The sequence below is a fragment of the Salvelinus fontinalis genome, chromosome 38 (genome assembly GCF_029448725.1).
Source record: "Salvelinus fontinalis isolate EN_2023a chromosome 38, ASM2944872v1, whole genome shotgun sequence".
Classification (NCBI taxonomy): Eukaryota; Metazoa; Chordata; class Actinopteri; order Salmoniformes; family Salmonidae; genus Salvelinus; species Salvelinus fontinalis.
In genome coordinates, this window is record NC_074702.1 from 10,605,205 (window position 1) to 10,677,293 (window position 72,089).

At 43.5% G+C, this 72,089-nt stretch overlaps 2 protein-coding genes and 1 pseudogene across 3 annotated transcripts; 1 reads left to right on the top strand and 2 right to left on the bottom strand.

Annotated features, from left to right (window-relative positions):
• Nucleotides 1-1,399: 1,399 nt before the first annotated feature.
• On the bottom strand, nt 1,400-3,664 carry LOC129837113 (carcinoembryonic antigen-related cell adhesion molecule 1-like; annotated as a pseudogene).
• Nucleotides 3,665-6,199: 2,535 nt separating this feature from the next.
• On the bottom strand, nt 6,200-29,940 carry LOC129837713 (carcinoembryonic antigen-related cell adhesion molecule 2-like). Of its 2 annotated transcripts, none has more exons than XM_055904101.1 (8): nt 29,692-29,940; nt 8,682-8,951; nt 8,201-8,455; nt 7,708-7,828; nt 7,430-7,458; nt 6,999-7,165; nt 6,628-6,660; nt 6,200-6,472 (listed from the first exon to the last, which is right to left on the bottom strand). In XM_055904101.1, exons 1-8 carry the CDS (start codon nt 29,735-29,737, stop codon nt 6,470-6,472), a joined length of 924 nt encoding a protein of 307 aa, XP_055760076.1. In that variant the 5' UTR covers nt 29,738-29,940; the 3' UTR covers nt 6,200-6,469. The 2 variants fall into 2 exon arrangements, with proteins under 2 accessions (XP_055760076.1, XP_055760075.1); XM_055904100.1 differs by having other exon boundaries at nt 6,200-6,475.
• Nucleotides 29,941-54,157: 24,217 nt separating this feature from the next.
• On the top strand, nt 54,158-57,778 carry LOC129837686 (pregnancy-specific beta-1-glycoprotein 11-like). Its single transcript, XM_055904055.1, has 5 exons — nt 54,158-54,237; nt 55,245-55,286; nt 56,204-56,479; nt 56,610-56,885; nt 57,406-57,778. Exons 1-5 carry the CDS (start codon nt 54,186-54,188, stop codon nt 57,495-57,497), a joined length of 738 nt encoding a protein of 245 aa, XP_055760030.1. The 5' UTR covers nt 54,158-54,185; the 3' UTR covers nt 57,498-57,778.
• Nucleotides 57,779-72,089: the final 14,311 nt, after the last annotated feature.

Below are 72,089 nucleotides of genomic sequence, written 5' to 3' on the forward strand. Positions count from 1 at the left end.
TGTCTTACTCCCTCCTGGCCAGTGGAGGAGGCATTGTCTGCTGCCTGATTTGAAGTTAATAATCTACAGGACAAGTTTATCTGGTTAATGAGGGTCAATATGTCATAATGTTAGCATATCTATGCTGTTGCTTCTGTCTGTGTAGGACTGTTTTGTGTTGTGTTTTGGACCCCAGGGAGAGTAGCTGGTTGGGATATGAGGTCGATACACATGGCTTATAAATTACTTATAAACCCTTTAAATAGTTTTGAAGTATGCCTGAATGTAAAATGTTAATGTTTATTTCTCTTCTTAAACTGTGAACCCAGTTAGCGACTACGAACAGAGCCCCAGACTAAGTCCTGAGTGCAGAGGAGATGTGAAGCCACTAGAGGGTGATCTGCTCCTAGTTCATCATGGAGGGACCAAAGGTTCTCTATCGGTCTCCAAGTGCATCTCAGTGACGTGTGAAATACTAGACTGTTAGGAGGCCATAACACCTACATTACTGTTGAGAAAGGGGATTATATGTAGTGTCTGGGGAAAGGCCAAACACTTTTAGCTGTATATGGGTCTGACAACTAAAGTTTGTATGACATTCTGGTCATACTTAAATCTTCTATTGATAAAGGGAGTGCAAAAAAAATAACATCTATTCACATTATGCCTATCAATACACACTTGAAATAGGACAAATACAAGCACCCACCAAATGATGTATTATTATTTATTGCTGTTCTGATACAAAATACACAGTTGATCAAAAAATTTAAGCCAAAGTGGAGGTAGAAAATATAATATCTTGACTTTAATACTTGAGCAATGATACAGCATAAAGACCATATTTATAAGGCAGCAGCTACAACAGTTGTAAAAACAAAATATAACAACAAAGATAAACCTTTGTGTATTAAATACATACAAAACATATATACACCTACAGTACATTTATATGAAGTATTTGACATGTAGATAAGATAAAGATAGATGGATATAGATGAACGGTCATGACTTTCATCTAACTCCCTGTCGGGTAAATGTGGAGATTGTTCTCATACAGGTCTACTGCAGAGCCCATACAGCTGAAAGAAGGTTCAGGATGGAAACTTGATTTTATACAGTATTATTTTAAAAGATGAAAATATTGACATATGAAAAGTTCTAGGTTCCATCATATTACTCACCATTTTTTCTTGATGATGAAGACTGCCCCACCATGTCATGCCCTGACCTGAGAGAGCCGTTTTATTTCTCTATTTGGTTAGGTCAGGGTGTGATGTGGAGTGGGCATTCTATGTGTTGTATTTCTTTGTGTTTGGGAACCACACTCGGCCAATCAGAGGCAGCTGTCAATCGTTGTCTCTGATTGGGAATCATACTTAGGCAGCCTTTTTTGCAACCTTAGTTGTGGGTAGTTGTCTGTGTTAGTGGCCTGTATAGCCCTAGTCAGCTTCACGTTAGTTTTTGGTGTTTCTTGTTTTGTTGGCGACATTCTAAATAAAGAAATATGTACGCTCACCACGCTGCACCTTGGTCCAGTTATTTCCCTGACGACATTCGTGACACACCAATTGCCCCTCCCCCAACCACCAACCCTCTAATCACAATCCCGGCAATGGCACCAGCAGACAGTTCACCTGGTGGTACATACCCCTCCGCTGCAGATACCATGTAGAGAACCAGAGATGACAGAAAGACTACACATACTAACCAGGAAATGTTGAAGTGTTGCCAGATTGTTCATTCATAAATCACTCATCCCATTTATTTTGTGCTTGTTTGATTTGAATACAAAAGGAGTGAAAACATTGTATGGACATCATAACATGCGTATAGAAGACTACTTACGGTGTACAGTCAGACTGTATTCAACCTCAACAGAGCTGACTGAGTTGGTGAGTTTGCACAGGTATTTTACAGCATCACCTTTATTCACAGGATTGATAGATGCTGTCTTATCCTCAGAGATGGTTATATTGACACCAGCAGACAGATGCTGACCATCCTTCATCCAGTCTCTGGTGATGTTAAAGCCAGAAGCGTCACAGGTTAAGGTTACAGAACTCCCCTGGATGATTCGAAGGTTTGGGGAAGTAATGAAGGTAGCACCAGATATTGATTCTGTGAAAGGAGTTCAAAGAAAGCTTACTGTACACGGACCAGAGACCCAACATCCCAGATCAGATGTGACCCCTTAAGATCTGTGAAACCTAAAGAGCCAGCCTCATTCTTTCCTCCCATGTGTGTCTCCTTCTCCTCTCTACCACTTACCCAGCACAGTGATGTCAGAAGGTTCAGATGTCTGGTACCTCAGGGTTCTGGTGTTATGGGCCCAGCAGCTGTAGCTACCACTCTGACTGGCCTGGATGTTCTCCAGCCTGAGTTCTGGTCCTTTATTGGACAGCAGTGTTCCATTCAGATCCCACTGAAACTGGGCAGGAGGACTGGACTCAGCTGAGCAGGACAGAGTAAGGTCTGACCCTGATCCATACAGTACATCTAGAGGGGTCACCTTCATTGTTGTGTTTTCTGGACCATCTGCAACCTATTTGAAAACCATTGTAAGCCCAGTAAAACATTGTCCAATCAATATCATGGTCAAGACCAAGAGGCAAAAATCAACCAGCTAGAGTGGTCAACAAGTGTAAGTCATAGAGCCAGTAGAATATACTTGAGGATTATCTGCAAAGTCAAAAATAACAAGTCATTGGATTAAAATACAGAGGCATACAGTTTCTTTTATGAAAATGGACAGATGGTGAGGTTTAGAGGCTGGCTGGTTCCATTACTGACGTGGTTGAACACATTACAGCTAAACGGCCCATCGTTGTATTGCGTCACATTGACTATGGTGAGGCTGCTGTTCCCGTCACCAAACTGAACTCCATCACTGGCTATGACTTCAGAGCTGCCATTCAGAGGTAAGAGAAGGGGTAGGAGCCAGAGGAGGACCAGGACAGACTGACAGAGCTGTTGAATTCCACTAAGTCTGTGTTGTTGGGAGTTATCACCACGTTGGATACTGACTCTGTGGGTTAAAAACAGAATAACTACTTTTTATTTTGCTTAGATGACAATTTCTGAAAAATGTACCCCTGCTGAACATCTTGTTTCATCATACACTACTAACAAAAATACAAGAGATCATTAGAAAGAAATCAGGTGGAGAAATGGCACTGTGCCCAGACAACTGACTGCAATTGTGAAACAGCTATATATTTTTATTTGATAATTGTCTTACTTTTTAACTGCATTGTAGGGAAAGGGCTCATGAGTAAGCATTTGACGGTAACGTCTACACATGTTGTATTAGGAGCATGTGACAAATACACATTTATTTGATTTGAAAATATGTAATCTACTCTACAGATGTTTTTGATTTCACCTCAGAGGGAAAAGTTAACTTGATGGTAAAACCATTTACTAGATCTGGATCAGAAGTGCTCCAACAACAGTACTCACCATACACCTCCAGCCTTGTTTCCCCACCCAGCGGTGATCCTTCTTTAAGAAAAAGGGATACTTTGTATTTTGCACCGTCCCACGGGGCCAGGTCCTTGAGCTCCAGGGAACCAGTGGTTCTGTCCAGAGTGATCCTGTCTTCATATCCAGGCCGGATGCTGTCATGAGTGATGGTAGCGTTGATTATATGGAGGCCATTCGCACTCCAGAATATTGTGGACATGTTGACCGCTGGATCAACAGCTGTGGTGAATGTCACATTTCCAACTGCCGCAACTAGGGGCCATCTGGTAACACACCTAATCCATAACAAGACCCTGGAGAGACAAAAGCAGAACCGATTTGGGTATCTCTTCATAATGTATGTTACATGCACATGACAGGAGTGATCCTGTCATTGTATCCCAGTTCATTTGTGTCAGAGGAGAGGTTATTACATTGGTACCATTAACTTTCAAGGCTACTGATGTAATTGGATGAGATACTGTATGTGGTTTACATTCTTTCCTACAGCTCAGTGTACAGGTTCAGAAGGAAACACATGTTGACCTGCTGGCCATGAATGATGGCAATTATGAATGTTAATCATTATATCAATAGCTTATTGAGTGTCCTTTTTACAATTTGACTTAAACAGCAGTCCATAAAGTAAGTCAATTAAAACATGACATTACTCAGAAGCAAATTGAAAGATCACGCTTATCAATAGTTGAAACAGGGAATTCCTAGAAGACTTAGATGACTGCCCTCCTTATGAAGACAAATTAAAGTCCCTCTTTGACTTCCTTGTCTCTGTAATTTGCTGAGAACACCAGGTAAAAACTCACCTCAGAGTACTGCCATGGTGAAAATAAATGTTGCAGCTACTTTCATGCCATCTCATGTGTCAAATGTCTGAAAAAAAGAGTGAATCTGCTCATAGTTTACTGTGACGGGGCCAAATGTCCTGTGTCTTGGAGTATCGTTCAGTACAGGGACTCATATAGAGTTGGGTTATTTGATGACCATAACCATTGCTATAATCACTCTATGATCACTCAGAACCAACACCCAGCTTTGTAGGAACATATAATACTGAAGGTCAGTAGGTAATACCGCAGATCCAGAATAACAGGATTAGCCATATCAGAAGAAGCTGGATATCAGAAACCAAAAACATGAATAGTTCAGGAGCCGCATACATTGTCAGAATTGTAGGTATTCATGACTATAAAGTGTTGAGAATATTCATATTTATGGTACATTTACATTTACATTTAAGTCATTTAGCAGACGCTCTTATCCAGAGCGACTTAATATGGAATCGTATAACTAAAGTACACTGAACAAAATATACAAAATGCAAGTTACAGTTCATATAAAGTAATCAGTCAATTAAAATAAATGCATTAGGTACTAATCTATGTATTTCACATGACTGGGAATACAGATATTCATCTGTTGGTCACGGATACGCTAAAAACAAAGGTAGGTGCTTGGATAAAAAAAAAACGCCAGTATCTGGTGTGATCACCATTTGCCTCATGCAGCGCGACACATTTCCTTCACATAGAGTTGATCAGGCTGTTGATTGTGGCCTGTGGAATGTTGTCCCACTCAATGGCTAGGGAAAGTTTCTGGATATTGGCTGGAACTGGAATACGCTGTCGTACACATCGATCCAGAGAATCCCAAACATGCTCAATGGGTGACATGTCTGGTCAGTATGCAGGCCATGGAAGAACTGTGACATTTTCAGCTTCCAGGTATTGTGTACAGATCCTTGCGACATGGGGCCGTGCATTATCATGCTGAAACATGAGGTGATGATGGTGTGTGAATGGCACAACGACGGGCCTCCAGGATCTCGTCATGCATTCAAATTGCCATCGATAAAATGTAATTGTGTTCATTGTCCGTAGCTTATGCCAGGCCATACCATAACCCCACCATGGGGCACTCTGTTCACAACGTTGACATCAGCAAACCGCTTGCCCACACAATGTCATACAACCGGGATTCATCCGTGAAGAGCACACTTCTCCAGCGTGACAGTGGCCATCGAAGGTGAGCATTTGCACACTGAAGTCAGTTACAACACCTAACTGCAGTCAGGTCAAGTCCCTGGCGAATATGACTAGCACACTGATGAGCTTCCCTGAGACAGTTTCTGACAGTTTGTGCTGAAATTCTTCTGTTGTGCAAACCCACAGTTTCATCAGCTGTCTGAGTGGCTGGTATCAGATGATCCCACAGGGGAAGAAGACAGATGTGGAGGTCGTGGGCTGGCATGGTTATGCGTAGTCTAGTGAAATGGTAGAGAAATTAACATTCAATTCTCTGGCAGTAGCTCTGGTGGACATTCATGCAGTCAGCATGCCAATTGCACGCTCCCTCAAAACTTGAGACATCTGTGGCAATGTGTTGTGTGATAAAGCTGCACATTTTAGAGTGGCCTTTTATTGTCCCCAGCACAAGGTGCACCTGTGTAATTATCATGCTGTTTAATCAGCTTCTTGATATGCCACACCTTTCCGGTGGATTGGTTATCTTAACAAAGAGAAATGCTCACTAAAGTAAACATATTTGTGCACAAAATTTGAGATAAATATTTTTTTTGTGTGTACGGACAATTTCTGGGATCTTTTATTTAAGCTTATGAAACATTGTTCCATCATTTTACATGTTGCTTTTCTATTTTTGTTCAGTATATATTTTATAAACTGGTAATCACTGGTCTGACACAAAGAACAACAGAGTAGTAGGAAAATAGCAGGCATTATTTATTAGTCATTCTGTTTTTACATCATTTAAATAATTTGTTATTTATTTAACTGGCATTTATTATGCTCTAATTTATAAAATTACAGTACAGTAATGCGCTTTCTTTTCAATGTTAAGAAATTACACAATAAAGCAGACAAACATAGCATAAATCTATTATGTACGTTACATTTCAGATCCACACTGGGTGTTATCATGCAGGTTTTCTTTGTGTTGATTGTGGAACTGGATAATGGTGGTTGAATGGAGATCTCTTCCTGACCTCTTACTGCTAGTAGGAAAGTAAGGGAGAAAAGAAAGGAACATTAACTTCCATTTATCAGCTATAATACATCATGAATACCATTTAACATATAACACATAAATCGGTTGTTTTTACAGTATTACAGTCACATGGTGCCATGTGGTCTAGAACAAACTTACCATTATCCTAGTATCATAGGTACTCTTGAAGTCCTGCATTTCATAATTTGGGATACAAGCAGAAGTAAGCAACTGCAGAACATAGAAGGCAACAGCCATACCAACAGTTGCCATGACAAAATACATAACCTCAAAGTCCTAAACAAACTTTTACAGCGATCATGTGTTAGTGAATGACATGAAAACGCCAGAGACTGAATAGTTGTCATTAAGTCAAAACTAAACTTATATAATAGGCAAACAGTCTCTGCATACAGTATTTTCAACACTGTACATCCTGTTAAGCAAATTCATCTTGTTTATTACAGTAAGACTGTAGTAGAATACAGATGTGCACAGACACATCCCAGGGGTGACCATGTTTTACTTACTGTCAGGGGTAGAGGCGGAGATTGATTTTGTAGTGTGTTTTCACGCACAGGTGATGGGTTCTCATACACAGGTGATGGGTTCTCATAAACAGGTGATGGGTTCTCATACACAGGTGATGGGTTCTCATACACAGGTGATGGGTTCTCATATACAGGTTGTTGAGAGCCTTTAAGAGATACACAAATAGAGGGGTTGTATAGTTGCTGTTATCTTGTCTGCATTTGTCTGCATAAGCATTGTTACATTATTACAGTAGTAGTGGTGTTGTACTATATCATGTAATATGTCTGAATCCATTTAATTATTCCATGGAAACTGTAAATCACTCTGGATGAGAGTGACTGCTAAATGACCATTTTAATGTAAATGGATAAAACAAATGTTTGAAAACATGATTCATTATAAGATTGGAGATAAAGCATATGCTTACCTCCTCGCTGCATTGGCTCTGCATAGCTTCTATATGCAACAATAAATAAACATTTAAAGGTATAAGAACATGATATTACAGTGCTTTTAACAGTTTACAGTGAAGTTATAAGATTAGAACATAATATTACAATGTTTTTAAAAGTTTATGGTGCTTTTGAAATATACTCAGTCCCTTTTTCTGATCAGTTTAGATCAATATGAAAACAGAGCCTATAATGTCTATTGCCGGCAGTGATAGAAAATACACTTGTTTGAATGAAACGTTTCTTATCTCACATATTTGTCTTGATGAAATAGACTGCAACACTAACTGCCACTTCCACAACCAGCAACACTATAATCACAATCCCAGTGATGACAACAACAGACAGTCCGTCTGGAGTTAGAGAGCCCACCGCTGCAGAGACCAGAGACAGAACCATACAGAGATGAGAGAAACGGTACACCCAGTGAACAAGCAGTACTGCACATTAGTGTATCTAGGTGACAATTACAACACAACAAACACAACTAAAAGGCACTATTTTAAAACACGTTTGGAATGCAAAACTTCATACGTATAACTTTTCTTCTACTAGCACTGACTTTTCTGATAATTACTTTGAGGAAAATTGTACTTACTATGACTGAGATATTTGGTTGTCCCACATAGCTAACTTAATGCACTAACTGTAAGTATCTCTGGATAAGAGGGTCTGCTAAATGACCAGATGTAACTGTTATCTACTTACTATGTTTATATTGTCTTTAAAACTTCTACTAACTTTACCTTTTACTGACAGTTTAAGGACCACAGATATTTTGTTTCCGGTGACATCATTTGTTGCTGTACAGGTGTAATCCCCACTGTCAGAGTATTCACTCTTCTGTTTAGTGAACTCAGGGGAATGTCCAGGTATCTTTGTCCCGTTAAGCACCCAGGTGTAACTAGCAGGGGGGTTGGAGTCAGTAGAGCAGGTCAATGTAAACTTCTGTCCTACTTCTATTTTAGTTGGACCCTTGATTTCCATACCATCAGGTCCATCTGTAACACAGAGATCACTAGTTAGTCAGAGCTACAAGTTCATTCGTTTGTAATCAGTGTGACGGTGGAGTCATAATGGTTGGTGTAAAGTGTGTGTTCAGTCATTGTTATATTATTTTCACGTGCATCTGTTGATGGTATAGTTGGTACATTTATCAAATCAAATCGAATTTTAAAAAATTGGATTTGATTTGATTTATCCGCAGGCTTATAGGTAAGTACTTACAGATTACATTCACAGTGTCACTGGCATTTTCAGAGCTGACAGGGTTGCTGACTCTACACAGGTATTCTCGACTGTCTGTTCTCTTCTTTATGGACAGCACTCTCTTATCCTCAGATAATATGATATTGTCGCCAGAAGACACAGGATGACCATCCTTCATCCACTCTCTGGTGATGTTGAAGCCAGCTGCATCACAGGTTAAAGTGATAGAACCCCCCTCGATCATTGGTGGGTTTGAGGTAATTGTGATAGTAGCACCAGATACTGTTTCTGTGAAATTAATACAAGATGAGATAATAATAATTATTGTGATTTGTTAAAAAATAAAAGGAGAAACAAGTTAGTTTTATGTTCATGTTACACAGTGGTGGAAAATGTACCCAACTGTCAAACTTGAGAAAAAGTAAAAAAATACCTTAATAGAAAATTACTCAAATAAAAGTGAAAGTAAAACTACTTTAGTAAAAGTAAAAAAGTATTTGGTTTTAAATATACTTAAGTATCAAAAGTAGATGTAATTACTGAAATATACTTAAGCAAACCAGACGGCACGATTTTGTTGTCATTTTAATTTACTGATAGCCAGGGACACACTCCAATACTCAAACATATTTACAAACAAAGCATTTGTGTTTAGTGAGTCTGCCAGATCAGAGGCAGTAGGGATGACTAGGGATGTTCTCTTGATAAGTGCTGCTAAGCATTGGAAATGTAAAGCCTACTTTTGGGTGTCAGGGAAAATGTAGGGAATAAAATGTACATTATTTTCTTTAGGAATGTAGTGGAGTAAAATTTAAAGTTCTCAAAAATGTAAATAGTAAAGTAAAGTACAGATACCCCCCAAAAACTGGCTAAGTAGTACTTTAAAGTATTTGTACTTAAAAAATCTACACCACTGGTGCTATATTACCATGGACAGGCGCAGAGCTCACCAGCACAGACTGGGCAGTGCGCTCTCGAAGGGTCTGTCATGCCAAAGAATGTCCCCCTCTATGTCACAATGGAATTCAATTAAACTATTATCGTCCGTTGTTATATCAACAGTGGGATGAACTAATGATTAGAATTTTTGAGATCATTACATTCTAAATGACGTTCTTTTCATCATCGCTATGCAAACAAGGCTGATTTTCGCAACAATTTCGCTGTTTAAACTAGTTTTGTTTGGCTAATAAAATTAAACAATTAATTCAAACTACTTTTGGGTACCTTGTTAACATTACAACATGAAATCCATGTCTTAAACATTTTTACGTTTCAGAAATGGCAAAGAAAACGTGTAATCTGCTTGACACATTAAAGTTACTTACCTTACAGATCACAAAGTCAGCTAATTTCCACTCCATTCATATGCAAATCCATTTGATTCTTACACTGGCTTGTCTGGCTGTCATGTTTTTATTTTAACCTGCCCTTCCTTTATCTACACTGAAATAATTTAATTTCAGTAGTCCTCTATTAGAATTTTTTTTTTCTCGCATCTAAAGATGCAACAACTAGAATGGCTTACTAATATGACTAGAATTATTTAAAAAAGTGGCTATCTAAAAACCTAATAGGGTTCTTCAGCTGTCCCCAAAGGAGAACCCTTTGAAGAACCATTTTTGGTTCCAGTTAGAACCCTTTTGGGTTCCATGTAGAAACCTTTCCACAGAGGGTTCTAAAGTGGGCATTCAGCCTGGAGGAGTGGTGCCAAGGCTGGCACCAGGGCTCCAGTGCTCCCCCACAGCCCGGTTCATCCGGTGCCCTCCTCTACGCACCAGGACTCCTGTAGGTCTCCCCAGCCTGGTGGGCCCTGTGGCAGCCCCGCGCACCAGGCTGTCTCTGCGTCTCCTCCCTCCAGAGTCGCCCTCCAGTCCGGACCCTCCAGCAACGCCCTCCATTCAGGAGCCTCCAGTGTCGCCCTCTAGTCTGGAGCCTCCAGAGGCGCCCTTCAGTCCGGAGCTTCCAGCGACGCTCTCCAGTCCGGAGCCTCCAGAGTCGCCCTCCAGTCCGGAGCCTCCAGCGACGCCCTCCAGTCCGGAGCCTCCAGCGACGCCCTCCAGTCCGGAGCTCCCAACAAGGGTCCCCAGTCCGGGGCCCGCTACAAGGGCGCCCAGTCCGGGGCCCACAACGAGGGCCCCCAGTCCGAGGCCCGCTACGAGGGTCCCCAGTCCGGGATTGGCGGCCAGGGTCCCCACTCTAGAGGCGCCACCCAAGTGGGCCAAGCCAGAGGTGGAGCGGGGTCTACGTCCCGCACCAGAGCCGCCACCGCGGAGAAATGCCCACCCAGACCCTCCCCTATAGGTTCAGGTTTTGCGGCCGGAGTCCGCACCTTTTGGGGGGTATACTGTCACACCCTGACCGTAGAGAGCTTTTTTATACAGGCGTGCACACTGGGGACACTGTGCGCTTCACCGCATAACACGGTGCCTGCCCGGTCACTCTCTCGCCACGGTAAGCACAGGGAGTTGGCTCAGGTCTCCTACCTGACTCCACCAATCTCCTCGTGTGCCCCCCCCCCCCCAAATTAATTTCTGGGGCTGCCTCTCGTGCACGTTACCTCGAGCCAATTCCTCATAGTGTCGCTGCTCCGCTCTAGCTGCCTCCAGCTTCTCTTTCGGACGGCGATACTCTCCCGGCTGTGCCCAGGGTCCCTTGCCGTCGAATATTTCCTCCTATGTCCAAGAGTCCATTACACGCTGCTTGGTCCTTTGGTGGTGGGTAGTTCTGTAACGAATCTCGTCCTCGGCTGATGAGGAATATGAAAGATCGGACCAAAATGCAGCGTGGTACGTGTCCATGTTAAATTTATTAAACTGAACACTGAAATACAAAATAACAAAGGTGAAAAACCGAAACAGTCCTATCAGGTGACACAACACAAAACAGGAAACAAATACCTGTAACGATCGTCGTAATCCTCCTCCTCGGACGAGGAGGAGAGGCGTGAAGGATCAGACCAATATGCGGAGTGGAAAGTGGTCATCTTTAATTAACGTAGACTGAACACTTATACATAACAAAACAACAAACGTGACAAACCGCAAACAGTCCCGTGTGGTACAAACACAGACACGAGATACAACCACCCACAGCAACCACGTGAATCACAAGCTGCCTAAGTATGATTCTCAATCAGGGACAACGATTGACAGCTGTCTCTGATTGAGAATCATACCCGGCCGAACACAAACAACCCAACAAGAAAATAACACCTCGACAACCCACCCCAACTCACGCCCTGACCAACTAAATAAACACAAGAAAAAGGAAAAACAGGTCAGGAACGTGACATAACCCCCCCCTTAAGGTGCGAACTCCGGGCGCACCAGCATAAAGTCTAGGGGAGGGTCTGGGTGGGCGTCTGTCCACGGTGGCGGCTCTGGCGCTGGTCGTGATCCCCACCCCAACATAGTCAAACCCCGCTTCTTTGGCCTCCTCCCAATGACCACCCTCCATGTCAATCCTACTCTACCAAAGGGCAGCACCGGACTGAGGGGCAGCACCGGACTGAGGGGCAGCACCGGACTGAGGGGTGGATCCTGGCTGGCTGGCGGATCCTGGCTGACTGGCGGATCCTGACTGGCTGGCTCTGGCGGATCCTGGCTGGCTGGCGGATCCTGGCTGGCTGGCTCTGGCAGCTCCTGACTGGCTGGCTCTGGCAGCTCCTGACTGGCTGGCTCTGGCAGCTCCTGACTGGCTGGCTCTGGCAGCTCCTGACTGGCTGTCTCTGGCTGGTCCTGGCTGGACGGCTCTGGCTGGTCCTGGCTGGACGGCTCTGGCTGGTCCTGGCTGGACGGCTCTGGCTGGTCCTGGCTGGACGGCTCTGGCTGGTCCTGGCTGGACGGCTCTGAAGGCTCAGTACAGACGGACAGTGCTGGGCAGGCAGACAGTTCAGGCGCCGCTGGGCAGACGGCAGACTCGGTCGGCTGGGACGCACTGTAGACCTGGTGCGTGCTGTAGGCACTGGCTGCGCTGGAGAGGAGGAAGACTCTGACAGCGCTGGACAGGTGGGAGCAGCTGGAGAGAGAACCCAGAGAGACAGCCTGGTGCGGGGGGCTGCCACCGGTGGACTTGTACGTGGAGGTGGCACCGGGTATACCGGACCGTGAAGGAGGACACGCGCTCTTGAGCACCGACCCTGCCCAACCTTACCAGGTTGAATGGTCCCCGTAGCCCTGCCAGTGCGGCGAGGTGGAATAGCCCGCACTGGGCTATGCTGGCGAACCGGGGACACCATTCGCAAGGCTGGTGCCATGTATGCCGGCCCGAGGAGACGCACTGGAGGCCAGATGCGTTGGGCCGGCTTCATGACATCCGGCTCGATGCCCAACTTAGCCCTACCAGTGCGGCGAGGTGGAATAGCCCACACTGGGCTAAGCACGCGTACTGGGGACACCGTGCGCTTTACCGCATAACACGGTGTCTGACAGTACGACGCCCTCTCACTCCACGGTAAGCACGGGAAGTTGGCTCAGGTATCCTACCCGGCTTTGCCACACTCCTCGTGTGCCCCCCCCCCAAGAAATTTTTGGGTCTGACTCTCGGGCTCCCAACCGCGTCGCCGCGCTGCCTCCTCATACCAGCGCCTCTCTGCCTTCGCTGCCTCCAGCTCCGCCTTGGGACGGCGATATTCCCCTGGCTGAGCCCAGGTTCCTTTGCCGTCCAGGATCTCCTCCCAAGTCCAGGAGTCCTGGGTTTTTTCCCACTGCTGTCGCCTCCCTTCTCCACTCCGCTTGGTCCTAGAATGGTGGGTGGTTCTGTAACGATCGTCATAATCCTCCTCCTCGGACGAGGAAGAGAGGCGAGAAGGATCAGACCAATATGCGGAGTGGAAAGTGGTCATCTTTAATTAACGTAGACTGAACACTTATACATAACAAAACAACAAACGTGACGAACCGCAAACAGTCCCGTGTGGTACAAACACAGACACGAGATACAACCACCCACAGTAACCACGTGAATCACAGGCTGCCTAAGTATGATTCTCAATCAGGGACAACGATTGACAGCTGTCTCTCATTGAGAATCATACCCGGCCGAACACAAACAACCCAACAAGAAAATAACACCTCGACAACCCACCCCAACTCACGCCCTGACCAACTAAATAAACACGAGAAAAAGGAAAAACAGGTCAGGAACGTGACAATACCCACAAACACAGGTGGGAACAGGCTACCTAAGTATGGTTCTCAATCAGAGACAACGATTGACAGCTGCCTCTGATTGGGAACCATACCAGGCCAATTACATAGAAATACAACACACAGAACAAAACATAGAATGCCCACCCCAACTCACGACCTGACCAACCAAAATATCTCTAAGGTGTTAGTAAAACGTTTACTGTTGACAGGAGAACAAGAGGAGACAATAGGACGAGGTGGATAATTTTATAATAAGGCCGTTTAATCACATGTTAAGATATCTTAGTAAAATCTTGCAGCAAGGCTCTTTCTGTCTGACTCCTATTGAATCGTCCGGGAAAGAGGTAGTTTCAAGACTTGTACAGTACTATATAGACAACAAGCCAAGTAGGTAGATCTGCGAGTCTGGCCTTCCGATTGGTCGATCTGGGTCTTGGGTAGTCCTGAACAGGCCTGGTGTCCACGTTCCATTGGTTCCTGAGATAGTTCTTTGTCCTGAGCTCCAACCATGGGTTGGGTGCGTTCTGTGGTTACTATGGGGGAGGGGAACCATGTGTGTCTGTAGTTGGTGTCCCTAATAAGCCCAGCATATGTCCAAGAGAAATGAGGAGTATGTGTATTTTTGTATAAAATATGGCTTATGTTGAAGTGCAGTTATTGCTAGTTTCCAGTCTCTATTACAATTTCTTACAAATCCCTCTCTTCACGTCTCACAAGAGACGTGACATAAAAGTATATAAAAAACACAAAGCTAAGGGTTAAATTTGTCAGAAGACAAATTTTTAATTCCCTCTCTTCACGTCTCACAAGAGACGTGACATAAAAGTATAAAAAGAACACAAAGCTAAGGGATAAATTTGTCAGAAGACACATTTTTAATTCCCTCTCTTCACGTCTCACAAGAGACGTGACATAAAAGTATAAAAAGAACACAAAGCTAAGGGATAACTACACCTGGAGTGGCCAACCACACATTAGTAAACCAAAAAACGAGAATATGTTAAACCCTCCGGTCCATCCCTCTATACAACCTGTACCAGGTGGGCTCGTCGCCACCCGGGAACTTCAAACCTTCACAACAGGGAGGACAAACATCACTTTTTATTCATTCAACAACATCATCTACAGCAAACCAAGGGTCCTCCTCTGTCAGCCCACTCTCCTGCAGAAGCTCGTTTTCGTATCAGCCTCTCCAACTGGAGCATCAAGCAACGGCATCATACCAGAGGCCCCTTACACATCTGTAACAAACTTCTTCAAACAAGGTATGATACAGGCAACACAGAAACAAAAAACCACAACTAGTGTCAGAAATCCAGTAATCATCATTGCAGTGTACTTACCAAAACAACCACCCAGCCAGGGGAACAGTCCACTCTCCTCCACACCTGCAAAACCCTTCATCTCCACTGATAACCTTGCCAACCCACTCAGAGCTTTTGAAATGCTCCCATCCGGACTAGTATTGTTAGGAACAAACGTGCAACACTGTTCTACAATCTTTTTACATACACCTCCCTGGTTGGCCAGACTTATGTCCAGTGTTAGTCTATTGTGTCTACTGGTTTGTGAGGTAGCATCCAATTGTTCAGCCATCCCTGTAAGTCCTGTGTGGGTGTGTTTCACAAATCATCATTAATTATAGTAGATATAATTGATCCAGACCTTTTGTTTTAGCATCAACAATAGCTGGGCCAACGATGGGCATCAGATGCCACAGGCCATCATTCCTGTTTAATGTCTGGAATTCGTGGGGGACCCCTATTGGGACCCCAACAGGTTGGTGTGCATGTTATCTGTACCCTCGGACCAAGGAGCGTCACGTTTCTGCCGTCTCCTGGGTTGGTCCCAAGCCTCTGTGTCATGTGTAGCTCCCAGAAGTTGATTAGCTATAATAATAGGCAATGGTGGTATCAGACTGGCCAAAGCACATGAGCAACGACAATTTCCTTTCAAAAATGGGGTCAACCGCCTGGCAGGTCCACACATCCACCATACATCAGCAACACCTCTAGTTAATAGTGGTATTAGTGATGCAGGTAGTAGCAGGGAGCCTTCCATAGTCTATACCTCTACCTGTACCAGTGTTACAGCTGTTATGTCCCCCATATGCCTTAACTCCCCACGGTACCTTCTGGGGAGGGACTTCTGGGAACACAAGACTCAGAGTTTTACACAGGGTTAAATTTGGCTTGAACTTTCCAATATGCACATCCAACCTTCCCCATTACTTAGGACAAATGGGTGAGCAGCCAGAATAGGTCTGGCATGTCCACATACGACACAGTCCTTTCTATTAAGTGTTTTGTAGGCCAACCACATATTCTCCCTTTCCTCATAAACAGTTTCAGTCCCCAATTGTTCACTATCTGAGATGTCTTTTATATTTATTATCTGTACCAGATTGGAGAGCTTAGGTGATGGCGTGGGACTTGGTCTTGAAGTGGTGGAGGAGGCCGGCTGAACCCTGGTCCGTTGGAACTGGTGGTGGTTCTGGCAGCACTGCGATGGTAACATCCCCATCGTATCCTGATCAGACAGCTCAGGACTACAAGCAGTCCTGTAAAACCCCACCCTCTCCCAGAGAACACATCATCAGCCAGAGATCAAGCAACACTTTCACTTCTATGAACGTACACAGGGTTGAGAGGTCAGGGTCAGGGATTCTTCATTAAGGAGTTGATCCCCGAGCTCTATTAGCAACGGTTCTTCTCCTTAACTCTGTGATCATTCGGCAGTGTCAGTGTGTCTCACCCTCCAAGTGCGATATGCCCCCAGGTCGAGTGATTCACCTTCTCCCTTAATTCACCTGCTATGCATAAACTCTTGGACATACAGGTTTGGTTAACTAGAATTTTTTTATTTTAAATACGTTTATTATCCAATAGGCCCCATCCTTTCCTAGACCACAATGTACCCTCCTTCGTTTGATACCTGGCTCTGGCCAGGTATCAACCTTACCTACTCTAAATAATAACCTAGTACATCATATTATAGGAACGTCCCTTCTATTCCCCGCATATCCAATTCTCCCCTGGGCGCACATCCATATCTATTCTTTTCCAATTCTCTGTCAAGTGACCTATCTACTTTGAAATGTATCTGTGCTGCTTATATATGTTAACCCATTTCTCTCCTATCTTATTTCACAGCCCACCTTGCTCATTTCCTGGTCCACCCTCCCCACTCTGCTCTCAAACCTTCAAGGTCTCAACAGTGCGGGGTAGACCCATCTGTCTGCCTTTTTCTAATAATAGTCAATAACAACTATGTGTTCCTTTACAATATTAACTGTCTCACTGTTTTGACTTTATCTGCATGGATTTAAAAATAACAACAGGTCTTATAGTGTCAATCTCTAAAGTCCTAACATAACCTTAATTAACCTATCTCTATCTTCTAATGGCCAATACAAATGCTTACCTTATGGTCAAGAGTTATAAACTCTATTATAATCAATTTACCTCAAAACTAGTATCCCAAATGACACAATCTCATTATTCTCACTACATTTCCCCGCGAGTGATCAAGTCGCCGGAAAATGCAATGAAAACAGAAAACAGGTCAAAATGTTACACCTACATTCGTGTTCCATATCTAGACATACCAAAAGAACCCTTTATCTTCTCAAAGTCCCTTGCCTAAATAAAACTCAGAAAGTAAAACTCCTATTCCCATATGAGTGTATTCTTTTAAGATATCTCATCTCTGGGTACACGGAAACCCTTAACCTTAATGTTTACTCCAAAAAACAAAATTATGTCACCAGCATTCAACCAGTCGGCTGGGAGACCATTGGGTGCTGCAATACTGCCATCTTCTGTCCCTTCTCTGCACAGCTCTCCACCCACTCTTATTCAACCTTCTCAATTTGAGCCATATTAGTTTCTTATTTTAACTATTGTTTTCTAAATTTTTAATTTTTTAAATTTTTTAATCTATTATTACCTAGTTAGACTAGAGTGTCCGTGACATACATCCATGGGGATCCGGTTATAGTTATTCTATTAACCATGTGAAAGTGCCCAGGGACACCCCAAATATCAGTAGGAATATCACAAATAAGGGGCCAGATATCCCTAGCCTTGCCCAGGGAGGGAGAAATATCCCTCTAACTGGGCGAGGTTCCTTTATCAGGGGAGGCGGAGTTTGATGCCGCATCACCTGAGTCAGAAATGTCTTCATTTGGAATCGAATTTAAGCTGTTTAAATCAGCTCTGACTTCTGTCAGCGTTCTAGAAGGGATTGGGGCTGGAGTGCAATGTGTGAGGTGGTGCCAAGGTGCACCTGATTTACCTTTGACCTGGACTGAGTGTGAAGTAACCTCCCTCACTTCGTACAGTCCAGTCCACCTGGGTTCTAGCCACTTTCTCTTGTGGACATTAACCCCACCCAGTCACCAATTTTTACCTTCCGTGTGCCAGATCTCCCTTCTGCTTCCCCGTTGGACCTTGTGAATCTGTGTGGAGAGAGCTGCAGAAAGTTCCGTCAATTATCAAACATTACAATTTGTTGTACATCAAGGGCGGGCATATGACCTCCCTCCCCTGGTGAACCCAGCATGACTCCTCCAGCCATTGTCTCATGAGGAGAGAGATGGGTGCCTGCACCTGGAGAGGCTAACATGGCCAGCAATGCAAGGGGCAGGACTTTAACCCAAATCAACTTCAAACTTGCACATACATTTGATTGGCGCGTTCCACGAGACTTATGAGATTGTGGCCTGTACACTAACCCCATCATTAAACAACATCCATTAATCAGTTGACATTTACACATCCGACCCTATTGGTACATGGAGCGTTTGTCATTAAACAACACACATGAGTTCGGTTTGCAGCCACTTAATGACCTATTTTGCATCCTCCCCTGCTGTTGGTATTGCCTCAACCCATTTAGAGAACCTGTCTACCATAACTAACAGGTACCTTTTTCCATTTGTCACATTGTCTTTCCCCATATCTGTGTAATCTATGCTGATGTCCTGAAAACAAGCATTTGGGACTGGGTATGAGCCCATGGGCGTTTGGTATGGTTTCTTTGGATTGTGGCTACCACAAATGCTACACTCGTCACAACACAAATCTGTCATGTCTTTCATGTGTGGGTGCCACCAGATGTGGGACACCTTCTGTAAAGTCTTTAGTTTGCCTTCGTGTGTGTGCCCATGAGCTTCTCATATTAGTTCTGGACATAGGTTTGCTGGGGCCTCTAGTCTGCCATCATGGCATCTCCACAGTTCATCAGGTCCCTTGGTGGCCTCTTTCTATGCCCATACTGAGTGTTCATAGGGTCCTGCTGTGAACTGGAGTTATTTTATGTGTTGCTTTGTGAGCTCAGTCCGAGCTGGTTGGGTCCATAGTACCATTTGTCTCGGGGTGTATCCGCCAGCTTTCTTGGCTGCTTTATCAGCTGCATCATTTCCCTCGCTGACTCTGTTTTTCAGTTGTTGGTGTCCTTTACATTTCATGATGGCCACCTTCTCAGGTAATGAGACCGATTTAATCAGTTTTTCCATCTGTGTCTTGTGTTTGATTGGAAGGTTTCCTGTGGTGGTGAAGTTGCGTCTCAGCCATCGTGATCCATTCGTATGGACTGCTCCATGAGCATAAGCTGAGTCGGTGTAGATGTTCACAGTCTTCCCTTCAGCTCTTTCCAGTGCTTGTGTCAACCCTATGATTTCAGCTAGCTGGGCTGATGCAGGTTGTGTGATGATGCCAGATTCCAAAGTCACATGTGATCTATCCGGGAGCTGCTGCACCACTGTGTATGCTGCTATGTTCCCTTCTTCTCCTCTATAGCGGCATCCATCTGTGTATAACCATTGCTCATCAGATATGCTGCAACCCCATGTGGGTGTGGATTTCCAATGGATGGTACATTATCATGTGGGCTGTTTTTCCAATAGCTTTTGCCACTGCAGCCACATACCTGGAGCATGTGGTTTGTCCTTCTTCAATGTGGCCCAGTTTGGAGGAGTGATACCTCAACACTCTACTCTCCCCCTCTAGGTTCTGGAAAAGGATGGATGATGTAAATCCTTCCTTTTCAGAAACATCCAGATGGAACTTTTTTTTTTTTTTTTGTCAGGTGCTGTTAAGGCTACTGCCACTTAGAGATCTGTTTTCAAGAGTGCAAAAGCCTGATGCTTCAGTAGTCCAGGTCAATGATGAGTGTAGGTTAGTGGTGAGCAGCTTCAGGGCCATGGGGCATATTCGTCAGACATGCCCTGGAAAGGGGGAGGTGATTGCTGATTCGGGTCTGGATTGGGGTGATTGTATGCGGGTTGAAGGGCCGCACGTGGTTGATACATCATGGGACGGACCCCTCCCCCTCTTCTGTCCTGCATTCTCTGATCCAAGTATTCATTGAATTTGTGTTTGGGGACGATAGTCGTGGTCATTTTGTCGTTAAGCTATGTCTGGGTCTATTATTATCTTTGTATACTTTAGCCCGTCACTGATCGAAACCAGCGATGTATTTTTCTTCCTCTAACCTCCCCCAGTCTTGTGTCCGACTCGCGTGGACAAAGAATTTTATTGCCGTGTATTCGATGAATTATTTTCGTTTTCCAACAATATTTCAGCTATATCTTTTTGAAACAATATACGAATAAATTCACGCGCTCCTGTTATAATTGGAATGACAGTTTTAGGTACTTATAATAAAAAATATTAATGCTTTTCGCTAATTTAATTAATTAAATACTTTGGCAAAATATTTCAGAAGTTTCCTTTGGGGACAATATACTAGTAATTCACGCGCTTCTATAATAATTTTCAAATTAATTCTAACCCTTAAGGATTTACCAACAGCATAAGAGGGGAAAACCAGGTCAACTCATCAGCAGAAAATAGTTGCTTCACAGCAATATACACATCGGTCACTTTAGCACAGCCTCAACTTAGCATATGGCTAGTTAGTGGCAATCGGCCTCGTGGAACGTTCAATCACCCACATTGATTTGGCGTTATCGACTAGTCTCGGTTCTGCTCATGCAACTTATTTCATATTTCATCATTTAATTTCATCAATTCCTCACTGGTATATCAGACTACTTGGAATACATTTTAGACAAAATTCATTTAATTCCTCACTGTTATCAGACTACTTGGAATACATTCAGAATAACACGCATAGCCTTCTGTCTACTGGAATGCCAACTCCAGTAGACTCAGGTTCGCTATTCAATTCCTCACTGGTATATCAGACTACTTGGAATACATTTCAGACAAAATTCATTTAATTCCTCACTGTTATCAGACTACTTGGAATACATACAATATCACAATTTCATCAATTCCTCACTGGTATATCAGACTACTTGGAATACATCTCAGACAAATTAATTTAATTCCTCACTGTTATCAGACTACTTGGAATATATTCAGACAAAATTCATTTAATTCCTCACTGTTATCAGACTACTTGGAATACATTTTTTAACGCAGATATCCTTACACTATGCCTTAGATTCTAAACAATTCCACATAAATTTAGCAACAATTCACACTCACCACAGTACTCCTGATCATTGAATTTAGATATTGGCTATAATACAATATACAGATTTTGATTGAACCGGCATCTGCTCACCTTTTTAGTTTCGAGCTCTCTGATCAGTTTCCTGGGTGGGTTGAATCGCGATTCTCCCTCGAAAAGGTCACCTCTCCTCTGGAATCTTTCTCCCTCTCGTCTCCTGTCCGATGAATTTTCTATTGGGCCGAATTCAAATATGTTTTGACCATCCTCTGCTTACCAAGTTTGTTAGTAAAACGTTTACTGTTGACAGGAGAACAAGAGGAGATAATAGGACGAGGTGGATAATTTTATAATAAGGCCGTTTAATCACATGTTAAGATATCTTAGTAAAATCTTGCAGCAAGGCTCTTTCTGTCTGACTCCTATTGAATCGTCCGGGAAAGAGGTAGTTTCAAGACTTGTACAGTACTATATAGACAACAAGCCAAGTAGGTAGATCTGCGAGTCTGGCCTTCCGATTGGTCGATCTGGGTCTTGGGTAGTCCTGAACAGGCCTGGTGTCCACGTTCCATTGGTTCCTGAGATAGTTCTTTGTCCTGAGCTCCAACCATGGGTTGGGTGCGTTCTGTGGTTACTATGGGGGAGGGGAACCATGTGTGTCTGTAGTTGGTGTCCCTAATAAGCCCAGCATATGTCCAAGAGAAATGAGGAGTAAGTGTATTTTTGTATAAAATATGGCTTATGTTGAAGTGCAGTTATTGCTAGTTTCCAGTCTCTATTACAATTTCTTACAAAGGTCAGGGCGAGACAACGACATTAATTTTTTTTTCTAAAAAATAATTAGACAATGATATTAAATGAAAACAGATTGTTGAGCCAAGCCTTTCGAATGTTCATATTTATTTTTTTCAATCGTTATTAGTAGTTTTAAACTAACAAACATACTAAATAAATGAATAATAATTTTGAAGACCCTGGTCCCTCCCAGCAGCAACCAGCAGCGCTGGCAGTTGCCAGTCCCAGGCCAGGGGGCCCTTAAGGGGGTACAGTGACAGTCAGCTGTACACTGCTTTATAACATAAGCAACACCAGCTCAGACCAATTCCAGGATCTAAATAGTTTTACAGTTGAAGTTGGAAGTTTACATACACCTTAGCCAGATACATTTAAACTCAGTTTTTCTGTCACGATCGTGTGGCGGATTAACGGACCAAAATGCAGCTTTTGGAAAATAAGCCATCTTCTTTTATTATAACACGAAGATGAACACGACACAAAAACACTTTAACAAAACAACAAAACAACAAAACGACCGTGAAGCTACAAACGTTGTGCACAAACATACAGGCTACTAACGTTCTTACATAGACAATTACCCACACCCAATGAGAGCCTATGGCTACCCTAAATAAGGCTCCCAATCAGAGACAACCGAAATCAGCTGTCTCTAATTGGGAACTCATTCAGGTAACCATAGACTCTCCTAGATAACTAACCAACATAGACAACACTAGACATATACACTCAACACAAAACCATCTACTACACCCCATAACCCCTTTACCAAATAAACACCCAAAACCAACAAAACATAAACATTACCCATGTCACACCCTGGCCTAACTAAAATAATAAAGAAAACAAAGAATAATAAGGCCAGGGCGTGACATAATCCCCCCCTTGAGGCGCGAACTCCGGGCGCACCATACACAGTCTAGGGGAGGGTCTGGGTGGGCTCCCCTCCACGGTGGCGGCTCCGGCTCTGGTCGTAGTCCCCACGTCACCACAGTACCTAACCACCTCCTAGGCTTCCTCCAAACGACCCCCCTCCACATTAACCCCATTGCATTAAGGGGGAGTTCCGGACTAAGGGACAGCTCCGGACTAAGGACCAGTACCAGGGTAAGGGGCAGTACCAGGGTCAGGGGCAGTACCAGGATAAGGGGCAGTACCAGGGTAAGGGGCAGCACCAGGGTAAGGGGCAGCACCAGGGTAAGGGGCAGCACCAGGGTAAGGGGCAGCTCCAGGGTAAGGGGCAGCTCCGGACTGAGGAATGGCAGCTCCGGACTGAGGGACTGCAGCTCCGGACTGAGGGACTGCAGCTCCGGACTGAGGGACGGCCCATGGCTGGCTGACAGATCTGGCTGCTCATGGCTGGCTAACGGATCTGGCTGCTCATGGCTGGCTAACTGATCTGGCTGCTCATGGCTGGCTGACGGATCTGGCTGCTCATGGCTGGCTGACGCATCTGGCTGCTCATGGCTGGCTGACGCATCTGGCTGCTCATGGCTAGCTGACGGATCTGGCTGCTCATGGCTAGCTGACGGATCTGGCTGCTCATGGCTAGCTGACGGATCTGGCTGCTCATGGCTAGCTGACGGATCTGGCTGCTCATGGCTGGCTGACGGATCTGGCTGCTCATGGCTGGCTGACTGATCTGGCAGATCCTGTCTGGTTGGCGGCTCTGGCAGATCCTGTCTGGTTGGCGGCTCTGGCAGATCCTGTCTGGTTGGCGGCTCTGGCAGATCCTGTCTGGTTGGCGGCTCTGGCAGATCCTGTCTGACGGACGGCTCTAGCGGCTCCTGTCTGGCTGGCGGCTCTAGCGGCTCCTGTCTGGCGGACGGCTCAGTGGGCTCATGGCAGACGGGCGGCTTTGCAGGCTCATGGCAGACGGGCGGCTTTGCAGGCTCATTGCAGACAGATGGCTCAGATGGCGCTGGGGAGACGGATGGCTCAGATGGCGCTGGGGAGACGGATGGCTCAGATGGCGCTGGGGAGACGAGCAGTTCAGTCAACGCTGTGCAGACGGCAGACTCCTGCCGGCTGAGGCGCACTGTAGGCCTGGTGCGTGGTGCCGGGACTGGTGGCACCGGGCTGGAGACACGCATCTCAGGGCTAGTGCGGGGAGCAGCAACAGGACGCACAGGACTCTGGGGACACACAGGAGGCTTGGTGCGTGGTTTAGACACTGGTGGTAAAGGGCTGGAGACACGCACCATATAACTAGTGCGTGGAGGAGGCACTGGTGGTACTGGGTTGGGGCGGGGAGGTGGCGCCGGAAATACCGGACCGTGCAGGCGTACTGGCTCCCTTGAACGCCGAGCCTGCCCAACCTTACCTGGTTCTATGCTCCCCGTCGCCTGACCAGTGCGGGGAGGTGGAATAACCCGCACCGGCCTATGTAGGCGAACCGGGGACACCATGCGTAAGGCTGGTGCCATGTACGCCGGCCCGAGGAGACGCACTGGTGACCAGATGCGTTGGGCCGGCTTCATGACATATGGCTCAACGCTCAGTCTAGCCCGGCCGATACGTGGAGCTGCAATGTACCGAACCGGGCTATGCACGCGTACAGGAGACACCGTGCGCTCTACTGCGTAACACGGTGTCTGCCCGTACTCTCGCTCTCCACGGTAAGTACAGGGAGTAGGCGCAGGTTTCCTACCTGACTTCGCCACACTCCCTTTAAGGCCCCCCCCAAGAAATTTTTGGGTTGTACTCACGGGCTTCCAGCCTTGTCTCCGTGCTGCCTCCTCATATCGCCTCCTCTCGGCTTTCGCTGCCTCCAGCTCTTCACGAGGGAGGCGATATTCTCCAGGTTGATCCCACGGCCCCTTACCATCCAGTATCTCCTCCCATGTCCAGAAATCCTTTGTGGGTAGGTCCTGTTGCCGCCTTCCATGCCGCTTGGTCCTATGGTGGGTAATTCTGTCACGATCGTGTGGCGGATTAACGGACCAAAATGCAGCTTTTGGAAAATAAGCCATCTTCTTTTATTATAACACGAAGATGAACACGACACAAAAACACTTTAACAAAACAACAAAACGACCGTGAAGCTACAAACGTTGTGCACAAACATACAGGCTACTAACGTTCTTACATAGACAATTACCCACACCCAATGAGAGCCTATGGCTACCCTAAATAAGGCTCCCAATCAGAGACAACCGAAATCAGCTGTCTCTAATTGGGAACTCATTCAGGTAACCATAGACTCTCCTAGATAACTAACCAACATAGACAACACTAGACATATACACTCAACACAAAACCATCTACTACACCCCATAACCCCTTTACCAAATAAACACCCAAAACCAACAAAACATAAACATTACCCATGTCACACCCTGACCTAACTAAAATAATAAAGAAAACAAAGAATAATAAGGCCAGGGCGTGACATATTCACAATTCCTGACATTTAATCCTAGTAAAAATTCCCTCTTTTAGGTCAGTTAGGTTTAGCACTTTATTTTAAGAATGTGAAATGTCAGAATAATAGTAGAGAGAATGATTTATTTCAGCTTTTATTTCTTTCATCACATTCCCAGTGGGTCAGGAGTTTACATACACTCAATTAGAATTTTGTAGCATTGCCTTTAAATTGTTTAACTTGGATCAAACGTTTCGGGTAGCCTTCCACAAGCTTCCCACGATAAGTTGGGTGAATTTTGGCCCATTTCTCCTAACAGAGCTGTGGTAACTGAGTCAGGTTTGTGATGGCCGTGGTAACTGAGTCACACTTTTTCAGTTCTGCCCACAAATTTTCTATAGTATTGAGGTCAGGGCTTTGTGATGGCCACTCCAATACCTTGACTTTGTTGTCCTTAAGGAATTTTACCACAACTTAAGAAGTATGCTTGGGGTCATTGTCCATTTGGAAGACCCATTTTCGACCAAGCTTCAACATCCTGACTGATGTCTTGAGATGTTGCTTCAATATATCCACATCATTTTCCTTCCTTATGACGCCATTTATTTTGTGAAGTGCACCAGTCCCACCTGCAGCGAAGCACCCCCACAACATGACGCTGCCACCCCGTGCTTCACGGTTGGGGTGGGGTTCTGTGGCTTGCAAGCCTCCCCCTTTTTCCTCCAAACATAACGATGGTCATTATGGCCAACCAGTTCTAATTGTGTTTCATCAGACCAGAGGATATTTCTCCAAAAAGTACGATCTAAGGCTCCATGTGCAGTTGCAAACCGTAGTCTATCTTTTTTTATGGTGGTTTTGGAGCAGTGGCTTCTTGCTTGCTGAGTGGCCTTTCAGGTTATGTTGATATAGGACTCGTCTTACTATTGATATAGATACTTTGTACCTGTTTCCTCTAGCATCTTCACAATGTCCTTTGCTGTTTGTTCTGAGATTGATTTGCACGTTTTGCACCAAAGTACGGTCATCTCTAGAAGACAGAACGCGTCTCCTTCCTGAGCGGTATGATGGCTGTGTCATCCTTTGTTGTTTATACTTGCGTGCTATTGTTTGTACAGATGAACGTGGTATCTTCAGGCGTTTGGAAATTGCTCCCAAGGATGAACCAGACTTGTGGGGCCCACTATTTTTTTTCTGAGCTCTTGGCTGATTTCTTTTGATTTTCTCATGATGCCAAGCAAAGAGGCACTGAGTTTGAAGGTAGGCCTTGAAAAACACCCACAGGTACACCTCCAATTGACTCAAATTATGCCAGTTCGCCTATCAGAAGCTTCTAAAGCCATGTCATAATTTTCTGGAATTTTCCAAGCTATTTAAAGGCACAGTCAACTTAGTGTATGTAAACCTCTGACCCACTGGAATTGTGTTACAGTGAATTATAAGTGAAATAATCTGTCTGTAAACAATTGTTGGAAAAATGACTTGTGTCTTGCACAAAGTAGATGTCCTAACCGACTTGACAAAACTGTAGTTTGTTAATTAACAAGAAATTTGTGGAGTGGTTGAAAGACGAGTTTTAATTACTCCAACCTAAGTGTATGTTAACTTCCGACTTCAACTGTATATATTGCCATGTTTTACAGTGTCCAAAAAGTTTTTCTTTGGTTTTTGGTACATCATTGTTGAAAAGGTTTTTTTGTTATTTATTTATTTTGTGTGTGGTCCCTGGGGTGATCACCAGAGTTGGGGTAAAATCAATTTCAATTCCAGTAAATTCAGGAAGTACTCTTTGGGAAAGGTGTGCCACTAGCGGGACACCTCGACAACATCCAGTGAAATTGCAGAGCGCGAAATTCAAACTACAGTATTATAAATATTTAACTTTCATAAAGTCACAATTGTAATACAACAAAATTAAGCTTAACTTCTTGTTAATCCAGCCGCTGTGTCAGATTTCAAAAAGGCTTTACGGCGAAAGCACACCATGCGATTATCTGAGGACAGAGCTCCGCATTAAAAACCATGAAAAACATATTTCAACCAGGCAGGTGCGACATGAAAGTCAAAAATAGCGATATAATAAATGCCTTACCTTTGATGATCTTCTTCTGTTGGCACTCCAAAAGTTTCCAGTTACATCACAAATGGTACTTTTGTTCGATAATGTTTATATCCCAAAAAATCAGTTTAGCTGCCGCGCTTCAGTCAATAATCCACCCAGTTTCACTCCATCAAAATGCATACAAACTAAATCCCAAACGTTACTAATAAACTTTTCCAAACAAGTCAAACAACGTTTATAATCAAACCTTAGGTACCTAATACGTAAATAACTGATCAAATTTAAGACGGAGAATCGTTATTGTCTTTACCGGAGAAAAATACCAAAGAACGCTCTCTCATTCACACACTTGGAAACATTACAGCCAAAATGGGAGCCACCTAGAAAAACTGCAATTTCTGGCTAATTTTTCCAAAAACCAGCCTTAAACTCTTTCTAAAGACTGTTGACATCTAGTGGAAGCCCTAGGAACTGCAAACAGGGAGAACTTCGCCTTATAATAAAAGTGATGGCCATTGAAAATAGTGGTAAGCTGAAATTCTTATTTTGGGGATGGTTTGTCCTCGGGGTTTCGCCTGCCATATCAGTTCTGTTATACTCACAGACATAATTGTAACAGTTTTAGAAACTTTAGAGTATTTTCCATCCAAATCTATCAATTTATGCATATCCTAGCTTCTGGGCCTGAGTAACATGCAGTTTACTTTGTGCACGCTTTTCATCCGGATGTCAAAATACTGTCCCCTATCCCAAACAAGTTAATTTCCAATTCAAATTATCTTCTATGGTTTTTAAATAGTACATTTTTTAATTTGAATTGGAGTTTGGTTAACTTTTTGAATTGACTGGAATTTAATTGGAATTGAAACCCGCGCTGGTCGCACCCATGGCCCTCACACTAGCTCTGCTTCTGACCATGGATCATGTATGTAGTAGAGTGTCAAGAGATATCCATCAAATAAATTGTAACTGCACCATCAAAAGACTAGAGTAACTGCATTTCAACAAGCACATTCTGTTTTTAGTTTTGTATTGTTTTTATGTATGGAAGTACATTCAATTCACATTAGTTGACAACTCAACTTTAAAATTAAGTGACATCTTTTGGAACTCAGGGCTTACTCACCATAGACATTCAGTGAAGTATTTGACAAATACATCAAATCAGACTCTCTTAGGATCACTCTGTATTCTCCATTGTCAGCAATGGTCAGTTTCAAGAGCTCCAGAGATCCAGTGCTATTGTTCAGACTGATCCTGCCAACATATCCCTCTCCGATCACAGGACCTTCAGAACTGAGAAAGTCAACAATGATGACAGGGGGATCACCAAAAGTCCAGACGATTGCACTAAGTGTGGTTGGATTGATGGTGGTTTTTAAAAACACATTTCCTCCCAATGTTCCATTCACAGGTCCAGGAGGAAGCACTTCTAGACCAGAGGAAACAATAACAGGGCTTGATTATCATGTCTCCAAAACTTTTGTGTGTAACCTTTATTTAACTAGACAAGTCAGTTAAGAACATATTCTTATTTACAATTACAGCCTCGGGAACAGTGTTCAGGGGCAGAACCACAGATGTTTACCTTGTCAGCTCAGGGATTTGATCTAGCAACCTTTTGGATACTGGCCTAACGCTCTAACCACTAGGCTACCTGCCGCCCCCAAAATTAATTATAACATAATTATTTTATCAAGACAATTTTGGAAGCCACTGTGGAAGCCATTGTGCCTAGTAGAATGACTATATTTTGTGCAAGCAAATATTAAGCAGCATTTGTCACCACCTGAACGGGATAGTTCACCAAAATTACAAAATTACATATTGATATCTTTACCATGTAAGCCATCTATGGACAAGATCTGACACCAATCCGTTAAACATTTAATTAAATGTGTATGGCCTTAGAGATGGGCATGAACATCATTGAAACGACATCTGAATATTGACAAAGAACCTGCTATTGATTGAAGAATCATTCCTACTGTCATGGGAGCAGAGAATACATTAACACAGAAATCATGGTCCTACATTTTCAGAAGGAACAAAAAAGGGTTTAGAAATGATGACATGTTTCACCCCTTGGGTTTAAAATTGTCCCTTGTCGGTGCTTTTAGGGTTAACCTATGTGTGGCTGTATTTTATTGAGTGCAGCAGATAAGGTCTCACCTGAGAGTTTTGCCATGGTAAGAAAGATGACTACAGATGCCACCATCTCTTCTGATGTAACAAATGTCTGTGATTCAGACTACTTCTGTACCTAGAAATAAGTATTGCATAAGAGACAGGGCTTCAATAAAAGTGGTCTACACTAACATCAAAACCTGATATGAGGAAGGAATATTGAGATAAAAGGTTTTGATGAGTTATATCGCTGCATGAAGGAACAAATGACCAAACTCCACTTTCAGAATACTACAATCCACCTCCACTAAGACTAATAAGGAAGTTTTGTGGGGTTTTACATTCATTGAGCTTATTGCCCTCTATTGTTTTGCAGGCTTTGACTAAAGATAGTAGACTTTGGTCTTTAGGTATTTTCTGTTAATAGATTATATATTATATATAATAAAAGTTAGTGCTTTATACTCCTTCTCAAACACTGACATCACTGTAGTATCACTTAGAACCAACACCCAGCTTTGTAGGCATGTTAGTTGAGGTAATATGTACATCTAGGTAGAGTTATTAAAGTGACTATGCATAGATGATAACAACAGAGAGTAGCAGGGGGAGTGGGGGGGGGGGGGGCAATGCAACTAGTCTGGGTAGCCATTTGATTAGGTGTTCAGGGGTCGTATGGCTTGGGTAGTCTGGGTAGCCATTTGATTAGGTGTTCAGGGGTCGTATGGCTTGGGGGTAGAAGCTATTTAGAGGCCTCTGGACCTAGAGTTGGTGCTCCGCTACTGCTTGCCGTGCGGTAGCAGAGAACAGTCTATGACTGGGGTGCCTGGAATCTTTGACAATTTTTAGGGCCTTCCTCTGACACCGCCTTGTATAGAGGTCCTGGGTGGCAGGAAGCTTGGCCCCAGTGATGTACTGGGCCGTTCGCACGACGCTCTGTAGTGCCTTGCGGTCGGAGCCCGAGCAATTGCCATACCAGGCAGTGATGCAACCAGTCAGGATACCCTCGATGGTGCAGCTGTAGAACCTTTTGAAGATCAAAGGACCGATGTCAGATCTTTTTAGTCTCATGAGGGGAGACAGGTTTTGTAAAGACCTCTTCTATGAAGACTATGAAATAACACATATGTAATCATGTTGTAATCCAAAAAGTGTTAAACAAATCAAAATATATTTGTTACGACTCCCACCGAAGGTGGCTCCTCTTCCTGTTCGGGTGGCGCTCGGTGGTCGTCGTCACCGGTTTACTAGCTGCCACCGATCCCTTTTAACTTTTCTGTTAGTTTTGTCTTATTGGTTACTCCTGTTTCTTGTTTGGGTTTTGGTAAGGGCTATTTAAGCCGGTTATGCCCGCCTGCTTTTGTGCGGGCTTGTTTCTCTGTTAGTTTGTGGATGTGCATTTGTATTTTATTTTCTCCGGACTGTTTGGGTCCTGTTTTTGGGCCGGTCAGTTTTATGCGCCTAGTGTTTTTGGCGTGACCATTTTGTACCGGAATAAATACGATTGTCCTAACCCTCTGCTCTCTGCGCCTGACTCCAAACCCACTACTCCTAGAAGTCTTGACAATATTTAATATTTGAGATTCTTTGAACACAACTTCAAATAGCCACCTTAATGGCAGTTTTGTACACTCTTGGCAATCTCTCAACCAGCTTCAACTGGAATACTTTTCCAACAGTCTTGAAGGAGTTCCCACATATGTTGAGCACTTGTTGGCTGGTTTTTTTTTACTATGCAATCCGACTCGTCCCAAACCATCTCAATTTCGGGGGATTGTGGAGGCCAGGTCATCTGATTCCCTCATGAGAGCCAGTTTCATCATAGCGCTTGATGGCTTTTCCGACTGCACTTGAAGAAAGTTTTTTAAATGTTCCGTATTGACTGAACTTCATGTCTTAAAGTAATGATGGACTGTTGTTTCTCTTTCCTTATTCGAGCTGTTCTTACCATAATATGGACTTGGTATTTTACCAAATAGGGCTATCTCCCGTATACCACCCCTACCTTGTCACAACACAACTGATTGGCTCGAACGCATTAAGAATGAAAGAAATTCCACAAATGAACTTTTAACAAGGCACACCTGTTAATTGAAATTCATTCCAGGTGACTACCTCATGAAGCTGAATGAGAGAATTCCAAGAGTGTGCAAAGCTGTTATCAATGCAAAGGGTGGCTATTTGAATAATCTGAAATATTAAATATGTTTTGATTTGTTTAACACTTTTTTGGTTACTACATGATTCCATATGTGTTATTTCATAGTTTTGATGTCGTCACTATTATTCTATGTCGAAAATAGTACAAATAAAGAAAAACCCTTGAATGAGTAGGTGTTTTAAAACTTCTGACCGGTAGTGTATATCTATAACATGTTCTATCCTGTATTTCTATCTGATATTATGACATCTAGTGGCTCTTTTGGGTACTTTAGATTACAACAGGCGTCTACATTTACTTCTGGCCTTATCTGTCCCACTATTATTTGTGGAGATATGCTCTGATGAAGGTCGACTGACCAAATTAAAATTCTGACCGAGATATAATTCAAATAAATGTGCATCTGACTGGAAGTGTGTTTTGCTATCAAAAACATATACTTTTGAAAGGATCAACCATTTTGTGTGTTAATATATGGAGAACATCTAAACTTACTTTTAGGAATATTTAGTTCTACTTTCTGGTTTAACTTGGAGAGATGACCTCCTATCAGACTTCTATACCATAAAATGTATGGTCATCAATTGTAGTAATCTGACCCCATAAACCACACATTTCTTTAAAATATTTGTTGTTGTTGTTATTAAGGATGTCTAGAGGCAACATCAAAGTTAGTCCTGAAGTATTTGGAAGTTAAACAATCTCTCTAACTTGTCTATCAATATATGAATGTGGCCCTATATCTCTGTTTTGCAAAGTCCAATGATGCGTTTATGCAAACACTACAAACACCTACAGTAATGCTTCAATTAGTGAATCTGGCAACAGACCTGATCCATAACAAAACCCTGAGGAGAAAATGATTAGGTTAGGGTAAGCAAAAACCCTGAGGAGAAAATGATTAGGTTAGGGTAAGCAAAAACCCTGAGGAGAAAATGATTAAGTTAGGGTAAGCAAAAACCCTGAGGAGAAAATGATTAAGTTAGGGTAAGCAAAAACGTTTTGAATGCAACAACATGTTTGCTACATAGAAATAGATGCCAGTTTGATGGTATCACTATCATTGAAGATTGAATTGAATTTTACACTCTCATTCAGCCTTGCTTATAGTGAGGTCTGACACCCTTGATAAAGATGAGTAATAATGATATACAAAAATCTAATACTGAGCTGTATTGGGTATGCTAAAGAAATTGCTCAGAGATGAGATTTAGTCTTTTAACAAGTACAAAGAAAAATCCTCAAAGGTAGGGTCAAAATGATTGACACCCCTAAAGATTCTTATCATTAAAGTAGTCAATAGTTTAGTATTTAGACCCATATTCCTAGACAACATCAAGCCTGTGACTCTAAAAATGTGTTGGATGCATTTGCAGTTTGTTTTGGTTGTGTTTTGAGTTATGTTGTACCCAATAGGAATAAATGGTAAATAATGTATTGTGTCATTTTGGATTCACTAATATTGTAAATAAAAATAGAGTATGTTTCGAAACAATTCTACATTTATGTGGATGCTACCATGATTACGGATAATCCTGCATTAATCGTGAATAATGATGAGTGAGAAAGTTAGACGGACCAAATACTGCACTTTTGACTACTTTATTCATAAGAATCTTTAGGGGTGTCATTAATTTTGATCCCTACCATTTTGAGATTTTTAAAAATTTCTTGTTAAACAATCTCTATCTCTGAGCAGTACTTTTAGTATAACAATATATACTGAACAAAAATATAAACGCAACATATACAGTGTTGTTCACATAGGTGCACCTTGAGCTGGGGACAATTAAAGGAAACTCTAAAATGTGCAGATTTGTCACACAACACAATGCCACAGATGTCTGAAGTTTTGAGGGAGCGTGCAATTGGCATGCTGACTGTAGGAATATCCACCAGAGCTGTTTCTAGAGAATTGAAGGTTGAGAATTTGGACAGTACATCTAACCGGCCACACAACTGCAGACAACATGTAACCCGCGCCAGCCCAGGACCTCTACATCTGGCTTCTTCACCTGTGGGATTGTTTGATGAGGGGGAGGGGGGATGCTGAGAAGTATTAATTTCGGTAATAAAGCCCTTTTGTGGGGAAAAACTCATTCTGATTGGCTGGACCTGGCTCCCAAGTGGGTGGGTCAATGCCTTCCCAAGCCCACCCATGGCTGCGCCCCTGACCAGTCATTTGGAATCCGTAGATTAGGGCCTACTGAATTTATTTTAATTGACTGATTTCCTTCTACGAACTGTAAATCTTTGAAATGGTTGCATGTTGCATTTATTTATTTTTTCAGTATATCATTTCCCTATTTTTTTAGCATACACTATTCAGTGCATTCAGAAAGTATTCACACCCCTTGAATTTTTCTACATTATGATATGTTACAGCCTTCATTTAAAATGGATAAAACATTTATTTTGTGTCACGGGCCTACACACGATGCCCCATAATGTCAAAGTAGAATTATGTTTTTTAAACTGTTTACAAATTAATAAAAATGAAAAGCTGAAATGTCTTGTGGCAATAAGTATTCAACCCCTTTGTTATGGTAAGCCTAGATAAGGTCAGGAGTAAAAATGTGCTTAACAAGACACATAATAAATTGCATGGACATGAGTACTTCCTTTCTGTACTCCACACATACAATTATCTGTAAGGTCCCTCAGGTGAGCAGTGCATTTCAAGGAAGGGCACCTACTGATAGATGGGTAAAAATTAAAAAGCAGACATTGAATATCCCATTACACTTTGGATGGTGTATCAATACACCCAATCACTACAAAGACACAGCTGTCCTTACTAACTCAGTTGCCGGAGAGGAAGGAAAGTGCTCAGGGACTTCACCATGAGGTCAATGGTGACTTCAGTAGGTCCTATGATTGAGTGTAGTCTGGCCAGGAGTGTGAAGGTGAACGGAAAGGCACCGGAGCAACGAACCGCCCTTTCTGTCTCTGCCTGGCCGGTTCCCCTCTCTCCACTGGGATTCTCTGCCTCTAACCCTATCACAGGGGCTGAGTCACTGGCTTACTGGTGCGTCACTTGAGTGGGTTGAGTCACTAACGTGATCTTCCTGTCCGGGTTGGCGCCCCCCCTTGGGTTGTGCCGTGGTGGAGATCTTCGTGGGCTAAATTTGGCCTTGTCCCAGGATGGTAAGTTGGTTGTTGAAGATATCCCTCGAGTGGTGTGGGGTCTATGCTTTGGCAAAGTGGGTGGGGTTATATCCTGCCTGTTTGGCCCTGTCCGGGGGAAATCGTCGGACGGGGCCACAGTGTCTCCCGACCCCTCCTGTCTTAGCCTCCAGTATTTATGCTGCAGTAGTGTATGTGTTGGGGGGCTAGGGTCAGTCTGTTATATCTGGAGTATTTCTCCTGTCTTATGACTCCTTGCTGTCCCCAGTCCACCTGGCCATGCTGCTGCTCCAGTTTCAACTGTTCTGTCTGCGGCTATGGAACCCTGACCTGTTCACCGGACGTGCTACCTGTCTCAGACCTGCTGTTTTCAACTCTCTAAAGACAGCAGGAGCGGTAGAGATACTCTGAAAGATCGGCTATAAAAAGCCAACTGACATTCACTCCTGAGGTGCTGACCTGTTGCACCCCCGACAAGCACGGTGATTATTATTATTTGACACTGCTGGTCAACTATGAACATTTGAACATCTTGGCCATGTTCTGTTATAATCTCCAACCGGCACAGCCAGAAGAGGATTGGTCACCCCTCATAGCCTGGTTCCTCTCTAGGTTTCTTCCTAGGTTCTGGCCTTTCTAGGGAGTTTTTCCTAGCCACTGTGCTTCTACACCTGCATTGCTTGCTGCTTGGGGTTTTAGGCTGGGTTTCTGGACAGCACTTTGTGACATCAGTTGATGTAAGAAGGGCTTTATAAATACATTTGATTGAAGAACTGTTCGTCGGGAGCTTCATGAAATGGGTTTCCATGGCCAAGCAGCTGCACACAAGCCTAAGATCAACATGCACAATGCCAAGTGTTGGCTGCAGTGGCGGAAAGCTCGCCACCAATGGACTCTGGAGCAGTGGAAACCGGCTCGTTGGAGTGATGAATAATGCCTCACCATCTGTCAGTCCGATGGACTAATTTGGGTTTGGCTCACGCCAGGAGAACGCTACCTGCCCAAATGCATAGTGACAACTGTAAAGTTTGGTGGAGGAGGAATGGTCTGGGGCTGTTTTTCATGTTTCGGGCTAGGCCCCTTTAGTTCCAGTGTAGGGAAATTTGAACCTTACAGCATACCATGCCATTCTAGACAATTCTGTGCTTCCAACTTTGTGGCAACAATTTGGGGAAGGCCTTTTCCTGTTTCAGCATGATAATTCCCCCATTCACAAAGCGAGGTTCATACAGAAATGGTTTGTCGATTGGTGTGGAAGAACTTGACTGGTCTGCACAGAGCCCTGACCTCACCTTGGAATGCCAACTGCGAGCTAGGCCTAATCGACTAACATTCGTGCCTAGCCTCACTAATGCTCTTGTGGCTGAATGGAAGCAAGTCTCTGCAGCAATGTTCCAACATCTCGTGGAAAGCCTTTCCAGAAGAGTGGAGCCTGTTATAGCAGCAAAGAGGTGACCAACTCCATATTAATGCCCATGACTTTGGAATGAGATGTTCGACGAGGAGCTGTCCACATACTTTTGGTCATGTAGTGTATTTGTGGGCCAAAAATAAACTGAGACATTTATTTTATTAAGTTTATTTGGCAGGGTCAATGCACAACAAAAATATAGGCTAAGTCTCAGAGCACTGAAAACATCTGTCGCATCAGATAGTGGCATTCTGAGATTTGAGGTGAAGGTCAGGGTGTTGGGAGAGACAGCCTGTTTGTGCGTTCGTAGGTTGACATCATCTACAGTAGGCTAGCAGGCACTGCAGAGTCTGATGGGACAGCAAAAGTTGGGTATAAAAGTCAACAGGATGACATAGCCTAAATAACTTGCTCTGTATTAGTAGGTAGGTTCAGAAATGACCATGTCTCAACAGCAGAGCTGAAGAGCTTTGTATCCTGTAGCCTCTCATCTCTCCTGCTGGGCTCGGCGCAGCGGTCATGTTTCTCCTCCCTGGAGTTGTATGCCTCTGTTTCGAAATGCCGCCTTTTAATGCAGTTAACCATCCAATGTAGAAGCAACAGGTGGAGGTCTGCTGACAATACACTACATGACCAAAAGTATGTGGACACTCGTCGAACATCTCATTCCAAAATCACTTAACCTTTTACAAATGAGTTAGCTAGATTCAATGTCAGATAATTTTCTCCCAGAAGGTCTGAGTTGCACTTGGAGGTACTACTGTAATAATGAAGATGGTTTTCCTAAGACTACCACAACAATTACATTGTCTATTGTTAGGTTCAAATTTTTCAGAGTACATAACTCACGGACATTAGAGAAGCTTAACCAAGTTTAATTCTTCCCAAAGGGTCGTACAGCTGTAATTCAGACAAAGACATGTTCCCATCATCACAAGTATGTGTGTGTATATATATACAGTGGGGCAAAAAAGTATTTAGTCAGCCACCAATTGTGCAAGTTCTCCCACTTAAAAAGATGAGAGAGGCCTGTAATTTTCATCATAGGTACACTTCAACTATGGCAGACAAAATGAGAAAAAAAATCCAGAAAATCACATTGTTGGATTTTTAATGAATTTATTTGCAAATTATGGTGGAAAATAAGTATTTGGTCACCTACAAACAAGCAAGATTTCTGGCTCTCACAGACCTGTAACTTCTTCTTTAAGAGGCTCCTCTGTCCTCCACTCGTTACCTGTATTAATGGCACCTGTTTGAACTTGTTATCAGTATAAAAGACACCTGTCTACAACCTCAAACAGTCACACTCCAAACTCCACTATGGCCAAGACCAAAGAGCTGTCAAAGGACACCAGAAACAAAATTGTAGACCTGCACCAGGCTGGGAAGACTGAATCTGCAATAGATAAGCAGCTTGGCTTGAAGAAATCAACTGTGGGAGCAATTATTAGGAAATGGAAGACATACAAGACCACTGATAATCTCCCTCGATCTGGGGCTTCACACAAGATCTCACCCCGTGGGGTGAAAATGATCACAAGAACGGTGAGCAAAAATCCCAGAACCACACGGGGGGACTTAGTGAATGACCTGCAGAGAGCTGGGACCAAAGTAACAAAGCCTACCATCAGTAACACACTACGCCGCCAGGGACTCAAATCCTGCAGTACCAGACGTGTCCCCCTGCTTAAGCCAGTACATTTCCAGGCCCGTCTGAAGTTTGCTAGAGAGCAATTGGATGATCCAGAAGAAGATTGGGAGAATGTCATATGGTTAGATGAAACCAAAATCTAACTTTTTGGTAAAAACTCAACTCGTCGTGTTTGGAGGACAAAGAATGCTGAGTTGCATCCAAAGAACACCATACCTACTGTGAAGCATGGGGGTGGAAACATCATGCTTTGGGGCTGTTTTTCTGCAAAGGGACCAGGACGACTGATCCGTGTAAGGGAAAGAATGAATGGGGCCATGTATCGTGAGATTTTGAGTGAAATCCTCCTTCCATCAGCAAGGGCATTGAAGATGAAACGTGGCTGGGTCTTTCAGCATGACAATGATCCCAAACACACCGCCGGGCAACAAAGGAGTGGCTTCGTAAGAAGCATTTCAAGGTCCTGGAGTGGCCTAGCCAGTCTCCAGATCTCAACCCCATAGAAAATCTTTGAAGGGAGTTGAAAGTCCGTGTTGCCCAGCAACAGCCCCAAAACATCACTGCTCTAGAGGAGATCTGCATGGAGGAATGGGCCAAAATACCAGCAACAGTGTGTGAAAACCTTGTGAAGACTTACAGAAAACGTTTGACCTCTGTCATTGCCAACAAAGGGTATATAACAAAGTATTGAGATAAACTTTTGTTATTGACCAAATACTTATTTTCCACCATAATTTGCAAATAAATTCATTAAAAATCCAACAATGTGATTTTCTGGATTTTTTTTCTCCCATTTTGTCTGTCATAGTTGAAGTGTACCTATGATGAAAATTACAGGCCTCTCTCATATTTTTAAGTGGGAGAACTTGCACAATTGGTGGCTGACTAAATACTTTTTTGCCCCACTGTATGTAGACACTGGTATTGTGCTGGAGATAATGAAAATTAGGTTGAAAAGTGGTGGACTTGCAATTTAACGTTTCTGGAACTTTCTTGTTGAATATACACAGGATCACACACTTTCTCTCTCTTTCTCTTACTTTACCTCTTGCATGAGTTTGGATATGTTTTACATTCATTCATTTATGAAGTGAATACACAGCTGTCTCTGAAGCACAAAGATGCAGTTATACTGTACATCACAAAGGTCAGACCTGTGACGGTCAGGGGAAACGGCCCATTAACTCTTTTGAAAGGGAGACAAACTGCTAATGTGTTAGTGTATATTTTTATCCATATATATGTTGATTCAAACAGGTTGTCACCATAGCAATAAATCAATTGGAAAAACTGAATTATGCAAATAGTTACGTTTTAGCGCTCTTTTCATTTAGGGCCTGCAAAACACACCAGCCATTCATGGACTGATATAACATTGAACTGTCGCATCAACCTTATCTAACTCTTAATTTAACAGGATCTCACATCAATATTTTTTTATCTGTTCATTCCTTTATTTATAGATGCCATTGCGATAAAAAAAGGATTTTACCTGTTACAAGAAGGCAGGCATCCTTTTTTTATATACAGTACCAGTCAAATGTTTGGACACCTAGTCATTCCAGGGTTTTTCTTTATTTTTACTATTTTCTACACTATAGAATAACATGTGGAATCATGTAGTAAGCAAAAAAAAGTGTTAAAAAATATTGAAAAATAAAAATCAAAGTAGCCACCTTTTCTCTTGATGACAGCTTTGCACACGCTTGGCATTCTCTCAACCAGCTTCATGAGGTAGTCACCTGGAATGCATTTCAATGAACATGTGAACCTTGTTAAAAGTTAATTTGTGTAATGTCTTTGCTGTTGTGTGACAAAACTGCACATTTTAAAGTGGCTTTTTATTGTCCCTGTAACAGTCCTGACCTGTTTTATGTTGTTTTTATGTGTTTATGGTCAGGGCATGTGTTTTGGGTGGGCAGTCTATGTTATCTGTTTCTATGTTGGTTTTGGTTTGCCTGGTATGGCTCTTGATTAGAGGCAGGTGGTTTGCGTTTGCCTCTAATTAAGAGTCATATTTAGGTAGGGCATTCTCACTGTTTGTTTTGGGTGATTGTCTCCTGTGATGTCTTCGTCGTTGTCGATGTTATTCACTTTCGGAGCTGTTTGGCTGTTCGTGTGTTTTGATGTAACGTTCCTGTTCGTGAGTTTACGTTTGTTATGTGAGTTTATGTTCAGGTTCCGTTCTACGTCGTTTTGTTATTTTGTAAGTTTGTTAAAGTGTTTGTTTTTTCGTATTGCCATCTTCATCAGTTCATCGTTGTTATAAAATAAAAGATGGCTTATTTCCCTGACTCCGCATTTTGGTCTGAAGATCCTTCTCTCCTCACCTCATCCGAGGATTAGGAAAGCGACAGCCTTAACAGAATCACCCACCAACAAACAGAGACCAAGCGGTATGGGAATGCTCGACGGCGCAACAAGAACTTCTGGACTTGGGAGGAGATCTTGGACGGTAGAGGACCTTGGGCTCAACCAGGGGAATATCGCCGTCCAAAGGAGGAATTGGAAGCAGCGAAGGCTGAGCGGCGCTGGTATGAGGAGGCAGCGCGACGACGCGGTTGGGAGCCCGTGAGTCAGACCAAAAAATTTCTTGGGGGGGGGCACACGAGGAGTGTGGCAAAGCCGGGTAAGATACCCGAGCAAACTCCCCGTGCTTACCGTGGAGGTAGAAGGCGTCGTACTGGTAAGACACCGTGTTATGCGGTAAAGCGCACGGTGTCCCCAGTACGCGTGCTTAGCCCAGTGCGGGCTATTCCACCTTGCCGCACTGGGAGGGCTAGGTTGGGCATCGAGCCGGGTGCCATGAAGCCGGCCCAACGTAGCTGGTCTCCAGTACGTCTCCTCGGGCCGGTGTACATGGCACCAGCCTTACAGGTGGTGTCCCCGGTTCGCCTGCATAGCCCAGTGCGGGCTATTCCACCTCGCCGCACTGGCAGGGCTACGGGGTTCATTCAACCTGGTAGGGTTGGGGAGGCTCGGTGCTCAAGAGCACGTGTCCTCCTTCACGGTCCGGTAGACCCGGTGCCACCTCCATGTACCAGTCCTCCGGTGGCAGCCCCCCGTACCAGGCTGTCTCTCCGGGTTCTCTCTCCTGCTGTTTCCTCCTCTCCAGCGCAGCCGGTGCCTAGACCACGCACCAGGCTGTCTCTCCTTCTCCTCCCTACAGAGCTATCTGTCTCCCCAGCGCCATCTGAGCCATACGTCTCCCCAGCGCCATCTGAGCCATCCGTCTCCCCAGCGCCATCTGAGCCATCCGTCTCCCCAGCGCCATCTGAGCCATCCGTCTCTCCAGCGCCATCTGAGCCATCCGTCTCCCCATGCGCCGTCTGAGCCATCCGTCTGCCATGAGCCTGCAAAGCCGCCCGTCTGCCATGAGCCTGCAAAGCCGCCCGTCTGCCATGAGCCTACAGAGCCATCCGCCAGACAGGAGCCGCTAGAGCCGTCAGCCAGACAGGAGCCGCTAGAGCCGTCAGCCAGACAGGATCTGCCAGAGCCGCCAACCAGACAGGATCTGCCAGAGCCGCCAACCAGACAGGATCTGCCAGAGCCGCCAACCAGACAGGATCTGCCAGAGCCGCCAACCAGACAGGATCTGCCAGAGCCGCCAACCAGACAGGATCTGCCAGAGCCGCCAGCGAGCCATGAGCAGCCAGAGCCGTCAGAGAGCCATGAGCAGCCAGAGCCGTCAGAGAGCCATGAGCAGCCAGAGCCGTCAGAGAGCCATGAGCAGCCAGAGCCGTCAGAGAGCCATGAGCGTCGAGAGCCGTCAGCCTGCCATGAGCGTCGAGAGCCGTCAGCCTGCCATGAGCGTCGAGAGCCGTCAGTCTGCCATGAGCGTCGAGAGCCGTCAGCCTGCCATGAGCGTCGAGAGCCGTCAGCCTGCATGGACCTGCCAGAGCCGTCCAGCCAGGACCTGCCAGAGCCGTCCAAACAGGACCTGCCAGAGTCCTTCAGCCGGGATCTGCCCCTTGTCCCGGTGCTGCCCCTTGTCCCGGTGCTGCCCCTTGTCCCGGTGCTGCCCCTTGTCCCGGTGCTGCCCCTTGTCCCGGTGCTGCCCCTTGTCCCGGTGCTGCCCCTTGTCCCGGTGCTGCCCCTTATTCCGGTGCTGGTCCTTATCCTGGTGCTGCCCCTTGTTCCAGTGCTGCCCCTTGTCCCGGTGCTACCCCTTGAAGTAGTTTTAGGGTGGTCAGTGGAGGGGGTAGACAGAAGAGGGGAGTGACTATGGTGGTGTGGGGACAGTGTCCTGAGCCGGAACCACCACCGTGGTCAACTGCCCACCAGGACCCTCCCCTGGACTTTGTGCTGGTGCGCCCGGCGTGCGCACCTTGAGGGGGGGGGTACTGTAACAGTCCTGACCTGTTTTATGTTGTTTTTATGTGTTTATGGTCAGGGCATGTGTTTTGGGTGGGCAGTCTATGTTATCTGTTTCTATGTTGGTTTTGGTTTGCCTGGTATGGCTCTTGATTAGAGGCAGGTGGTTTGCGTTTGCCTCTAATTAAGAGTCATATTTAGGTAGGGCATTCTCACTGTTTGTTTTGGGTGATTGTCTCCTGTGATGTCTTCGTCGTTGTCGATGTTATTCACTTTCGGAGCTGTTTGGCTGTTCGTGTGTTTTGATGTAACGTTCCTGTTCGTGAGTTTACGTTTGTTATGTGAGTTTATGTACAGGTTCCGTTCTACGTCGTTTTGTTATTTTGTAAGTTTGTTAAAGTGTTTGTTTTTTCGTATTGCCATCTTCATCAGTTCATCGTTGTTATAAAATAAAAGATGGCTTATTTCCCTGACTCCGCATTTTGGTCTGAAGATCCTTCTCTCCTCACCTCATCCGAGGATGAGGAAAGCGACAGCCTTAACAGTCCCAAACACAAGGTGCACCTGTGTAATCATCATGCTGTTTAATCAGCTTCTTGATATGCCCCACCTGACAGGTGGATGGATCATCTTGGCAAAGGAGACATGCTCACTAACAGGGATGTGGGTATGTGGGTTTTGTGGGTGTGGAACATTTCTGGGATCTTTTATTTCAGCTCATGAAAAATGGGACCAACATTTTGTTGTGTATATATTTTTTTGTTCAGTGTATATTTTGTATTTAACCTACACGTTGACAGGGAGTCAAGTTGAGGCCAATGTTTATTTTTCAGAAGTGTCCTGTTGTCACGTTCGTCGTTTGGATGAAGAGAGGAGGACCAAGGCGCAGCGTGATAAGAATACATTCTTCTCTTTATTTAACGAAACGAAGAACACTTAAACAAACTATGCAAAACAACAAACGAACGTGAAGCTATATATTAAACAAGTGCAGACACAGGCAACTTACATATAGACAATAACCCACGAAATACCCAACGGAATATGGCTGCCTAAATATGATTCCCAATCAGAGACAACAATAAACAGCTGCCTCTAATTGAGAACCAATCTAGGCAACCATAGACATACAAACACCTAGACTAGTAAACACCCCATTAACATACAAAACCCCTAGACAAGACAAAACACATCCATCCCCCATGTCACACCCTGACCTAACCAAAATAATAAAGAAATCAAAGATAACTAAGGTCAGGGCGTGACACCTGTATACACATCAATGCACACATCAATATTCACATGAATAATAAAAAGCATAACACAATCTTAGAAAACAAAACACATTCTTCCGTTAAAAGGTCCTCAATCAGCATTTAGAATTGCCCTAGAGCAGCTATCCCCAAACTGGGAACCACTGCCCTAGAGGCACCAATTCATTCAATGAGAGCTTTGGAGATTATTCCACAAGTAAGGTGCAAAACAACAAACTTTCATGCCATACCACTAGCATGAAAACTAAATAGAGGCACAGACTGTGTGGAAAATGATTTAAGACTGACTTTCTTCAATACAACCAAGCATTGCAGAGTTATGTGCATCCTTTCAAGTACACCCTTCTCATTAACCTGTTGTGAGTTATGTGGGTTATCGACAATTGTCGATGAACAAATAAGGTTTTATATGTAAGATGGTTAAATAAAGAGCAAAATTGTTGATTATCATTATATTTTTACTTGTGCCCTGGTCCTATAAGAGCTCTTTGTCACTTCCCATGTGCCGGGTTGTGACAAAAACTTACACTCATTCTTTATGTTTAATAAATGTATCATATAGTGTGTGTGTGTGTGGCAGGCTTATGATGATGGCACAAAACAACATTTGAGAGTGCGCTGACCCTGGTGCTAGAGGGGGTACACAGCTGGAGGTTGAATGTTTGAAGGGGTACGGGACTATAAAAAGTTTGGGAACCACTGCCCTAGAGGCACCAATTCATCCAATAAGAGCTTTGGAGATTATTCCACAAGTAATGTGCAAAACAACAAACTTTCATGCCATACTTAAAACCAATAATACAGTGGCACAGGAAGAATAAGCAATATTGTCATACTGTACAGTGCTCTACCTTGTGACATTACACAAGAAGACTGTGGATCAAACTGTATAGCAGTATGACATTTGTAAAACAGTTGGTGAAGTAGAATTTCCATGATAGACAGTAAATAATCTAGATATATACTGCATGTGATGTTGATCTCCCCTGAGGATATTACACTGTCATTTTTTTGCTTGAGATCTGCTTTCAGAAGGCCAAATTGCATCATGTGTTTCAGCAGTGTGTAACCGTTTGCGAAACTATTTGTGGCTTTTCATGAGAAAAGACAAAAGCAACATTCTTGACCAAATATACACGTTACCTTTATTTCAGACCCATAGACTGCAGTTACTGAAAGTGTAGTTAAGAAATGATTAGCAACAAATGCTAAGGAAATTCTAAGGTCTCTCGTTCTCTCAAAAACTCATGTAGTATTCATGCTATCCTAAAGGAGAGAGAGAGAGAAAGAGAGAGAGAGAGGAATATGGATTCAAAGCCCATAAAAGGTAAATGTTGTGTAAACAACAGTCATTGCCAGGAATAATGCAGCATTGCAGCCCTTTTACAACGTGCTGGTAAATTGCAACAGGTACTGTGATGGGACCTGCCCCATTTCCATTCCTCCTGTTGCTTTACATGTCAACCTTTACTCTTCGGAGTCCTATTTATGTCCTCCAAAAAGACTAGAGTGGCATAGCAACCAGTTTAATTTTAGTCCATGGCGCAGTCAGGTGACATGGTCATACCTGCAGAAACACCAGATCAGATCACATCAACTTGGGCTCCCAAGTGGCGCAGTGGTGTAAGGCACTGCATCTCAGTCCTTGAGGCTTCACTACAGACACCCTGGTTTGAATCCAGGCTGGATCACAATCGGCTGTGATTGGGAGTCCCATTGAGCGGCACACAATTGGCCCAGTGTCGTCCGGGTGTAGACTGTCATTGTAAATAAGAATTTGTTCTTAACTGACTTGCCTAGTTAAATAAAGGTTAAATAAAAAGATCAAACACACCTTATTCGCCTTCACAGTGATGCTGGGCTTCACCCCAGGCTATTGCGCAGTGGGCATGAGATTACAGTGATGTTAACTTCCAGTCAGTTTAGTCACTGATTACCACAGCTGTGCTAAGAGGTCAGGGAACCTGACTTTGACACAGTTAACCACAGGGATATCATACACAATCCACAGGGGTTAACTACAGGGTAGTGTGCAGGCTTTTGTTCCAGCCCAGCTCTAACACACATGATTCAATATAATCAAACAAATCGAAGTTTATTTGTCATGTGTGCCGAATACAGCAGGTGTAAACCTTACAGTGAAATGCTTACTTACAAGCTTTAACCAATAGTGGAATTTCAACAACAAAAAAAGGTATTAGGTGAACAATAGGTAAGTAAGGAAATAAAAACAATAGTAAAAAGACTGAAAAATAACAGTAGTGAGGCTATATACAGTAGCGAGGCTATAACAGCAGCAAGGCTATATACAGGCACCGGTTAGTCGGGCTGATTGAGGTGGTATGTACATGTAGATATGGTTAGTGACTATGCATATATGATTAACAGAGAGCCATCAACTACTGATTAATCAACTGAAACATTCTGCTTTGTGGCAATAGGACATTTTGGAATCAGTAGCAGTCATGACGGGATGAGGCAAGAGAGGAATTTTACTGAAATTTGAACTTGCATACTAGTTTTGATGTCATCATTTAAACCAGCCCACTCTCTGAGGTAACGAGGCATCATTTAAACCAGCCCACTCTCTGAGGTAACGAGGCATCATTTAAACCAGCCCACTCTCTGAGGTAACGAGGCATCATTTAAATCAGCCCACTCTCTGAGGTAACGAGGCATCATTTAAACCAGCCCACTCTCTGAGGTAACGAGGCATCATTTAAACCAGCCCACTCTCTGAGGTAACGAGGCATCATTTAAACCAGCCCACTCTCTGAGGTAACGAGGCATCATTTAAACCAGCCCACTCTCTGAGGTAACGAGGCATCATTTAAACCAGCCCACTCTCTGAGGTAACGAGGCATCATTTAAACCAGCCCACTCTCTGAGGTAACGAGACATCATTTAAATCAGCCCACTCTCTGAGGTAACGAGGCATCATTTAAACCAGCCCACTCTCTGAGGTAACGAGGCATCATTTAAACCAGCCCACTCTCTGAGGTAACGAGGCATCATTTAAACCAGCCCACTCTCTGAGGTAACGAGGCATCATTTAAACCAGCCCACTCTCTGAGGTAACGAGGCATCATTTAAACCAGCCCACTCTCTGAGGTAACGAGGCATCATTTAAACCAGCCCACTCTTTAAGGTAACAAGTAATAAACACATAATCGATTAACAACCTGGAATCTCTAGTCAATGTTTCTCAACACAAGATGGCTGAGGCATGTATAAAGAATCAAATCAAATGTATTTATATAGCCCTTCTTACATCAGCTGATATCTCAAAGTCGTGTACAGAAACCCAGCCAAAAAAACCAAACAGCAAGCAATGCAGGTGTAGAAGCAAAGTGGCTAGGAAAAACTCCCTAGAAAGGCCAGAACCTAGGAAGAAACCTAGAGAGGAACCAGGCTATGAGGGGTGACCAATCCTTTTCTGGCTGTGCCAGGTGGAGATTATAATAGAACATGGCCAAGATGTGCAAATGTGCATAGATGACCAGCAGGGTCAAATAATAATAATCACAGTGCTTGTCGGGGGTGCAACAGGTCAGCATCTCAGGAGTAAATGTCAGTTGGCTTTTCATAGCTGATCATTCAGAGTATCTCTACCACTCCTGCTGTCTCTAGAGAGTTCAAAACAGCAGGTCTGGGACAGGTAGCACGTCCGGTGAACAGGTCAGGGTTCAATAGCCGCAGGCAGAACAGTTGAAACTGGAGCAGCAGCACGGCCAGGTGGACTGGGGACAGCAAGGAGTCATCAGGCCAGGTAGTCCTGAGGCATGGTCCTAGGGCTCAGGTCCTCCGAGATGGAGAAAGAAAGAAAGAAAGAAAGAGAGAGAGAGAGAGAGAGAGAGAGAGAGAGAGAATTAGAGAGAATTAGAGAGTGTATACTTAAATTCACACAGGACACCGGATAAGACAGGAGAAATACTCCAGATATAACAGACTGACCCTAGCCCCCCGACATATAAACTACTGCAGCATAAATACTGGAGGCTGAGACAAGGGGGGGTCGGGAGACACTGGCCCCATCCAGCAATACCCCCGGACAGGGCCAAACAGGCAGGATATAACCCCACCCACTTTGCCAAAGCACAGCCCCCACACCACTAGAGGGATATCTTCAACCACCAAATTACCATCCTGAGACAAGGCCGAGTAAATAAAGGTGAAATAAAAAATAAAAATACATGTCCGGTTACATACAGATCTAGGATGCACTTCCTCTCCCCAATTTGAACCTTTACTATTGGAGATTCTCCACCTCATTTTTGAATGTTGCTATGGGCACAGCCAAACAACAACAGTGAGGGATTTGACTTCCGCTTTACTTCCCGACTGAAGGTCGCTGGTGCCAAACTTGCCAGGGTAAATTATTTGTAATTTAATTGCAATTTATAGAGTATAAAAGTCAAGTAAACACGTGTGTGGTTAAGTGTAATTCTAACATTAGCTAGACTTACTAGTAGGCTAGTTCTGTTGTGATAATAACATTAGTTACGTCGTCCACCAAGCCAATAACTATAACAATAAAATGACCATTCATGAGGTCTCAAACTCACAGATACTGGTTCAGACCATTCATGAGGTCTCTAACCTACAGATAATGGCTCAGACCATTCAGTGCTTTCATGTGTTCATTGTCATAGTGACAACTGCAAATAGTACTTCAATGTACATGTAGGCCTAATGAAAAATAATATAGTACCTCGTATTTATACAGATGATGAAATGGCAGATCTGTAGTGTTCCTCCAGGCTGCGCTCTGTGGTTCCCGGCATTAAAAGCTCCACTATTGATGAGGCCTACGTTTTCAGACAAGCAATTTATTATATTATATCAGATGACTACCTCATGAAGCCAGTTGAGAGAATGCCAAGAGTGTGCAAAGCTGTCATCAAGGCAATGGGTGGCTATTTGAAGAATCTCAAATATAAAATATATTTTGATTTGTTTAACAATTTTATGGTTACTACATAATTCCATATGAATTATTTCTGCTCACCTCCAAAGCCAATTCCTCCTTCCAGTTCTCTGCTGCCAATGACTGGAACGAACTGCAAAAATCGCTGAAGCTGGAGACTCTTATCTCACTCACTAACTTCAAGCACCAGCTGTCAGAGCAGCTCACAGATCATTGCACCTGTACATGGCCCATCTGTATATAGCCCATCCAACTACCTCATCCCCATACCGTATTAAGTTATTTATTTTGCTCCTTTGCACCCCAGTATCTCTACTTGCACATTCATCTTCTGCACATCTATCACTCCAGTGTTTAATTGCTATATCGTAATTACCTCGCACTATGGCCTATTTTATTGCCTTACCTCCCTTACCTCATTTGCACTCACTGTATATATACTTTTTTTCTACTGTATGTTTGTTTATTCCATGTTGTTGTATGTGTCGAACTGCTTTGCTTTATCTTGGCCAGGTCGCAGTTGTAAATGAGAACTTGTTCTCAACTAGCCTACCTGGTTAAATAAAGGTGAAATAAATAAAAAAAAAAGGGAAAAAATAGCACACAAAGATCTCCGCCACGGCACAACCCAAGGGGGGGCATCAACCCAGACAGGAAGATCACGTCAGTGACTCAACCCACTCAAGTGACGCACCCCTCCTAGCGACGGCATGGAAGAGCACCAGTAAGCCAGTGGCAGAGAATCCCAGTGGAGAGAGGGGAACCGGCCAGGCAGAGACAGCAAGGGTGGTTCATTGCTCCATTGCCTTTCCGTTCACCTTTACACTCCTGGGCCAGACTACACTCAATCATAGGACCCACTGAAGAGATGAGTCTTCAATAAAGACTTAAAGGTTGAGACCAAGTCAGCGTCTCTCACATAGTTAGGCAGACCATTCCATAAAAATGGAGCTCTGTTGGAGAAAACCCTGCCTCCAGCTGTTTGCTTAGAAATTCTAGGGACAGTTAGGAGACCTGCGTCTCGTGACCGTAGCGTAAGTGTAGGTATGTACGGCAGGACCAAATCCGAAAGATAGGTAGGCGCAAGCCCATGTAATGCTTTGTAGGTTAGCAGTAAACCTTGAAATCAGCCCTTGCCTTAACAGGAAGCCAGTGTAGAGAGGCTAGCATTGGAGTAATATGATCAAATCTTTTGGTTCTAGTCAAGATTCTAGCAGCCTTGTTTAGCACTAACTGAAGTTTATTTGGTGCTTTATCCAGGTAGCCGGAAAGTAGAGCATAGCTGTGTGGACAGTGGCTGTGGCTACAGAACATCCAATGGAGCGTTGTTTTTAGAATACGGAGGCGGCGAGTTTTAAATACACTGCTCAAAAAAATAAAGGGAACACTTAAACAACACAATGTAACTCCAAGTCAATCACACTTCTGTGAAATCAAACTGTCCACTTAGGAAGCAACACTGATTGACAATAAATTTCACATGCTGTTGTGCAAATGGAGTAGACAAAAGGTGGAAATTATAGGCAATTAGCAAGACACCCCCAAAAAAGGAGTGATTCTGCAGGTGGTGACCACAGACCACTTCTCAGTTCCTATGCTTCCTGGCTGATGTTTTGGTCACTTTTGAATGCTGGCGGTGCTCTGACTCTAGTGGTAGCATGAGACGGAGTCTACAACCCACACAAGTGGCTCTGGTAGTGCAGTTCATCCAGGATGGCACATCAATGCAAGCTGTGGCAAAAAGGTTTGCTGTGTCTGTCAGCGTAGTGTCCAGAGCATGGGGGCGCTACCAGGAGACAGGCCAGTACATCAGGAGACGTGGAGGAGGCCGTAGGAGGGCAACAACCCAGCAGCAGGACCGCTACCTCCGCCTTTGTGCAAGGAGGTGCACTGCCAGTGCCCTGCAAAATGACCTCCAGCAGGCCACAAATGTGCATGTGTCAGCATATGGTCTCACAAGGGGTCTGAGGATCTAATCTCGGTACCTAATGGCAGTCAGGCTACCTCTGGCGAGCACATGGAGGGCTGTGCGGCCCCACAAAGAAATGCCACATCACACCATGACTGACCCATCGCCAATCCGGTCATGCTGGAGGATGTTGCAGGCAGCAGAACGTTCTCCACGGCGTCTCCAGACTCTGTCACATGTGCTCATGTGCTCAGTGTGAACCTGCTTTCATCTGTGAAGAGCACAGGGCGCCAGTGGCGAATTTTGCCAATCTTGGTGTTCTCTGGCAAATGCCAAACGTCCTGCACGGTGTTGGGCTGTAAGCACAACCCCCACCTGTGGACGTCGGGCCCTCATACCACCCTCATGGAGTCTGTTTCTGACCGTTTGAGCAGACACATGCACATTTGTGGCCTGCTGGAGGTCATTTTGCAGGGCGCTGGCAGTGCACCTCCTTGCACAAAGGCGGAGGTAGCGGTCCTGCTGCTGGGTTGTTGCCCTCCTACGGCCTCCTCCACGTCTCCTGATGTACTGGCCTGTCTCCTGGTAGCGCCTCCATGCTCTGGACACTACGCTGACAGACACAGCAAACCTTTTTGCCACAGCTCGCATTGATGTGCCATCCTGGATGAACTGCACTACCTGAGCCACTTGTGTGGGTTGTAGACTCCGTCTCATATTACCACTAGAGTGAGAGCACCGCCAGCATTCAAAAGTGACCAAAACATCCACCAGGAAGCATAGGAACTGAGAAGTGGTCTGTGGTCACCACCTGCAGAATCACTCCTTTTTTGGGGGTGTCTTGCTAATTGCCTATAATTTCCACCTTTTGTCTATTCCATTTGCACAACAGCATGTGAAATTTATTGTCAATCAGTGTTGCTTCCTTAGTGGACAGTTTGATTTCACAGAAGTGTGATTGACTTGGAGTTACATTGTGTTGTTTAAGTGTTCCCTTTATTTTTTTGAGCAGTGTATAACTTCACAAAAAAAAGTGCCTTCTGTTTCATTAAAACAAAAAAAAACAAAAAAGCATTTCGGAGCTGAAACTTCTAACCTAGAAGTGACAAAAGCATGGATACATTTTTCTGCCACATTTTTGGACAGAAAATGTTCAATTTTTACAATGTTATGTAGATGGGAAAATATGTTCGTCTTGATATGTTCGTCAAAAGAGAGATCAGGGTCCAGAGTAACGCAGAGGTCATTCACAGTTTTATTTGAGACGACTGTACAACCATCAAGATTATTTGTCAGAATCAACAGAAGAGCTTTTTGTTTCTTGGGATCTAGAACAAGCATCTCTGTTTTGTCTGAGTTTAAAAGTAGAACATTTGCAGCCATCCACTTCCTTATGTCTGAAACACAGGCTTCCAGGGAGGGCAATTTTGGGGCTTCACCATGTTTCATCGAAATCTACAGCTGTGTATCGTCCGCATAGCAAAGAAAGTTAACATTACGTTTCCCGAATGACATCACCAAGAGGTAAAATATATAGTGAAAACAATAGTGGTCCTAAAATGGAACCTTGAGGAACACCGAAATGTACAGTTGATTTGTCAGAGGATAAACCATCCACAGAGACAAACTAATATCTTTCCGACAGATAAGATCTAAACCAGGCCAGAACTTGTATTTGTGTTTCCAATCTCTCCAAAAGAATGTGGTGATCGATGGCATCTAAAGTAGCACTAAGGTCTAGGAGCATGAGGACAGATGCAGAGCCTCAGTCTGACACCATTAAAAGGTCATTTACCACCTTCACAAGTGCAGTCTCAATGCTATGATGGGGTCTAAAACCAGACTGAAGCGTTTCATATACATTGTTTGTCTTCAGGAAGGTAATGAGTTGATGCGCAACAGCTTTTCCTAACATTTTTGAGAGGAATGGGAGATTCAATATAGGCCAAAATGTTTTATATTTTCTAGGTCAAGGTTTGGCTTTTTCAAGAGAGGCTTTATTACTGCCACTTTTAGTGAGTTTGGTACACATCCGGTGGATAGAGAGCCGTTTATTATGGCCAAGCACAGGAAGCAGCTCTTTCAGTAGTTTAGTTGGAATAGGGTCAAGTATGCAGCTTGAAGGATTAGAGGCCATGATTATTTTCATCATTGTGTCAAGAGATATAGTACTAAAACACTTGAGTGTCTCCCTTGATCCTAGGTCCTGGGAGAGTTGTGCAGACAGCTTTGGAGGAATACGTAGATTTAAAGAGGAGTCCATAATTTGCTTTCTAATGATCGTGATCTTTTCCTCAAAGAAGTTCATGAATTTATCCCTGCTGAAGTGAAAGCTATCCTCTCTTGGGGAATGCTGCTTTTTAGTTAGCTTTGTGACAGTATCAAAAATAAATCTTGGATTGTTCTTATTTTCCTCAATTAAGTTGGAAAAATAGGATGATCGAGCAGCAGTGAGGGCTTTTCGATACTGCATGGTACTGTCTTTCCAATCTAGTCGGAAGACTTCCAGTTTGGTGTGGCGCCATTTCCGTTCCAATTTTCTGGAAGCTTACTTCTTTATTCCAGTGAGATTGCTAAGGCGAACACCGCCATGTTTAGTTTTGCCCAACTTAGGTCAAGGCACAGACACGGTCTCAATGTGGATAGCTGACTGTGCTAGTGGCAGACTCCACTAAGCTGGCAGGCTGGCTAACAGCCTGCTGCCTGGCCTGCACCCTATCTCATTGTGGAGCTAGGGGAGTTAGAGCCCTGTCTAAAGAATCAAGAATGTATGAATAAATATAATTTTTTGAGTCAGATGTTGAAATGCAGGACGTTACAGTAGATTAACATATACTAATGTACATGTACTAATGAAGCTATAAAGGTGTCCACATATTTTGGGTGGCCACAGAAAGAGTCGTACAAGACTGAATAGAAGTTTTGTAATGGTTAGGTTGTTAAGACTGCACTGATAAAAGTGGACGCACGTGGCGTTTTGACAATATAATAGAAAATCTTTGGTGCAGTCCATGGTGTGGTCAGGTGAAACAGTAGGTCATATAACAAACTGAGGCCTGATCACCCCCTGGTGGCTCCTGGTAACACCACCCGCAAACACATCAGCTCAGACACACCTTACACAACTTTATATTGACGGTAACCTCATCCCCATGCTACTGCGCACAGCATGGGAACTAGATTACAGTGACGGTAACTTCCAGTCAGTTTTGTCACTGATTACCACAGTATTGCCAAGAGGTCAGGGAACTTGATCAGTAAAGACCTCCAGTGACCCGGTTAACCAAGGGGATATCATACACAAACCACAGGGGTTGACTACAGGCTAGTGTGCAGGCTTTTGTTCCAGCCCAGCTCTAACACACAAGATTCAATATAATCAACTAATGATGGTCGTCAACTGAAACATTCTGCTTTGGGGCAACAGGACATTTTGGAATCAGCAGCAGTCATGAAGGAAAGAGGAAGGCATTTTACACAAGTCTGAACTCTCCCAATACTTACTACTGTACACACTATAAGTTAAACCAGCCTACTCTTTGAGTAAGGGAAGGAAATAAAAACAAAAATGTTTTAGCAACCTGGAATCTCTACTCAAGGTTTCTTAGCACAAGATGGCTGAGACGTGGCTAAAGAATCAGATGTTGAAATCCAGAACATTACAGTATGTCAACACAATACTTCCTGTACTAATGAAGGTATAAAGGTGTCCACATATTTTGGGTGGCCACAGAGAGTGGTAGAAGACTTGGGGGGTAATACTATGGCATTCTATTTGAAGACTTTCTACACTGTGTTGGTACTGACACTGACAGGTAAGGGGTCTCTCTCTCTCTCTCTCTCTCTCTCTCTCACTCTCACTCTCACTCTCACTCTCACTCTCACTCTCACTCTCACTCTCACTCACTCTCACTCACTCTCACTCTCACTCTCACTCTCACTCTCACTCTCACTCTCACTCTCACTCTCACTCACTCTCACTCTCACTCACTCTCACTCTCACTCTCACTCTAACTCACACACACACACACACACACACACACACACACACACACACACACACACACACACACACACACACACACACACACACACACACACACACACACACACACACACACACACAGAATATATTTAATTCACACATATATACAAATGATTGAATCATTCAGTCAATTAATTCCATAACGGATGAGCCTACAAATGTCGATTTGACACAAAAATAAGAAAAAAGTCATTCACACACACGCACACACACAGTCACAATTTCAGTGTGATAATTGTACAACATACAGGGCAAATTGTCAGCCACTCACATGAGTCTGTGACAAACAACATTATTCAGATACAGCTCATTAGGTTGTATGATGCCCTTAAAGTGGCAATCAGCAGCTGCTACACCATTTTTGGATTTGAATGTAAATGAATGAATGATATGTACCCATTGATTCTTGAAGAATATAACTTAGAAATGCTTCATGAGCTTAGTTCAGCTGTCGATCCCCATCAGAACCCCCAAAAAAGCTTGTTTGTAAAAAAAAAAAAGCTAATGCAAACAAACTGTTTAGCCTCACATGGTTACAACTATAATTTAGATATCATGGATGATCAGTCCTTACATCCATAGTTCTGTCTATGAATTAGAGTGGTTTGATTTCTCCAGCCCCATCCCTCTGCTTTTTACCGAACCAGGGTTGGGGCTTCAGCTTTGTTATTGTTTTTACTGCTGATTGACGCTTTACTGAAGTCGCTCTATCTTTCCTCGTCCTCCCTGTCTCTCTGTCTCTCCCCCCCCTCTCTCTCATATATATATCTCATGGAGGCCTTGATCCTACCAGTGTCTCAGCAGCATCTCCTAATCCTAGTGAGTATCCAACTACCTAAAACCATCAAAGACTACCTCTAATCTCTTACCATTACCACCAAACAATTTTGTTAACTCGCAATTATATAGAGACACATTTTACTATATGTTTTGTATCATAGCTCAAAGAGCATAGTTAAACATTACATAACCACAATCTTGGAGGTGAAAAGTAAGAGATTTTTTAGTTTTTAATTTACGGTCATGCGTGCATGTGGTCCCAGAAATGGAACCCACTATCCTGGTGTTGCAAGAGTCATGCTCTACCAACTGTGCTACAGAGGCTCACACTACTCCAGCCACTACTGCAACCTGTATTACAGATTTCTAAATCTAGTGTCAACCCCTTCCATGCTGTGCGACACGCTGTGATGCAAAGAAAATAAGAATACTTTATAGTCCATTGTCCTTACACCGTACTCAAACTGGCCGTGCACAAATTGATTTTGTCCCCCACACCGAACGTGATCACGACACGCAGGTTGAAGTATCAAAACAAACTCTGAATCAATTATATTAAAACATTTTTAAAACATTAAACATTTATGGCAATTTAGCTAGCTACGTTGGAGTTGCTAGCTAATTTGTCCTATTTAGCTAGCTTGCTGTTTCCAGCTAATTTGTCCTGGGATATAAATGTTGAGTTGTTATTTTACCTGAAATGCACAAGGTCCTCTACAATTAATCCACACATAAAATGATCAATTGAATAATTTCTAGTCATCTCTCCACCTTCCAGGCTTTTTCTTCTTTGGACTTTATGTGGCTATTGGCATCTAACTTTAGTTACCACAACGACCGAGCAAACTCAGTTCATGTGGAAAACCAGCTTTCTGCCCGGATTGAATATGCCTCAGATTCCTAACCCTAACCATCCCTCCAGTCACACCTCTGGATCTCCCTTCTGTGTGTTCCAGGCTCAGTGTCCGTGAGGCCCAGCCCACAGCTCTCTCTCCCCGTCCTCAACCAGTCCTTCAGCCTGGACTGTAACGGCTCCTTCCCAGGCCTGCCATTGCTTTGGTACAAAGACGGCCAGGTTGTAGCTCCAGACGCCAGGATAAACCTGTTGGAACACAACACCTCCCTCCACTTCAACTCCCTGCTGCCCTCTGATGGTGGCTTCTATCAGTGCGAGGTGACCATGGCAAACATGGCTGAAAGCAAGGTCATAAGCCTGGGCTACCTGCTGAACTGTGGGTATAAGATGTAACGCCTATGCTTCATTTGAGAGAATCAATGAATATGGGTGATCCTGTCCAATTTTCCTTCAAAAACATTTGGAGGCAAAGCTATTTTGCTGACATTTTCTTCCTTTGCTGACAGTTGATCATTGGAGTGTTAGTATCAGTGGCCCTGACACAGTGTTTCCTGGGAGGGAATACACCTTTACCTGCCAGGTGAACTGCACTGTTGACCTGGACTGCTCCATCCGCTGGCCATTGAGGGGGGGTATCCTTACTAGCGCCTACTTCTCCGTGAGGAAGAATATCCTGAAATGGATCCCGTCGGTACCTGGTACGGTCCAGATCTTCACCTGTGTGGTGGAGAACACAGCAGCTGGACGCTCTGCAGAGGCCTCCAAGACAGTGAAGGTCACAGGTAGTCACTCCCGTTTTATTGTTTGATAAAATTAAGCTTCACTGCAGAATCAATTCTTGCAATGTCAGTTTTGTGATTGTTTGAGGGTTCTTTAGATCGTAAAGAGATGACTCTCTAGACAAACCCTGGATGGAGACTGATTACTCTTTGGCAGATTTAATGATGAACTGACCACATTCATTCAGCCATGCATAAAGGCAGATAATCAATTACTATCACAATTCCAAAGAACTGATTCACCATACTGTAAAACTACACTACACATCGACTATAATAATAATAATATTATCCCTCATAAAATATTCCTACACTATAATCACCAAGTTATATTGATACAAAATGTATTAACTCATGCTTAAACCCAGTTGTAGGTACTGTTAAATCTAAATATTTCAATCTAAATGCTTTGTTTTTTAACCTAGCTAGAATACCTGCGTACTACATGGTAAAATACTGTTTAGACAGTTTCCATCATCTCCAAAATACCAGACTGAAGTCATGTTATTGTTCCCTCATGCAGGACCCACAGTATCAGGATCTGAAACAGTGAGGTTGAGTGGAGTTTTAGGACTTGTCCTCTGTGTGGGTCAGCTGTTCCTCCTGGATCCCTAGTGGGGGCGCTATAAGACTACAGACGATGGGAAGGACAGAGGAGAACATTGAATGAGTTCAGCCTCTGTTGTGGGATAATGATAGTTGAGTCATTGGAAGTTTCCAGTGAATCATGTTTATCATTCACATGCAGTGGGTAACGATGAAAAAATAACAAAACGTACATATTGATGTTATCTATGTAATATTTTCTTATTTGCAATACGTACTGTATTATTATTATCTTTGTTGTTGTTGAGATGACCTTGTAAAATAAACTCCCAAATGAGTGTGGTAATAGATAGCTGTCTCTGTATGGAGTTGTCAACTTTGGTCTTTGATTGGCAGAGGTAAGTAGCCAGCATACCTCCAGATCCACTGCCAGACGTATCAGCAGAGTATACTGTACTGTCCCTCCCCTCACTAGGGAGCAGAGACGACCCTGCTGTCTTCAAGGAAAAGTCCTATGAAAAGCTGCTGTTATAATCACACCATCTTCACACCATAACATCACTTGTTTATGTGAGAGTGGTATTATGAGACTAGCCTGACCAACATACACAGAAGTTGTTTCATAACATGATAGTATACTATAGTCTGTCAGTGTGTTAACCTAACCTCAAACCTGGAAATGGCACATGAGGAGGCGTTCATTTATTATTACAACTGGCACAATGCCATTGGATATTTATCATTTACAGGGTAACCTATACTGGATGCATCATACTTCAGCACCTGTTTTGATACACTCCTTTATTTAGGACCACATCATTTGCATTCTATTGGAAGTGAAAGCATTATTCAAACAGTATCCGGTAGTTAGTGCGCCTATCCCTATCCCTAACCATGACCCTAACCATAACCCTAACCCTAACCCTAGCTTCATGTCCACACCCCGGGCTCAACCCTAACCCTAACCCTAGCTTCATGTCCACACCCCGGCTCAACCCTAACCCTAACCCTAGCTTCATGTCCACACCCCGGCTCAAACCTAACCCTAACCACCTGTGTGCCACCATAGTCACCTATTAGGGACTTCTATCAGGGGATAGCGTTGAGCAGGGCTGTGGACATTGTGAGGGTATTTTGAAGTTAAACCTTACTAATGCTTGTGTACTAAAACATCTATCTTTAAGCCTAGGCATTGGGTTTGAGATTGTCATATAAACTAACTCATATAAGATAGAAAAGTGTGTGTGCACATAAATAGAGGTCTGTTCTGACTGTTTGTGTGTGTGTGTTGAATGGCCCCATGATGTCTGGGCACTCGGCTAAAGACTTGACAGAAACTAACCGGTTCCTCTTAGCTTAGCTGGAGACAGGGCAAAGTGTTATATTCTGCACACCAGTGATAGAGCTATTGTTCTGTTTGGAGCCTGTTTCTGGGATAAAGATTCATGTTGTGTGTGTGTGTATCCAGTACAACCACACATCATCTGGGCCGACAGTCAAAGGCGCTTGCTTGCCCAACTTGGGGGAACCATTGAGCTACTGTTAGAGGAAGTATGTCTGGGGTAGCTTGACTACTGTATATAAATGCTCCTGTACTCTTTGTACAGGAAGCTGTCACGCCATTACACCTGCGTGGGTGGCGCGACCAGCCTCGTTATTATAATATGTTTTTAATAAAAGTAATACCTTGATTGATTATTGATTTTGCCTCTCCTCATTATTAGTTAAAGGTAGAATTTCCACCACAACATGTAGTTAGGGTTAGGTTTATTATTATATTAGGGGAAGATATGATCACCCCCTATATTACATTGAGTAATAGTGATATGAATGATACAGACATACTGTAAATCAGGCCAAATTGTGGGTGTGACCGGTGTAGATTGCCTCTGCATTGTGTTTTGATTGACTTGCACATGACCCTAGGATCAGGGTTGGTGTTGATCTGTATTGTCTGATAAGGTATGGAAAGACTCCATAAACAAATCCTGTGGTGCCCTTCTACACCAACTCCTCTATTCCACATGAGTACAGTAGACAGGGCAGGGAAAAATAACAATAATATCCTTTCACATAACAATACAATATAACGCAAACACAATGTACAGTATGAAATGTAAATGTACAGTAGCCTATAGACCTAGGCAGCCAACTTTCCCAATGACAGCCAGGCATTATGTACAGTACAGTAGTAACGTGCACTTGTGAACATAGCTAGCCTTGGACAGTAAATATATCGTCCACATATCTTAAAGGCCCAGTGCAGTCGAAAACTAGATTTTCCGTTGTTTTATATACACTGCTCAAAAAAATAAAGGGAACACTTAAACAACAGAATGTAACTCAAAGTCAATCACACTTCTGTGAAATCAAACTGTCCACTTAGAAAGCAACACTGATTGACAATAAATTTCACATGCTGTTGTGCAAATGGAATAGACAAAAGGTGGAAATTATAGGCAATTAGCAAGACACCCCCCAAAACAGAAGTGATTCTGCAGGTGGTGACCACACACCACTTCTCAGTTCCTATGCTTCCTGGCTGATGTTTTGGTCACTTTTGGATGCTGGCGGTGCTCTCACTCTAGTGGTAGCATGAGACGGAGTCTACAACCCACACAAGTGGCTCAGGTAGTGCAGTTCATCCAGGATGGCACATCAATGCGAACTGTGGCAAAAAGGTTTGCTGTGTCTGTCAGCGTAGTGTCCAGAGCATGCAGGCGCTACCAGGAGACAGGCCAGTACATCAAGAGACGTGGAGGAGGCCGTAGGAGGACAACAACCCAGCAGCAGGACCGCTACCTCCGCCTTTGTGCAAGGAGGTGCACTGCCAGCGCCCTGCAAAATGACCTCCAGCAGGCCACAAATGTGCATGTGTCAGCATATGGTCTCACAAGGGGTCTGAGGATCTCATCTCGGTACCTAATGGCAGTCAGGCTACCTCTGGCGAGCACATGGAGGGCTGTGCGGCCCCACAAAGAAATGCCACCCCACACCATGACTGACCCATCGCCAATCCGGTCATGCTGGAGGATGTTGCAGGCAGCAGAACGTTCTCCACGGCGTCTCCAGACTCTGTCACGTCTGTCACATGTGCTCAGTGTGAACCTGCTTTCATCTGTGAAGAGCACAGGGCGCCAGTGGCGAATTTGCCAATCTTGGTGTTCTCTGGCAAATGCCAAACGTCCTGCACGGTGTTGGGCTGTAAGCACAACCCCCACCTGTGGACGTCGGGCCCTCATACCACCCTCATGGAGTCTGTTTCTGACCGTTTGAGCAGACACATGCACATTTGTGGCCTGCTGGAGGTCATTTTGCAGGGCGCTGGCAGTGCACCTCCTTGCACTAAGGCGGAGGTACCGGTCCTGCTGCTGGGTTGTTGCCCTCCTACGGCCTCCTCCACGTCTCCTGATGTACTGGCCTGTCTCCTGGTAGCGCCTGCATGCTCTGGACACTACGCTGACAGACACAGCAAACCTTTTTGCCACAGTTCGCATTGATGTGCCATCCTGGATGAACTGTACTACCTGAGCCACTTGTGTGGGTTGTAGACTCCGTCTCATGCTACCACTAGAGTGAGAGCACCGCCAGCATTCAAAAGTGACCAAAACATCAGCCAGGAAGCATAGGAACTGAGAAGTGGTCTGTGGTCACCACCTGCAGAATCACTCCTGTTTTGGGGGGTGTCTTGCTAATTGCCTATAATTTCCACCTTTTGTCTATCCATTTGCACAACAGCATGTGAAATTTATTGTCAATCAGTGTTGCTTCCTAAGTGGACAGTTTGATTTCACAGAAGTGTGATTGACTTGGAGTTACATTGTGTTGTTTAAGTGTTCCCTTTATTTTTTTGAGCAGTGTATATTTCCACACTACCACTCCCAAACAGTTCTAGCAAATTTCTTGCTTGAGAAATTGCCTTTTGCTATAAAGATATTTATGTTTCTTTTTTACCCTTTTAATTGAAAACAATCACAGCAAAGTAATGAATTGCTACTAGAATTGTTTTGATATTGAGATTAAAAACGTCTGCTTCGGACCTATAACAAGCATAGCACATGACATACCTGATAAGGAAAGGAAAAACATCCATAAACAAATGCTGTGCTGCTCGTATACAGTACACTAATTCCTCTGGAAAGTATAAATGAACAAGGAAAGGGGACATGAATACACGTGCTAGTCCAATGACGCCATGTACAGCAAAAAGTACAGTAGCTAGCTAACATGTACACTATTCATAGATTACAAGATAAAAAAAAAAAGTATAAATACATGAAATGCTTTAATATCCCAATATAATGGTAGGATGCCATAATAATAATATGTCAGGGACCACATGAATAAAATATTGGTGCTTTTGCATATATAGTGATTGTACAAAAGTCCTTCCTCAACATAGACTGACTAGGTGAATCAAGGTGAAAGCTATGGTTCCTTATTGATGTAACTTTCTAAATCCACTTCAATCAGTAGAGATGAAGGGAGGGACAGGTTAAAGAAGGATTTTTAAGCCTTGAGACAATTAAGACATGGATCGTGTATGTGTGCCATAAAGAGGGTGAATGAGCAAGAGAAAATATTTAAATGCCTTTAAACGGGGTATCGTAGTAGGTGCCAGACGCATCGGTTTGAGTGTGTCAAGAACTGCAAAGCTGCTGGGTTTTTCGCGCTCAACAGTTTCCTGTGTGTATCAAGAATAGTCCCCACCTAAAGGACATTGTGCCAACTTGACACAACTGTGGGAAGCATTGAAGTCAACATGGGCCTGTTGAATGCTTTCGACACCTTGTAAAGTCCATGCCCCGACGAATTGAGACTGTTCTGAGGGCAAAACGGGGTGCTACTCAATATTAGGAAGGATTGATTATGATTTCCATGGACAATTTCACTGTAACCTACCTCTTCTACATGTGTAGAGTAGACAGCGTAGACAGGGAAGATGAAAGAAGGCAGGGGATGCTTATGGGGAGAACACAGAAGGAGAAGGAAGTGTGCAACATTAAAAAGGCCCTTACACGACCAAAAGGAATGTACACTAATATCAGACATGGGAACTGTTCTGATGTTGTGTAAATATATGACATGAAATACAACACTTGTTACATGAGCAGGCAGAACATTCAGGCACTGAGATAAGTACAATGTCCCACTGTTCAACTCAGCTCTCATGGTGTGATGGTGTTATCATATGGTGCCTTTTCTCTCCCTCAGGGCTTTATGTTGATTAAAATGACCTCTTACCCTCAACCTGAAAGCTTTGTAATACAGCATGTGGGTACTTATGTTGGTTTCATAGAATAGCTGAGTGTCTTTTACATGACTAGTTTGCTCCTCTATTCATGCTCCTCGGTTGGACAGTGAGATAACGACAGGCAGCATACCCTTTCCTCCACTGTTCATAAATCAAACCCGATCTGGCATAGACCCACATAGGTATGCTCAGGTGTTCCCTGATTGGAACCTGCCCCCACAATTCTACAGGTGTTGACCTGGGAGACGTGAAAGGCATGTGTTTTGCCTTGTTACACACACACTGCCAGGAATAACAGAGGGAGATGTCTCAATATTTGTGAAAATTGTGAAATGGGAATGTCAATTATGTACTGCATGATGTTACAATATCACAGACACTATATATATATATTTTTTTTTTCTTCTAGGCAAGTCAGTTAAGAACAAATTCTTATTTTCAATGACGGCCTAGGAACAGTGGGTTAACTGCCTTGTTCAGGGCAGAGCGACAGATTTGTACCTTGTCAGCTCAGGGATTCGATCTTGTAACCTTTCAGTTACTAGTCCAACGCTCTTACCTCTAGGCTACCTGCCGCCCCAATATGATACTTGATGTACAGTATGTACCGTTCTATTCTGTACTTGTTGACTATATTATAAACATTTAACACATTTTGTTGTCATGGTGTTTTGTAAGAGACTGTAGCCCTGTTCCAAACAGGAGGGATGAAGGGGGATAGGTGACTCAGAGATTACACACATTCTCTGTCACCGTTGTCAATCAGATTACCCTAATTGGTCATTCACACAATGCCACCAAGGTAAATGTTTGTAGAAAGAAAAATACAAAATATTAGACCTCTGTTGTAGTTTGACAAGAACAAGTACTATATGATGGACACTGGCATATAAAGATATGTACTAATATAAAAGTGTAGGAGCACTCATAGACCACCTAAACACAATGGGGGAGACAAGAGGAAGAGTCCCACATGTTCTTCTACTGGCTTTGATACAAGGTAACATGTCTTATTTTTCAATAATACAAGTAACTCAAGGAGATACGTTTCAGTTTCATATACTGTAAAGAAGATGGAGAAATGAAAATGTAAAATAGAGACATTTACAGTAAAATGTGAATTTAGAAATTGCAACTTGTTCTAAAGTGGATACAGTTTTATACTAAATAGTTTGTGAAAACTTTTTTGGATTGAGTACCTGTTTATTGTATTTGTATTATATCATTACCAAATAAATTACAAAGTTGTATTTACCAGGTAGACTCTAACAAATGGCCCCAAATATTGCATGTTAAAGACTAGTGACCTCAAGTTCATATTTGATTGTGATAATATGACTTCAAAATAACAAAAAATTGTGAATTCAACTAATGTCTGTCTTAATCGGAAACTGATTAGCTGGAAGAGGAACAAAAGTAAGTACACCCTGTTGTCTTCCAGGACCAGGATTGTTGACCACTGGATGCTAAAGACCCATCTCTCCACTCTTCTCCAGGTGTGCTGAGCTTCAGCACTGAGAAGGTGCTTCCATATGAGAACCCGGCCCTTGCGGGCAACACGGTGACCCTGACGCTGTCTCCGGTCACTCAGCTGCAAAGCGGCAGCTGGACTGTGGGGGACCCTCAGAATCTGAAACGGTCGGGGGCCCAGCAGGCCATGTTCCCGAGCCACAATGGCAGGGCATCGGTGGACATCAGCATGGGGACTCTGACCCTGACCTCCATCACGGTGGTCTACTCAGGGGTCTATGTGGTCCAGAGCATCAGCCCTCAGCTCACAGCCACCTCAACCCTCACTGTGATAGGTGAATCAGACATCAGCCCAGCTCACTATTAAATGAGTTAGATTAGTCAAATACTGAAGGCCCTGTGGGTCTATACTGTAACTACTGTTAAGATAGCCTAGCTTCCACCATGACTTGAAGTGTAATACAACAATTCTGACCGTCCAGAGATACTGGTTCAGTTTGATTGGAGTCCAAAAGTTCGGAAAGTATATAGACTGCTTGACTTTTTCCACATTTTGTTACGTTACAGCCTTATAATAAAATGTAATACATCTCTTTTTTCCCTCAATCTATACACAATACCCCATAATGACAAAGCAAAAACTTTTACAAATGTATTAAAAATAAAAAAAGTGAAATATGACATTTACATAAGTATTCAGACCCTTTACTCAGTACTTTGTTGAAGCACCATTGGCAGCGATTACAGCCTCAACTTTTCTTGGGGATGGCTCTACAAGCTTGGCACACCTGTATTTGCGGAGTTTCTCCCATTCTTCTCTGCAGATCCGCTCAAGCTCTGACAGGTTGGATTGTGAGCAATGCTTGCTATTCAGGCCAAGGAATTCAACCTTGGTTGTCCTTCTGGAAGGTTCTCCCATCTCCACAGAGGAACTCTGGAGCTCTGTCAGAGTGACCATTGGGTTCTTGGTCAACTCCATGACCAAGGTACTTCTCCCCCGATTGCTCAGTTTGGCCGGACAGCCAGCTCTGGGATGAGTCTTGGTGGTTCCAAACTTCTTCCATTTAAGAATGATGGAGGCACTGCGTTCTTGGGGATCTTCAATGCTGCAAACATTTTTTGGTACCCTTCACCAGATCTGTCTCGGAGCTCTACGGACAATTCCTCCGACCTGACTTGGTTTTTACTCTGACATGCATTGTCAACTGTGGGACCTTACAGAGAGATGTGTGTCTAATCAATTGAATTTACCACAGGTGGACTCCAATCAAGTTGTAGAAACATCTCAACGATGATCAATGGAAACAGGATGCACCTGAGCTCAATTTTCTCTCCTCATGGCGCCAACAGAGATGGTCGCCTCACTTTGAGTTCCTAGGCAAACTATGCAGTATTTCGTTTTTTATGTATTATTTCTTACATTGTTACCCCAGGAAATCTTAAGTCTTATTACATACAGCCGGGAAGAACTATTGGATATAAGAGCATCGTCAACTTACCACATTACGACCAGGAATATGACTTTCCTGAAGCGGATCCTCTGTTCGGACCACAACCCAGGACAATGAATCTAATTCCAGTAGTCGACCAAAAACAACGAAGTCGCAGAAGGGTCAGACGAGGCGGCCACCTGACCAGGCTCCGTAGACGTGCACATCGCCCACCGCTCCCGAGTATACTACCAGCCAATGTCCGGTCTCTTGACAACAAGGTAGATGAAATTCGAGCAAGTGTTGCCTTCCAGAGAGACATCAGAGATTGTAACATTCTCTGTTTCACGGAAACACGGCCCCCTCGGGATATGTTGTCGGAATTGGTTCAGCCACCAGGCTTCTCCATGCATCGCGCCGACAGAGATAACTTCTAATGGCTGGGGGCAGTATTGAGTAGCTTGGATGAATAAGGTGCCCAGAGGTGCCCAGAGTAAACTGCCTGCTACACAGTCCCAGAGGCTAAGATATGCATATGTCATGACGTTGGGTTGGGGGTAGGTTTATGACAGTCATAAATACCTCTTTTCCCCCTTTTTCTCTATCCCTACTATAACTGATGTGACATAAGGAAACCCATGGGTTAACATAGAGGTTCTGGTAACATCAGAAGTTTGGGGAAATGAACTATATTCTGGTGATCCGACCAACTGAACATATGCGGTGGTACTTAAGGTATATTATGTCAGTTCGGTTGCCCTCTGACACATTCTCATCAAGGATTGAATGACATAAACTCTACTGTGGAAAGTCTAAATGTCAGAGATATCGGATTCACATGGAATTGTTGTTTAATTCAAATGTTTGAATATGACATTATTTGTGAAGAGATGAAATGTAATTTTAGCTTCCAAATGAGAGATCTGTGCTTTCATAAGTTTTCCTCTGCTCACAGTGGTCCGCCCCTGTGAAGAGGAATGGGTTATAAACCTTTCAGACACACCCCTCTCCCTCCACTATAAAAGCCATTTTCCCAGAAAATAACTTTCTGTTCCGGGTATGCTAGGATGACGATCCAGTGCCAGAATGGTTCAGATAATCACTATAGATGAAGCCAACATCAGCATGGACTTTGATTGTGAATGGTATGAACTTTGAACTCGTATTCACTACAGAAGTGATATCTCCTAGCCTTTGAGTTAGCAACAGCTAAACGCAGGTTCGGAAGGACAGTCCAAGTATCCCGTCTAATACACACAACGTTCCCGTGACTACCAGAGACATTCTTCAAAGGACAGAGGACTCGGTTTGGCGACACGGGCCATCTACCACCAACCTACTGAAGCACAGCTCAGAGGAAATATTGATTGCATTTTCCTCTTCAATTGGGCGGTAATTTAGAATGCATAAGATACTGTATTTACGATAGCACAGCTCGCCTATGTCAAGTCTCCCACTCTTTCACTAGGATTCCCCCCCTTCCCTTTGTGTAACAAGCTGTCATATCTATTCTGCCCGCTAGGGACGTTTTTCTGTATGACGTAATTTGTGATCAAGTTATGATTTAATGGTGTACGTGTGTTTCTGTGTGATTAGTTAGGTGTTTAGTAAATAAATAATTAAACCCAATTTTGTATTGCTGATTCAACTTGTTAGCCAGGATTCTTGCAGATAATCAAGGACTTACAACTTTCAGATGAGACTGAATAAAATGACGATTAATGTGACTGCTATTTAGTAAAATATTACTAAATCTTTAAGAGTTTATTCGAAAGATAACAGCTCTATAAATATTCTTTCGTGGTGTCCCTCTCTAGTTAATTCATATTTACATGATTAGTTCAATCAGGTAATATTAATTACGGATAAATTATTTTATAGAATAGCATGTCATAGCAATTAATCTGGCATAGTCAAAGACACGACACATATTATTAGTAGATGTGGATAGAAAACACTCTGAAGTTTCTAAAACTGTTTGAATGATGTCTGTGAGTATAACAGAACTCATATGGCAGGCAAAAACCTGAGAATAAATCCAACCAGGAAGTGGGAAATCTGAGGTTGGTCGTTTTTCAACTCATTCCCTAATTGAAGATACAGTGGGATATTGGTCATGTTGCACATCTAGGCTTCCACTAGATGTCAACAGTCTTTAGAACCTTGTTTGATGCTTCTACTGTGAAGTGGGGGCTCATAAGGGCTCTTTGAGTCAGAGGTCTGGCAGAGTGCCACCAGCTCGTGATGCTCGTTCAAGTGAGAGCGAGCTCTGTTCCATTGCAATTCTAAAGACAAAGGAATTCTTCAGTTGGAACATTATTGAAGATTTATGTTAAAAACATCCTAAAGATTGATTCTATACTTTGTTTGACATGTTTCTACGGACTGTAATGGAACTTTTTGACTTTTTGTCTGCTCCTAGTGAACGCGCGTCATGTATTTTGATTTGTGAACTGAACGCGCTAACAAAAGGAGTTATTTGGACATAAATGATGGACATTATCGAACAAAACAAACATTTATTGTGGAACTGGGATTCCTGGGAGTGCATTCTGATAAAGATCATCAAAGGTAAGTGAATATTTATAATGTTATTTCTGACTTCTGTTGACTCCAACATGGCGGATATATGTATTCGTTGTGTGAGCGTCGTACTCAGATTATTGCATGGTTTGCTTTTTCCATAAAGTTTTTTTTAAATCTGACACAGTAGTTGCATTAAGGAGAAGTGTATCTAAAATTCCATGTATAACACTTGTATTTTCATCAATATTTATGATGAGTATTTCTGTAAATTGATGTGGCTCTCTGCAAAATCACCGGATGTTTTGGAACTACTGAACATAACGCGCTAATGTAAACTGAGATTTTTGGATATAAATATTAACTTTACCAAGCAAAACATACATGTATTGTGTAACAGGAAGTCCTATGAGTGTCATCTGATGAAGATCATCAAAGGTTAGTGATTAATTTTATCTATATATCTGCTTTTTGTGACTCCTCTCTGGCTGGAAAATGGCTGTGTTATTCTGTGAATAGGCACACACCTAACATAATCGGTTGGTTTGCTTTCGTCGTAAAGCCTATTTGAAATCAGACACTGTGGCTGGATTTACAACAAGTGTATCTTTAAAATGGTGTAAAATACATGTATGTTTGAGGAATTTTAATTATGGGATTTCTGTTGTTTTGAATTTGGCGCCCTGCAGTTTCACTGGCTGTTGACGAGGTGAGACGCTACCGTCCCACATACCCTGGAGAGGTTAATGAGCCCCTTTCACATAACGAGAACATTTCATTTTCATTTTGCATGAACTATTACGTATACAGACAGTTCAGGATACGTAGCAGGATATTACTACCCGTTTTCTCAGTGACCCATGCATGCAACACCTTGTATACTTGGTTTACATTTACAGACTTGTATCGCTGAATTTTTAAAACACATACATCCGTTATATAAGTATATAAACAACAAATATGATACATGTTACAATTAAATGGTGTTTCAAACAAATAAACTAAAATCTTAGACAGGGATGTTTCTAGTTCTTCAGAATCATCCACAAGACGGGATACCAGTTGTGTCCATTGTAGAGTCTCACCCGTATGTCTTACATGATTCATGATTTGCTCCATTTTTAGCACACGCTCTACATTAGCCCATGTATTGTGGGTTGTGTAAAACGACACATTGTTCACTTTATTTTCAATAATTTGCTGCATAACATTTGTAAGTTCTCTCCTCAATTTTTTAAAAAAATTCTCTCTAACATCGTATGCATATAGTTACCCATTGCTTTACATCTAAATAAAAAATATATATTGTTACTCGTTCTCTTGGGGTTTATTGAGCCAGAAAGTCACCACATCAGCCACCAAAGCTTCCTTGTATTTGTTGTCGTCCAAAAGTGTGTGCCGGATTTCTTTGAGTTTCTCGTGGATGTAGATCAACTCCTTCATTTCATGTAGGAAAGCCTCAGTTGCCCCGTAAACTCTGGTAATAGATGGCACAAGACCCATAGACTCCAGGGCTCTGACCATCGAAGGTATAAAGCGGCTGGACCACAGTCTTTTCACCAGCCCCTCAAAATGGTTGAAGACGTAGTACCGGGGTGTGTCAAATAAACACGGATGACGGCGCTGGCTGGGGTGATTGATCTCACAACCGATGCATTTTTCTCTTATATACTCTCCAATCACCACGTCTAAAAGTGTGGCTACAGAGGCCTTGATGGTGTCCACAAAAATAGTACTGACCACCCCATCTAACACCTCCTCAGGCTGTGTACATGTAGGGGCTGTCGATGGGCTTGCCTGGGGGGAGTAGAATGGAGGGCTGTGAGGCATAGTGTCCTTAGGGTCTGGCATCCATGACGTATCAGAGTCCTGGTATGTTGTATGAATATCCATGGTGTATGATGAAATGAAGAACTGAAGGCTTTAAGGGCACTCCTTTTATTGTTGAACCAGTCCTTTGGTATCGGGGTGTGGTTAACCCTTCTGAGGATGAACCTTCTTGGGGCTCCTTTGAATCATAATTATTAGGATTCGTATATATCATGCACTTCCTTAGCTGAACAATACTCTGCCATTGTTGGCTCTGTACAAAAAGAGCATCCACTAACTCTAACATTTTCAATTCCATTAGATCCCAACTTTTAAAAGGAATAAGCATACGCAACCTAAAATCCCCAGTCAGGCCACCATCACTGTTGTTTTCGTTGAGGATTTTCTCGTTGCTGATATAGAACGCCACGCACCCACATGGAAGTCCATTCTTTCTTTGTATTTTCACCCTATGAAATATTCTTCCTGAGGAGTCAGGGGCACCTTCCCAACATGTCTTGTAGCCCGTGAACAAGCTATACCCCTTTGTGATAAGTCTCAGTTCGGGACACACCAGCTTGCAAAACACGTGCCAGTCTTCAAGCCTGTAGTCCACTCCTAAAGTCTGGTCTGTATATTCTTCTCCTTCGTCTACGGTATAGAGTTTCACTCTACAGGCCGGGTAATCAAACCCCATAGCTGTCCATTAGACAACACTTGATCTTTCAGCGAAGTTGAGGGCGGTATTTGGGTTCTATACATATTTAGAAATCGCTTTTTTGGCGCATCATATATTGATGCTTATTACTCGGCCCTTTCTCTATGTTTCCACCGAGGTCCTGCTTCCGCTGTTACGGTCATCACGTGTCTATCACTGATCACGAAATCCATGTTTATTTTCTTGTTTAGTGTTCTGGGGTTTATCGAGGTCGCTTGTAGTGTTCAGCTCTTATTTATAATGCGGCTGCCCACAATAACCCCGGACATTCCTGTTTCACAGACAAGAGCCCTTAGGTCACTACAACAGCGCCATACTCTTTGAAATGTTCAAACACATCCCCCAGTTCAACGAGGTCCCTACACATCAATCATCATGACAGCTTCAAAGGAACAGATGCACTATCTGGTTAAATAAACACTCAATCTAAAGCATGAGAACTTCCTGACAGGAAGTACATATATGGGCACTCCCTAGAGAGCGTGAGCACTTCCTGACAGGATGTCCTGCATGATTCCCATATATGGGCATACACACCTGACCCATAAAGTAGGGTCATAAATCACACGTTTGACGTGTGCCGTCTACTGAATTCTCTCTTACATACACTCAATTAGTATTTGGTAGCATTGTCTTTAAATTGTTTAACTTGGGTCAAACATTTCGGGTAGCCTTCCACAAGCTTCCCATAATAAGTTTGGTTAATTTTGGCCCATTCCTCTTGACAGAGCTGGTGTACCTGAGTCAGGTTTGTAGGCCTCCTTGCTCGCACACACTTTTTCAGTTCTGGGATTGAGGTCAGGGCTTTGTGATGGCCACTCCAATTCCTTGACTTTGTTGTCATTAAGCCATTTTGCCACAACTTTGGAAGTATGCTTGGGGTCATGCATACTATTGTTTGTACAGATGAATGTGGTACCTTCAGGCGTTTGGAAATTGCTCCCAAGGATGAAGGTCTTGGCTGATTTCTCTTGATTTTCTCATGATGTAAGGCAAAGAGGCACTGAGTTTGAAGGTAGGCCTTGAAATACATCCACAGGTACACCTCCAATGAACTCAAATGATGTCAATTAGCCTATCAGAAACTTCTAAAGCCATGACTTAATTTTCTGGAATTTTCCAAGCTGTTTAAAGGCACAGTCAACTTAGTGTATGTAAATTTCTGACCCACTGGAAATGTGATACAGTGTGATATAAGTGAAATAATCTGTCTGTAAACAATTGTTGGAAAAATTACTTGTGTCATGCACAACGTAGATGTCTTAACCGACTTGCCAAAACTATAGTTTGTTAACAAGAAATTTGTGGTTGAAAAACGAGTTTTAATGACTCCAACCTAAGTGTATGTAAACTTCTGACTTCAACTGTATGTGGCAGGGTCTACAGGAAATCACAGACTACAAAAAGAAATCCAACCACGTAACGGACAACGACGTCACGCTTCCAGACAAACTAAA

Bases quoted from the DNA above. Each gene is read 5' to 3' on its own strand.
- LOC129837686 (XM_055904055.1), top strand. From the start codon at position 54,186: ATGGCATTCTATTTGAAGACTTTCTACACTGTGTTGGTACTGACACTG. The intron at 54,238-55,244 runs GTAAGGGGTCTC...TATCTCATGGAG, and splicing joins GTTGGTACTGACACTGACAG to GCCTTGATCCTACCAGTGTC. The intron at 56,886-57,405 runs GTAGTCACTCCC...TCCCTCATGCAG, and splicing joins CAAGACAGTGAAGGTCACAG to GACCCACAGTATCAGGATCT.
- LOC129837713 (XM_055904100.1), bottom strand. From the start codon at position 29,737: ATGGTGGCATCTGTAGTCATCTTTCTTACCATGGCAAAACTCTCAG. The intron at 8,952-29,691 runs GTGAGACCTTAT...TTAATTTCACAG, and splicing joins TACCATGGCAAAACTCTCAG to AAACAGTATCTGGTGCTACT. The intron at 7,459-7,707 runs GTGAGATAAGAA...TGTTGCATATAG, and splicing joins TATTTCATCAAGACAAATAT to AAGCTATGCAGAGCCAATGC.